General features: G+C 39.4%; 1 protein-coding gene and 1 pseudogene across 1 annotated transcript; both read right to left on the reverse strand.

Moving 5' to 3' along the window:
* Nucleotides 1-9,180: 9,180 nt before the first annotated feature.
* Nucleotides 9,181-10,256, reverse strand: LOC122482807 (olfactory receptor 1002-like). The gene has a single exon (XM_043579103.1). The coding sequence runs from the start codon at nucleotides 10,201-10,203 to the stop codon at nucleotides 9,262-9,264; it is 942 nt and encodes a 313-aa protein (XP_043435038.1). The 5' UTR covers nucleotides 10,204-10,256; the 3' UTR covers nucleotides 9,181-9,261.
* A 12,876-nt stretch (nucleotides 10,257-23,132) lies between these two features.
* Nucleotides 23,133-27,040, reverse strand: LOC122484350 (annotated as a pseudogene).
* Nucleotides 27,041-72,089: the final 45,049 nt, after the last annotated feature.

Genomic DNA, 72,089 nt, shown 5'->3' on the forward strand with positions numbered 1-72,089 from the left:
CCAGAATAGACCATATACTGGGACACAAACCAGCCCTAAGTAAGTACAAAAAGATCGAGATCATACCGTGCATATTTTCAGACCACAACGCTATAAAACTCAAATCAACCACAAGAAAAAATTTGGAAAGGTAACAAATACTTGGAGACTGAAGAATGTCATACCAAAGAATGAATGGGCTAATCAAGAAATTAAAGAGGAAATTAAAAAGTATATGGAGGTCAATGAAAATGATAACACCACAACCCAAAACCTCTGGGACACAGCAAAGGTGGTCATAAGAGGAAAGTATATAGCAATCCAGGAAGAAAGATCTCAGATACACAACCTAACCTTACACCTTAAGGAGCTGGGAAAAAAACAGCAAATAAAACCCAAAACCAGCAGAAGACTGGAAATTACAAAGATGAGAGCAAAAATTAATGCTATCAAAACCAAAAAAACAGTAGAACCAATCAATGAAACCAGAAGCTTGCTCATTGAAAGAATTAACAAAATTGATAAACCACTAGCCAGTTTGATCAAAAAGAAAAAGGAAAGGACTCAAATAAATAAAACCAAGAATGAAAGAGGAGAGATCACAACCAGCACAGCAGAAATAAAAACAATAATAAGAGAATATTATGAGAAATTATATGCCAATAAAATGGGCAATCTGGAAAAAGTGGACAAATTCCTAGAAACATATACATTATCCAAACTGAAACAGGAAGAAATAGAAAATTTGAGCAAACCAATAATCAGTAAGGAAATAGAATTAGTAATCAAAAATCTTCCAAAAAACAAGAGTCCAGGGCCAGATGGCTTTCTAGGGGAATTCTACCAAACATGTAAGGAAGAGTTAACACCTATTCTCTTGAAACTGTTCCAAAAAATAGAAATGGAAGGAAAACTTCCAAACTCTTTCTATGAAGCCAGCATTACCTTGATTCCAAAACCAGACAGAGACCCCATGAAAAAAGAGAACTATAGACCAATTTCCCTGATGAACATGGATGCAAAAATCCTCAACAAGACATTAGCCAATCGGCTCCAACAATACATTAAATAAATTATTCACCACGACCAAGTGGGATTTATACCTGGGATGCAGGGCTGGTGCAATGTCTGCAAAACAATTAACGTGATTCATCACATCAATAAAAGAAAGGACACGAATCATGTGATCCTCTCAATAGATGCAGAGAAAGCATTTGACAAAATACAGCATCCTTTCTTGATAATAACCCTCAAGAAAGTAGGGATATAAGGAACATACCTCGAGATCATAAAAGCCATATATGAACGACCCAACACTAGTATCATCCTCAATGGGGAAAAACTGAGTGCTTTTCCTAACGTCAGGAATGAGACAGGGATGTCCACTCTCATCACTGTCATTCAACATTGTATTTGAAGTCTTAGCCTCTGCAGTCAGACAACACAAAGAAATAAAAGGCATCCAAATCAGCCAGGAGGAGGTCACACTTTCACTCTGCAGATGGCGTGATATTCTATATGGAAAACCACAAATATTCCACCAAAAAACTGCTAGAACTGATTCATGAATTCAGCAGTCTCAGGATATAAAATCAACGCACAGCAATTGGTTGCATTCCTATACACCAACAATGTAGAAACAGAGAAATCAAGGAATCAATCCCATTTACAATTGCACCAAAAACCATAAAATACCTAGGAATAAATCTAACGAAAGAGGTGACAAATCTATACACTGAAAACTATAGAAAGCTTAGGAAAGAAATTGAAGATACAAAAAAATGGAAAAAGATTCCATGCTACTGGATAGGAAGAATAAATATTGTTAAAATGTTGATACCACCCAAAGCAATCTTCATATTCAATGCAATCCCTATCAAAATAACACCAGCATTCTTCACAGAGCTAGAACAAATAATCCTAAAATTTGTAAGGAAAAAGATAAGACCCTGAATAGCCAAAGTGATCTTGAAAAAGAAAGCCAAAGCAGGAGGGATCACAATCCCAGACTTCAAGCTATGCTACAAAGCTGTAATCATCATGACAGTATGGTACTGGCACAAGAACAGACACTCAGACCAATGGAACAGAATGGAGAACCCAGAAATGGACCCACAAATGTATGGGCAACTAATCTTTGACAAGCCAGGAAAGAATATCCAATGGAATAAAGACAGTCTCTTCAGCAAGTGGTGCTGGGAAAACTGGACAACGACATGCAGAAGAATGAACCTGGACCACTTTCTTACACCATCCACAAAAATAAACTCAAAATGGATGAAAGACCTCAATGTAAGACAGGAAGCCATCAAAATCCTCGAGGAGAAAGCAAGCAAAAACCTCTTTGATCTTGCCCATAGCAACTTCTTACTCAACACGTCTCTGGAGGCAAGGGAAACAAAAGCAAAAATGAACTATTGGGACCTCATCAAAATAAAAAGCTTCTGCACAGAGAAGGAAACAATCAGCAAAACTAAAGGGCAACCGACAGAATGGGAGAAGATATTTGCAAACGACATATTAGATAAAGGGTTAGTATCCAAAAATCTATAAAGAATTTATCAAACTCAACACCCAAAAAACAAAGAATATAGTGAAGAAATGGGCAAAAAACATGAATAGACACTTCTCCAAGGAAGACATCCAGATGGCCAACTGGCACATAAAAAAATGATCAACATCACTCATCATCAGGGAAATACAAATCAAAGCCACAATGAGATACCACCTTATACCTGTCAGAATGGCTAACATTAACAACTCAGTCAACAACAGATGTTGGCGAGGATTCGGAGAAAGAGGATCTCTTTTTCATTGTTGGTGGGAATGCAAGCTGGTGCAGCTACTCTGGAAAACAGTATGGAGGTTCCTCAAAAAACTAAAAATAGAACTACCCTACAACCCAGCAATTGCACTACTAGGAATTTATCCAAGGGATACAGGTGTACTGTTTTGAAGGGACACATGCACCCCCATGTTTATAGCAGCACTATCAACAATAGCCAAAGTATGGAAAGCCCAGATGTCCATCGATAGATGAGTAGATAATGAAGATGTGGTATATATATCTATAATGGAGTATTACTCAGCAATCAAAAAGAATGAAATCTTGCCATTTGCAACTATGTGGATGGAACTGGAGGGTATTATGCTAAGTGAAATTAGTTAGTCAGAGAAAGACAAAAATCATAGGACTTCACTCTCATGAGGACTTTAAGAGACAAAACAGATGAAGACAAGGGAAGGGAAGCTAAAAGAATATAAAAAGAGGGAGGGCGACAAATCATGAGAGACTCATAAATATGGAGAACAAACAGAGGGTTACTAGAGGGGTTGTGGGAGGGGGAATGGCTAAATGGGTAAGAGGCACTAAGGAATCTACTCCTGAAATCAGTGTTGCACTATATGCTAATTTGGATGTAAATTAAAAATAAAATTAAAAAAACAAAAAGAATCAACAAAAAAAAGAAATATAAATAAATAAATAAATAAATAAATAAATAAATAAATTGCAGTTAGCATGCAGTGTAATATTAGTTTTAAATGTGCAATATAGCGATTCTACACTTCCATACAACTTCCGGTGCTCATCACAGTGCACTCCTTAATCTCCATCACCTATTCCACCCATCCCCCAACCAACTTACCCTCCAATAACCATCATTGTGTTCTCTATAGTTAAAAGTCTGTTTCTTGGTTTGTCTCTCTCTCTCTCTCTCTTTTTTCATGTGCCCCTTTCTTCTGTCTCTTAAATTCCACATATAAGTGAAATCATATGCTATTTGTCTGTCGTAGACTCTGGGTCTAGAGTTCTTTCTTGTCCAGCAAGAAAGCAGGACACAGGATTAAAATGTGAGAGATGGCTAATGTCTGGGAGAAGACAAGAGTCCCGATTAAAGGTACTTGCTCCATTTTTATTAGGATCAGAAGGCTTACAAACAAGGTGATGGATGTGCACAAAGAGACAATAAAACTGTGAACATTAACTCAGGGGGGTGATGGAATGGAGGTTTTGAAAATATGCAGCGTTAGGGGTTTGGGTTAATATAAAACAAAACCCTGGCACTGGGTGGAAGGTTGTTTATAGCAGGTTGTTTACCTCTGTTTACCTAAACTGGCCTAAGGGACAAGAAAGACAGAGCTTGCCACCTCAGGGTCAACAAGGCACCTTTCTGTTGTTAATTAACTCCATTCTGGGCAACTTACCCAGCAGCAGTCTATAGCCTATTTACCTGTTTACCTACTTTGGTCCTTCCTTCCTGTGAAAGCAGGTTTCTGTTATTGTACTAAGCTGGGGGTGGGGGGGAGGTGGGATATTTGCCTTGAATACCTAATCTTGTTTACCTCATATACCTTTGTACTATATTGGGGCCTTGCCTGCTGTCTCTACACGGGGGCCTTTGCCCTGCCCTCTCTATACCTATTCACCTATTCTTGTTTACCCAAACTTGGGTGTGAGCATCCTATGGCTTTCTAATTCTTTATGCCTTATTAACCCATCAGTGCAGGCTCGGGGAATTCCAAAGCTTATTCCCCACATTTGTCTTTCTCTGACTGACTTCATTTGGCATTATACTCTGTAACTTCATCCATATTGTTCCAACTGGCAAGATTCTATTCCTTTTATTGCATAGTTTTACAAAATATTATCAGAATATTATTCAAGGATATTTTCTAAATCATTTTGTCTTCATTTTGTCTGGAACAATAAATGTCTGAAAAATTTTGAGGGAAAAATACAAAACTCCTATCCTACTGAATGACATTACTCTGTCTACATTAAACGACTCAGACTTTGGAGGACACAAGTATAGTTAAAAACCACCTGTTCTAGTCAGAAGATCTCTTACCTAAAACATGTGCTAAAGCTTTCTGATGCCCCAGTTTCTCCAGCTCTAATGAGGACCTAAGAAACCAACCACAAATGAGGACTAAAATATTCACTGAGATGTTAATAAAACCTTTACCACAGTGTGTATGATATAGCAAATCCTCACCAAATGGATGAAATAGCATTACTATTATGAAATAAATATTCTGTATTAATGAGTGCTTCAAAAATTATATTAGCATAAATTTAAAATTTATATTAGCATAAAAATAAAAATAACACAACTGCATGCTCAGGAAGGAAAACACACACACACACACACACACACACACACACACACATATCACAAATTAGCAAGAACAACCTCAAATGTCAATTCTACCCCTTACAGACTACTGTTCTTTAGCATAATGTTTATTCTGTGAGTATGAGGGTGGGTGGCAGAATTCCTAAAATGGTCCTGTTAAGATCCCTAATCTTTGCCTTGATCCCAGGAATCTATGCATATGATGAAATACCACTCATATGATTATGTTACACTATGAGGCACAGTTAACCTTCAAAGAGACATGAACCTAGATGAGCTGGTGGGTCCCAAGCTTTCTCCAGCTGAGAGCAGAAGAGTCAGAGAAGCTGGAAACATGGGAAGGGCTAGACAAGTCCCTGCTAGTCTGAAGCTGGAGGGACCACAAAAGAAAAGCAGGAAGACCTAAGGATCTGAGAGAGGCACCTGGCTGACAGCTCCTAGGGAACCAGGCACCACACCCCTACAACCACAAGGACTGAATTTCCTCAAACACACCAGTGAGCTTGGAAATGAGTCTTCCCCACAACCTCGAGAAAGAAGCCAGGCCCTGCCAACATGTTGATTTCAGCCTTGTGAGACCTTGAGCAGATAATCAGACCACGATGGATCCAGACCCAAGGCCCAGGGAAAATGAGAGGTGGTACCTTCGTGTGGTTAGGACTTACCAGCTTTGTGGCCATTTGTTATGCAGCAGTAGAAACTGACTACACGAGCATGTTCATCTTTAAAATAATGGAAACAGCCATATTTTACATGAGTGCATATCTATACTAACAGAGATATCAGAGATGACAATTCTGGAAAGAACATAGTATGCTTCTTCCTACACTATGGAAGTTCAATCAATGATATTTGTTATCAGGACTATTCCACAAGTGGAATTATGCTGGCTATCAAAACAGAATCATTTAAACATGACCAAGAGCCTCAATTAACATTTTAATTGAAATAAAATCCCAATTTAATCTAGTCCCCCCTCCTGAGGTATGCTAAATAATGAATGCTAAGCTTAGATCATATGGAAGATGTTATTATAGAGAAGGACAATAAATACTGAATCCTTTGGTAATCAAAGAAAAATTAAACAATATATCAGAGTTCCTCAGTTGTGAGCAACAGACCTAGGAAATTCACCAGAAGTATATTGGGTAGCTTGGAGCATCACCTAGACGAGAACCAAGAAAGCTCTGGGCATAGCAAGACCATTTGTTTACTCAGGAGACCTTGGCCAGAATGAATGAGCTCCAATCATTTCCCTGCCATTGTGTCATTCTCCTGACCTCTCAAAATCCAAGTAGAAGTAGTTCAAGTTTAGTTCATATGCTGTTAACTTGCTATAGGAAGGCAGGGACCTGAGGTACAATCCTATCATGACTGTTATCTATAGGTAAGAGATAAATCTCCAAAAGGAAATCAGGTATCTACTATTGTAGACATAAATAGAGTGAATGGATGTCTGTAAGGGAGAAACAACTATGAATTATAGGAAAAAAATTGCAACATATGACACTTCACCAAATATCATACCTAAATCATATCACTGTAATTTCCATACAGTGAAAAATGGAATAAAATCATAATTTTTAAAAATATGCTCCAAAAAGTTACCACTCTTATTACTGCTGCTTGCCAAACTCTGTGTTAAGTCACACACGTGCATATGTATGCATATTTCCAATGATGAAACATTATTCATCCTTCGGACAAGCCTTGCATCCACGGAAACAGAGCCAGAGTGGATACTTGAACATAGGCCTGTTGAATTATAATGGGCAGAGCATAAAGAATATTGTTTTCACCACAAATTTATTGTTCAATCCACTAACACATTGGGCACCCATTATGTGCTGGGCTATGGAGGCATGGATAAAGCAGTGAACGTAAACATCTTTCTCTCCTGAATCTCATGCGCCGCAAGGAGAGACACAAAATAATGAAACAAGTAAATAGACAATAATGAGTATGTATAAGTATTTCAAAAAATATGAAAGAAAAAAGGGGAAATTTTTGGAATATGATAGGATCAGAGAATTGTTTTAGTGTAAGAGGTCCAAATGGCCTCTTCGATGGCATCACATTTGAGCAGAGATGCAGAGGAGGTAAAGACTGACCTGTAACACTGCCCCAGGATGAGGAAACAGAAAATGGAAAGGACACATAAGACGCCAAGAATGACTGAAGATATCCCACAGAGGAAGCCTCTGGATGGTGCACAGATCACTGTATGGGAATGTGCCCTAAGGGATGTGGCCCTCTCAAAAACAGCAATCAGACTGTGCTGTTAAAGGCTACCAAGGCAATCTGCTCAGCTTTCTGTTTGGTTTTACATTCGTGGTGCATGGAGACTCGGAGTGAGGCGGAACTAGACCACAATGAACCCAGCATCAAACGCCTGGAAGATCTTACAGATTGATGAAGCAAAGAGTCACCTGGTGAGAGATAACAAGTATTTCACTCTATTCTCAAAAGTGATCGTTTGCGTCAGTACTCATACCGCTCATAATTAGTCCCTTCTCCCAATAGGCACTATGTGCTATGCAAACTTGCCCATCCCACAACCTGCATATCATAAGGGAATGAGGAAAAATACCTTGAGAGCCAGAACAAATTAGCTCTCAGTCTTTGCCCGCAGCCTTGGAAAACTTGGTTACTTATTTGGGGAGGGCTCTTTTCCTTTCTTGACCTAACTCATGGTATCCGTACTCTGCAGAAAACTTAACCTAAAACACAACTTATTCCTGTTTTCTAGCCCCTTCCTCTTTACAGAGAGTTTTCTGTACCACCCTTTTCTAAAGATACCCTAAATCTCTATCTTGGCTCCTGGATTGGTTTTGTCATAAAAATCACCATGGATATACACTGAATTATTTATTTATTTATTTATTTATTTATTTATTTATTTATCATACTGAATTTTATTTTTGTTTGTTCACAAGCCTCTAACTTCCATGAAGATATTTTCACTCAATACGAATACCACCCAATAAAGTGTCAGGCACATAAGAGGCATATGTAACAATTAGTTGTTAATTAAATGTTGCACCATTAACTGAGTTCCATTCATTCTTAATTAAATGGTATCTTACTGCATTTCATCCTGAGTCATTAGCCATTACAGGCACCATTACTGGCAGAAAGCATGGGGAAGAAATGTGGAAAAAAATAAGACAAAATTCTAGGCATTAGAAGCTATTTACATTCTTCAAAGTCAGCAGATTAAAATTAAATGCCTCTGGAAGAGGACCTTCAACAGAAGGCACTAAAGTTCTGTGTGAGTTTTCAATTTATACAAGACACATGCTCCATCACATCATTCTAGCATTTGTTGCTGTGTTAAAAACAAAACAAAACAAAACAAAAACAAAACAGGAGAGTTGCAAGAACATTGTATGCACAGAGAAAAAATGTGGGAACAAAGTATGAAGTCATGGGCAATCCACTGAGACTTCTTAGCTATCAGGCCCATCATCTATAAAATGGAAATTAATTCCCTGCTGATGACATAAAAAATCAACAAATAACAATAATAATTACTACCACTTTCTTAAAGATGTGCAATACAGGCCTCACTTTACATTCATGAATCACATGAATACAGTGGCAAAACCTCATCGAGTTGTTACTATGAACAGAAACTATAGCAGGTATACAAGGCCTTTCTCAAACGTCTACTCCAAGCATGCAGGTGTCATTAGGGAGTGCTATGGTTACATATCACCAGAAAAATACCCTTTATAACATTTTTACTAAAATAATGAAAGGTAAACTTGCAAAGAATTGACAGTTCTCAATATCTTGTAAAGGAAAACAGAGATACTGTTAGGTGTTTTGGTTAAGATTTTTCCACTTATTTCATATATAACAAAGTATATCTCATTTTCCACTATAAAATATATTTTCTAAAGCTTTGGAGTTCTCTAAGCCACTCATTGCACTTTAAAGCTCATCATTTTAGTCCTGTGAATTGAGAAATAAAAACATTGAATGAGAACATCGTGACCTACAGCTGCTGTGTGACTTCTCAATGACACACAGTAATAAAAATTGAATCTCAACATAAAATTAGGACTCCCATCACCCAGCCCATGCTCCTGCATCTTGTGTCTATATCACCTCTCAATCTGTAGTACAAATGGTATCTAGTTTACCTACTCAGAAGATTCTTCTTCTCAAACGTCCTCCTGAATGAATCCTTGACCTCTTTGTTTCTCAGGCTGTAGATAAGGGGGTTCAACATGGGGATCACGGCTGTGTAGAACACAGAAACCACTTTATTGATGTCCAGGGAGAAACTAGAACTGGGGCGTACGTAGATAAAGAAGAGTGTCCCATACAGGATGGAGACAGCAGTCAGGTGTGAAGAGCAGGTGGAGAAGGCTTTGCGCCTCCCCTCAGCAGAGCGGATCCTCAAGATAGTGACCACAATGTAAATGTAGGAAACCAGGATGATCACACCACTGAGCACTCCTAGAGCTCCAGCCAGGATGAAAAGTAAAAACTGATTGACCTGGGTGTCTGCACATGCCAGGGAGAGAACAGGAAGAAGGTCACAGAAGAAGTGATTGATGGTATTTGGACCACAGTAAGGCAGGCGAAAGGTGAACGTCGTGTGGGTCATGGTGCTCATAAGACCCATGGTATAAGGCCCTACCACCAGCTGCACGCAGATTCTCCGGGACATAATGAGTGTATACAACAAGGGCTTACAGATGGCCATATACCTGTCATAAGCCATGGAGGCCAACAGAAAACACTCTGTCACTACAAACTGACCAAAAAACCAGATCTGGGCAGCACAACCCAAGAAAGAGATTACTTTTTTTTTCACAAAGATGTCTGTCAACATCCTGGGACCAGTGACAGAAGAGGAGCAGACATCCACAAAGGACAAGTGGCTGAGAAAAAAGTACATGGGAGTGTGGAGCCGGGAATCCATCCAAATGAGGGTGATCATCCCCACATTTCCCAGAAGAGTGACCAGATAAACCAAGAGAAACATCACAAACAGAACAACCTGGTGCTGGAAGCAATTTGTTAAGCCCACAAATAAAAACTCAGTCACCAAAGTTTGATTCCTAAATTCCATTTCTCTGATTTAATCTGTAATGAGAGAAAGATTTTTCATTACAATTAATTTATACTTAAATTGTTTTTAAATTTTTTTTTCAACATTTATTTATTTTTGGTACAGAGAGAGACAGAGCATGAACAGGGGAGGGGCAGAGAGAGAGGGAGACACAGAATCGGAAACAGGCTCCAGGCTCTGAGCCATCAGCCCAGAGCCCGATGCGGGGCTCGAACTCACGGACCGCGAGATCGTGACCTGGCTGAAGTCGGACGCTTAACCAACTGCGCCACCCAGGCGCCCCTTAAATTGTTTTTAAAAATGAATTTAACTTCTTTGGGGCACCTGGGTAGCTGGTAGTTGGCTAAGTAGTTGGCTAAGTAGTTGGCTAAGTAGTTGACTAAGTAGTTGGCTAAGTGTCTGACTCTTAATTTTGGCTCAGGTCATGATTTCATGGTGCTTGGATTTGAGCACCTAGTCAGGCTCCAAGCTGACAGCATGGACCCTCCTGGGACTCCCTCCCTCACCTCTCTCTTGGCCCCTCCCTCACTCTTGGGCGTGCACCCTCTCTCTCAAAATAAATAAATCAATGTAAGAAAATGCATTTAACTTCCAACATTTTTCAAGTTCATAGGGTAGACTGAGAGATCACACTCTTGACTTCTACCTCCAAATGGCCATCCTCAGTATTTGCTATCTGTGTGATACTAAACACTGAACCTCTCTCAGCACTTCAGTTTATTCCCGATCACAAGATTTTTGAAGAAAATCACAGAAGTTTAGACCGAGATGTAACCTTTGGTGACCTTCTAAAGCAAGTCCTCTAACTGTGCCAGATCCCATTTTTTAAAATTACTACATTGCACAGAGTATCCTTTAAGAAACATCTTCTAGACAAAAAGCATTATGTGAATTTTTTATGAACTCAGGCAAATACCTTATCTACCCTAACTGTAGGTTCAGGGTATTAGAAATGTAACTTCTTTGCCAGTTCCTTTAGACTCTAGATAAACAGTCAGTTGTGGTGTGTAAAAGACAGACTTGTGATTCCAAAAAGGAGGGCAAGCTCATACCTGGGAGGATGGCTTTGACCAGGGATTAAAATCTTCCACAGGATCTCCTTGGTGACACCTTACAAACAGCTACATTCCTCCAGTCATTGGTGGATATACCCATTAATCTCATCAAAGTCCATCAAATTTGTTAGTTCATCAAAGAATAAACTAGTTCTTAAATATCGAGTAAGTGTTGTAACCAATTAAGTACTAATAGGAGCTGGGAAAGAAAATCAATAATTTAGGGATGAAAAGGACACACATGAGCATTTATCCCAAGAAATGAAAATTTATGCCCACACAAAAGCCTGTAAATTTTGTTGACACAAGCTCTATTCATAATGGCCAGATATCTGGAACAATGCAAATTCCTACCATACATAAATGGCTAAACAATCTGGAATGTCCATACCGGGGAATGCTACTCCGTAAGAAAGAGGAAAAAATATGATACAGATACAAGTTTGAATGGGTCTCGAGGTCATTACACTGAGTTGAAAAACAGCCCATCTCAAAGTTCAGAACTCTATTTTTACATTATCTTCTCAAAATGGTAAAATTATAGAAAGGAAGAACAGGTTAGTAGTTGTCTGAGATTGGGAAAGGCAGCGAGGGTGAAGGTGTGACTGTAAAGGTGTAGCACAGGGACATCCATGTAGAGATGGAAGAATTCTGTACCTTGATGGTTGAGTTGGTTAAACAAATCTCTCTCCACACGAAGTAAAATGATATAGAGCACTCCACACATCACACCAATCTCCGTTTCCTGTATTTGATGTTGTGCTATAGTTGGTAAGATGTAGCCATTGCGGAAACCTGGGTGAAGGGGATGGGAGCCTCTCTGTACTACCTTTGAAGCTGCTTATGAAAATTTATCTCAGAATAACACTCTTTTATAAAAGAAAAGGGGGGGGTGAATGAACGGGAAGTGAGAGAAACATGAAGTAAGGGTAATACCCAAATAAAACGGGAAACTGAGGAAGACAAATGCACATTCTGGACGTTGAAATAATCATAATGATTACAACAGCACAATCACACAAAAATACCAATGGGCTGTGCAGCAGGAGAAGTGTCGACAGAAATCTAACATTTTTCCCTGGTAATAAAGCTTGAAAGGGGTTTTGCTTAACAGGAAGTTGAATAACAGGAAGTAATGAAATGAAAACCCACTCCTGTTGTCCCAGAAGCAATGGAGCTTGGAAAGGAAAGGCCCGGAGGGGCAGAATTTAAGAATAGTCAGAAAAGCTATACTGTAGTTAGTGACATGTTTCCAGAAGTTAGTATTTTCTAAGCATGTAAAGCCATTGCAGGTCATTTATGTGTGTATTTGCTATTTACTCAAAGAAGATATAAACAAAGTGTTTTCAGTGCCACAGTAGATTTGGGTTATGAAAACATTTTATGAGGATGAAAGTAGAATTTCCCCATCTATGATCTCAACCAACTCAAACTATCGTGTGAAAACAATAGTTTCTGAGTGTCAAAATGCATATTGCTTTCTTTTTTCCAACCTTGCTTAATGCAAAAATGCTAGCATAGAGCCATCGTGATCCTAGATATGCATGTGACTTAGGGTAAGAGCAGCATGGAATTCAGGTCAGCAGATTCAGTGGTTTGTTTTCTACTTCTAAAACTCCATGTAGGGCAAGTGAAGAAATTAAAAGCCAAAGAGGCCAAGGCCTCTTCTTCGTTCCCATGAGCATCCCATTAGCCATAAATCTTGCAGCACATTTCACTATCTCCATGCCAAACACAAAATTCAACCAACATGTTCATTCGAGTTAGGTCATTTAAAGCAAGAGACATGGATGGAATATTTCACTTGCATCAAATTATTCTTCGTGGTAAGCTTAGAGATGATGCTTTTCCAGACATGTAAAATCATTTTTTGATATTTTTTGATACCTAGGCTCCTGAAAGCCATTTAGGAATTCACTCAATGTACCTATCTGAAGAAACATCCCTACAGCCATTGCCTGTTTCTGTCATAGTAAGTTATGAAAGTAGCATTCCCTGACATAAAAATGAATTACCCTACAAACGTAGTAGACTGGTCATTCTCCTCAGCTTCTTCAGGTGTCTAGGAAGATAAACAATACAATGATACCATCTTGAAGCCTGGGCATTCCAATAGCGCTTTAAAACGGGGTTCATTGACTCCATTCTGCACAACACACAAGAGAGATTTTTCTAAAGGGCTGTGTGTAAATTGGAGCCAACTCCCTCAGGGAATCAAAAGCTCAGGAGATTGGGCCTATAGAGAAGATATTAAAGTTCTCTCAAGAGAACAGTACTGTGACTTGAATCCATTGTCATTGTACAAAATAAACCTACCTCTCCCTTTGAGACTACCCCCTCACACACTTCAAAATCCCGTTTTGAGCCTTCCCTGTTGCATAATGAGCACCGGCCCTTGGTGCTGTGCAGGTTGGAGAATCTAAAAGAAAGCGTTGTCTCAGAAAGTTTGTAATCAGAAGGTATGTCTGGGCACACAGCAGCACGAGGCACCCCGTGATCAGTCCATGAGTGACGAGGATGGTAGGATCGTTATGACCAGAGATGTTGAAAACAGTCTCTTAGTTGTGACTAATCTCAAAGGGAAGGAAGCTATAGGCACATAAAAATAAGGTGGATTGGGGTGTTATGCAGCAAAGGAGAGCTATAACTTTGGACAGAATTTTTGAGAGACAAAAGCAGTCGACATTGGAGGTACAAAAATTTCAAATACAAAGGTAGAAAACTGGCTTTGGGATCAAACTTCATAAACACTTCATGAAGCAAAGCAGTTTGAATTATATCTGTAATCAGTAAGGAATCCTTCAAGGAATTTCAGAAAACAGGTGACATCTGTTTTTTCACACACACACAAGAAAAGTTGCCACAGAACATCAGTCTTGTCACAGGAGAAGTTTACTATATGCAAGGCATTCTTCAAAGTGCTTTGAGAGTATTAACCCATTTAGTCCTCCTAAGAGCTCAATGGAGGGGATGAATAGAAAGATCTAGATTCTTACCTACCATCACCTCATGTAGTCCACTTGCTATTCTTGGAACAAGCAGAACAGGATTCTACCTCAGAATCTTCCTCTCTTTTCCTTCGGCTCCTGTTGTATTTTCCTCCAGGTATCTGTGCAATTTTCTTCAGATTTCTGCTCATCGTGGAGGCCACCTTTAATCATCCTTTGTAAAAGAGTACAGTTAACCACACCCCAACCCTCCTACACTTCCCCTCTTTATCTAGTTTATTTTTCTTCAATCAATTACCGTTACATACCATTGAATTTGTATTGCATCATAGCACTCTATCACAACAAGTATAAATTTTGTTTCATTTTTCCACAGTACACCTCCAGCTTCTGGAATAGTGCTTTAAGGAGTAAGTGTTCAATTAATATTTTGAAACAGATGAGGACATTAATAAGTGGACACGTAATTTTAAGAATGTGGCTGCAGGAAGAGAAATTGGGAGATTAATTTCTTCTAGGTGTTGGGTAATGTGAACTTTCTGTGAGAATGGAAAGGAATTAAATTATTTCTTTGAGAGACCATCCTAAGGAGATCAAACCTGAATGGATATGTTTGCAGCTGGATGAGAGAGAGATGAGCCAAGGTTCAATCCTAAGAGCCAGATTTGGGGCAATGCTTATCTATCTTCCTTGGCCTCAACTGCCTAGCTGAACTTTGACTTCTTCCCTTATACACCTTCTGGAATTATTTTCCACCAAGATCATGATTGGCCCAAAAGACCAAAACTTGGTCTCACCGCACAGATCACTGGGCTTTAGAGATACAAGTCCATTTCTACTGTCTTTGGAAAAGACATGGGACACTAGTCTCACTGATATCATTAGTGGCATCTCTTCTCTCTATACCAGACTGACAGTAGGAGACAATGTTACAGAAATACAGAGATAACTAACGTCCATGGTGATAATAGGATCCCCAGACAGTCAAGACCAGTATGTAGCACTAAACTACCAGAAAGCAGGCAGAGACGATCTAACTAAAAGAACATAAATCTTTTATTCTCCCATCTTCTCTAGTATTTACTTGAATGCTTTACTATTTTCCTGCCATCCCAGTTATACTACAATAAGGAATTTACTGCCACATTTCTAATTGCTAATGTGTTATCTTATATTTTCTATCTAATAAGGTGATTCTCCATAGTTATCTTTCCAATTGTCATGCCTGGTGTGAATTTCCTATACAAGAAAACTGAAAAATGGAATGTGAAGTGCTAAACATATCATGCATAAATTCCCAAACTACTCATCTATCTGTTTTTAGATATCCTTTTCTGTTATAATGGATTGTTTTTTGGTTTTTTTGTTTTTTGTTTTTTTTTTTGGTTCTACTATCATGACAGCTAGTGTCATGGTAAGGAATTCATTTTTATGGGAGAGAGTATCTTCTCTCACTCTCTACACTTTGGTCACTTTGGTATTTCTTGCTTCGGCAATGTAAGGCTAACAGAATTTAATATATCTGAATTATGAGGTGTAGAATTCATGAAGCCATAGACAGCACAGTATGACAGCTGAGAACTCTGAGAATACCAGAGATTTCTGAGGTTAAATGACCATTTAAATGTATACATCACAACATATTGATGATAGACCAGATAATCTTGGAGGTTGACCCAGAACTTCCCCTCTTATTTCCCCTGTTGTCACAGCAATGAAGGGGACAGTGGTGGAAGCAGATTGAATAAGGGGTTAAGAGGAAAATGCTGGATTATATTTTGGCTCCATATGAAACCCTTGTATTTATTCATTCAATTCATCAACATTTACTGATTACCCATGATGTAGCAAGCATGTTCCAGGTGCTTTGGATACATCAGTGAGCAAATCAGTTAAAAGGAAAAAAAAAAACAACAAACCGTTGATGTGATTAAATCCTCAACATCACAGCCATGAAAATATTTGGGGCTCCATGTATGTTGGATGTGTCAGTCCTCGTGTCAGCATTCACAAAATCCTCTTCTGAAAATATGATCAACCTCCTAAGAAACAGGACAACTAACTTCATCAACAATCACATGAGCTTGTTTGCGGCCTCGTCAAATTGCTGGATTAGATAAACATTACATCACAGGTCCTCCTGTCATGACATCTAAAATAGGCCCACTCCTCTTCCCTGAAAACCCATTATTTTTCTTTATAGACTTAAGAGTCTATAAATAAATTTGACATTGTACGTTTATTATCATTCCATGAACCATCAGAAGAAACAACCCATAAGTGTGACCCTGATGTGCAAGAAAGCAAAAGACTGAGTTTAAAACTCAATAAAAGTATTTTCCAGTCCTTCCTAGATTTAGCCAGCCTACAAATCCACAGGCACTAATGCAAATAGCCATAGTATGCAAGTGATTTTTCTGAGAAGAGTGCCAGCCTCAAAGAAGAAGGGTCTCATGAAAAACATGAGAGAGTTGAAGTCTAATCATGGATCATTTAGTGAGAAAACTTTCTATTTTCAGGACATCAAAGGACAAAAAACAAAAACAAGAAACGGGCGGGGGGGGGGGGGGATAAGATGGCGGAGTACTAGCAGGACCCTAGGCTTGCCTTATCCTTCAAACACAGGGAGATAAATATCAAATCATTCCGAATACCCAAGAAATTGATCTGAGGTCTCAGAGAAAACTTCAAAAAAGCAAAAACAAAAGAGTTTCCTCATAGGAAGATGCAAGATGCTGTAACATCAAAAAGAAAAATAGAGCCAATGATTTGGGCTATTTGTGGAGGACTCAGTTTAGAAGTGAGATAGTTCCTCAAAAGTCAAGGGCAAAAAAAAAAAAACAAAGAAAAGAAAATCAAGGGCAATCTACATCATGTCTCATACACCAATCTCATGAGAAAGATAAGAAAGGGAAAGGATGGGAACAGAGGGAAAAGAGGCAGAGAAAAGGGAAGAAAAGAAAGGAGAAAAGAACAAATGTTGCTTGAGGAGACGAATGGCCATGGCTGGCCTTTGAAGAGTGGAAGAAAGGACAGACAACTTTAGTTTCAAAATCCCATGTAAGAGCAGAGTAGGCTGCTAGTACCACAGCAGCTAGAGCAGGGGAAATAAAAATCATCAGGAATACACTCGACTGTAAACTAGAAGCACTTGCACGCAGAGTAATCCTGGCGCGTGATCCTTCCTAGAGGAGTGATGAGGGTCCTCCGACAGCTTGGGTTCAAAAGACATCAAAGGCACAGTCTTTCCCTTGTAACATGAATAAGGCCTGAGGATCTAATGGAAAACATGGTGACTGTGGTTGACAACACCGTATTGTATTAAGTGAAATGTGCCAAGAGAGTAGAACTTAAAGGTTCTCGCCACCCCCAAAAGACAACTATGTGAGGTGAGGTATGTGCGATTTAACTCGATGGGGAGAATCCCGTCACAGGGTATACGTATATCAAATCTTCCTTCTTACATTATTTGCAATTTAAATATCTTACAATTATATTTGTCAATATGCCTCAAGAAAGCTGGAAAACATTTAAAAGAGGTAAGACATCAGTGAGCAGAAAAAGAATGAGATGAAGTTGATATGGAAAGAAGTATGACCTTAAACCACACCTGGGTCCAGGTTGTTAAGAAAGATGATAATTAGGACTTAAAGTAACTATGTGCCTTATATTTGTTTTGTTCACTCGCTCACTTAACATGTTTTCTTGAGAACTTCCTATGTGTTAGGTGCTCTTATATGTATCATCGATTAATCTGTGTACAAACCACACATGACATTGGCCTCCTTGCAATTTTCCACCTAAGGCTTCAATGTGTTGTTGTTAAAGGGTTATGGTTTCATTACACTTTTTTGCGCTCAGTTATTTTTAACAAAGATGTGCGATACTATAAGATACTGAGTTGTAAAGTCTTGCATTTGATATATTGAATCAAGGAATGGAAAGGGAGAACAAGTCCCTAAAAGGAAAACTGGAAAAATGGGTGGTATCATTGCCAGGAAAGTCTTTTTTTCTTTTCTTCCCAGTGTATAAAAAGATGGCATTCATAGGAGTTGGACATACTGTGTACAATCACAGAACTTTAGATAAAAAACTAATATAAATGACATTGAGTCTATTATGCTCAGTTTACAAATTAAGACATTGAGAACCAGAAATGGTAAGGATTTATCCTCTTTTAATCCTTTTTTTCTTTTGAAATGCCAGAGAAATTTACTTTAAATGGCACGGTTTTAGTCTAAAAATTATTTAGATCTGAAATAGAACTCCAGCATGTCATGATTCTGTACACTCTGAAATAAGAATGATTAAAGTGTAACTACCAATTAATATCCAGGCACACACAAATTGAAGACTGTCGCATTATTACCTTGTACACGGGAAACGAACCCAACACTGCACGTTAACTTTTAATCCTCTTTCTAATGGGAAGAGTCAAGGTTCCAACTGACAACTCCTTAAATCTAGTCCACCTCTTTCTTAGTACACGTTTTGCAATTCCACCTGAACATTGGTAAAAGCACCGTCCGAATTCCCTCCCCAGCAGAAAATTCTTCCTAACAAATGTCCCCCTAAATGCCTCTTTTACATCTGTCTTCCTCAGGCAGTAAAGGAGCAGACTCAACATGGGCATCCCTGTGGAATAGAATGCAAAATCGAATTTATTAGCGTACTGAGATGAACTTGAACGAGGAAGTATGCAAAGGAAGAAAAGTGTCCCATGCATGATGGCCAGAGCAGCCAAGCACGAGGAGCAGGTAGGGAAAACTTGCTGCCTGCATTTAGCAGATTGGATATTCAGAAGGCTTGAAGGATAAAAATACAGGAGGCTGGGATGATGAGGGCACACAGGATTCCTATGAATCCAGCCATCATAGAAAGAACCAACTTACTCTTCTGGGTAGCAGCACATGCCAGGGAGGGAAAAGAGGGAATGTCACAGAAAAGGTGGTTGACCACATTTGGACCACAGAAGCCTAAGCAAAAGTGAAGGTCTCATGGACAATGGCACTTTGAGGACCCGTGGCACAGGGCCCCGCCACCAGCTGCACACGGGCCCTCTGGCACATGATGACTGTATGCGACAAGGGTTTGCAGATGGCTGCGTACCGGTCACATGCTTGGTGGCCATGAGGAAACAGGCTAGTCACTACAAGCTGACCAAGAACCACATCAGTACAGCACAGCTCACAAAGGAGATGACTTTTCTCTCCCGAAAGGGATCACACCACATCGACGGAGCAGCGGAAGAAGAGGAGCATACACCCACAAAGGACAACGTTTCAAGGAAAAACTACATGGGTTTCTGGAGTCAGGAATCCATCCACATCAGGGTGACTGTCCCCAAGTTCCCACCCCGCATGACAACATAAAGAACGCTAAGCAGAATAAATGCCAGCAAAGACCACCCCTCGGCATACACTTTTTAAAGCACAGAAAATCAAGAATAAAGAAAACAATCTTCAAAGAAGGCAGAATCAGAAAGACACATCACCTACAGAGGAACAAAGGATCACAGTTGATCTCTCAGAAACCGCACCTCCTACAAGTCGGTGGCCTTCTACTGGGCACCAAATTTACAAATGGGGAGACTTCAGTGAGTGGAGGCCTTAACTGACAGGCAATTTCCCTCAGATACTGGGACTAACTGGCGATTCTTTACAAAATAGGCAGAACCACTTAACGACTTCCGGGGTGAACAAACAAATGAACGGCAAAATGCACCTGCACTTGAATTTCTGTCCCTGCCCTCTAGGAAGAATCAGTTGGGAACATTTCCTACTAATAAAAACAAAACAGAAACCTATTTTAAGATGCACTGTGTTACAGCTATAAAGTCTAAGGGAAAAGAAGATGGTGCTGTAAGAGGACAATACACGGGCTCTGACACTGTCTCTAATCATCCCTTAGGGTGAGTCCCCAGAGGAGGTAACACTGAAACAGTATATGAAAAGCAAGTAGTTAATCCATGTGAATATGGCAGGAAGAGAATTGCCGGCAGAATACAGGAGCAGATCAGAACAGCAATAACCAGAGCTAGAGGAAGACAGTTGGTTTGAATATATTTGCATACGCTTAGACAAGGACCTTACAGCAATTCAGGAAATTTATAATTATCACTTGCCTCCTGCTGTTCTCCTCCCAATCCCCGTTCAATAGCACCTGCATCACGAATGTTTACCAAGCAATTAGGACCAAAGAAAACACTTCAGCTCTCCTACTAGGCAATGCATATCTCAATAGGTGACAGATCTGACACCTGTCATATAATGAATGCAGGATAGAGTCATTTTAAGGCAAAGTGTGACCGGGAAGAAACTGTTGATCTTTCTAGATGAAAATACATTTCCCTTTGGCTCACCTAAGCCCAAGTTTTATCAAGTCTTAGTAAAATGGTGCTGGGAAATGTCACCAAACTGGCAACTAACAAATTACAATTTTTCTAATGTTTATTTATTTTTGAGAGCGACAGAGACAGAATGTGAGTGGGTTGGGGCAGAGAGAGGGAGGCACAGAATCTGAAGCAGTCTCCAGGCTCCGAGCTGTCAGCACAGAGCCTGACGCGGGGCTCCATCTCACGAGCTGTGAGATCATGACCTGAGCCGAAGTCGGACCCTCAACCGACCCAGCCACCCCGGCGCCCCAACAGCTAACAAAGTTAACCATTCATAATCTGGGACCTAGCTCTTACATTTGGAAATCTGTGCTACAGAAATATAAATCTCAGATACACATGTGGCAACATCATTTGTAGGGAGAATAAAAGGAAACCAGCTGAAGGGGTATCACTAGGAGAAGCATACATTCTTTGTATGAAATGCTGTGCTACATAAACTATAAAATTTACCTGAATATTAATAATTAATTGACTTAGTAGTTTACTTTTCAAATTGCATCATTTGCATTGTGTCATTTTGAATTCAGCATTTTTTTTATCATTTCAAAGTGTTTAATAAGGAGAAAACATACCAGCTTGTATAAAAATGACAGATTCTGGGGTGAAGGGTGAGGGATGAGGGGAGATACAGGTCCTCAGAGGGAAAAAGTGAGATGGGAGCAGAGAGTTGCTAAGAATCTCTCGCTTTTACTTAGTTTTTGACCAAGATTTCATTCACCAGTAGGTAACAGTGTTTCATTAAACCAGAGAGTGTTAGGATGGAGAAATAACTTTACCAAAAGTCATTGAGTCCATCTGCCTAAATCTATTTACTTATGGATATTTTCATTCATTCACTTATTCATTCCTTCAGTTTTGACACAGATGGCAGCTTTTCAAGAGTAAATTTTAGTTATGAAATTAAGCATATTTGTTGCAAAACAAGTCCGACAACTCAGACAAGCACGAAGCACCCCCACTCTCTTTGGCTCCTTTCAATGTCATGTTACTAAAGTAACCAATGTTAACAGCGTGGCCAATGACTTTGCACAATTCTCTCTATGATCATGTCCATAGGCACACACCAATGTCTTTTACACACGAGGTAGGTTTTACCCCCACCTTTTTCACCTTTGTTTGCATGTTGGGGAGTTGGTCAACCAGAAGATCTGACCTCTGGTTGATCTGTGATCTGGACCCTGGCAACTGGAGGCTCCTCTCCCAGACCCTGTCCTTGGAACGTGCATTCTGCCTGCCTTCTCGGCCTCCAAAAGCTGCCCCAAGGACACAGCCTTCAGACAGTGATGTGTTCTTGGACGCTCTGGACGGCATGTGTGACTGCCTCTATCTAATCTTTCAAGATTGGGCGGGAGGCAGAAGGGCTATGGTCTTACTGCTGTGCCCAGGACAACCTTGCAAGTAAGTTCTCTTGTCTGTTCAACCTGCTCCCTACCATTCCGGAGTGGCCTGCTTCTCTCTTTGGTCTCTCCCTGCTTTGGTGATGGGGGCCGGTTGCAGATTTCAGCGGAAGCTCCCCAGGAAGTTGCAAACCCACACAAACTGTGATAGGTTCTACAGATTAAGGTTTGACTTGATTTTTTTTCTTATCTATCAATGACTGTATCAGGACGTTTCCTCCGAACCAAAACATTAATATTTAATTCACTTTTTTTAATAATTAGCGACCCAACACTTCAAGGAGAGAATGTATGTTTCTCCTAATGATACAAATTGAGGTTGTTTCCTTTTCTCCCCCCCTACAAATGACGTTGCAGCATTTATGCCTGGTGTTGATATTGCGACAGCACAGATTTCCAAACGTAAGAGAGCCAGGTCAACGGGTATGTGAATTTTAACAGAAATCATCAAATTACTTTCTAAAAATGTAGCTGTTCTATACTTAGCCACTGTCGCTAAGTGTAATGTCGTGGTCAACATTCGTTGGCAACCTTACCAGCATTGCACAAATCGTTGTGATGTCCGCTAACGTGACAAATGAAAAAGAAACACTGTCTTCTCATTGTGATTTCATTTTTCCCAGTCATTGTGAAGTTCAGCAATTTTTAGTATATTTATATTTTTGGCCATTCCCATTTCCAGCTGTACCCATTGCTCATCCAGCCATTTATTGGTCCGTGTCTCTACTGTGTGTCATACACATGTACATTTGGGTTCAGGACTTTCTCATCAGGACATTACCTTATTGTAAGTCACCTCTTTTGCAAAAGCCCTCTCACTTTCCATTGTTCAACAGAACAAGGTGTATGAACCTTTATTAATGAACACTGTTGACCTTTCCCTTACAACATTTGCTCTGATAATCTGGAATAAATGTCCTCCCACATATGAGACTATATAAATGTTCCTCTGTATTTTCTGTTGGCATATAGTACATTTGTACCTTTAATATATCTGTAAAGTATTTTGTATTCCCCTTCACTTTATAATGGAGAAGACTAATGAAAAAATATAAGTAGTCTATAAGTAACCTGGTAACTACTCAGGAATAAAGGGAACTTCTAGTTCTCAGCCCAGTGTTCTTTTGACATGTTATAAACCAATGTTTAAGGTACAACACAACAGAGTTCTAATTACCAAAACTGCTGGAGAAGTTTTCCTTTCAAACTTAGTCACAAATGTGTATCTTACCTCCTTATTCCCCAAGCTGTAGACGAGGGGGTTCCACATGGGCATCACCACAGTATACAACAGAGAAATCACTTTATTGAGATCCAGGGAGGGACTTGAGCCAGGTCGAACAGAGATAAAGAAAAGAGTCCCATACAGGATGGAGACAACTACTAGGTGAGAGGAGCAGGTGGACAAAGCGTTCTGCCTCCCATGAGCAGTCTGGATCTTCCAGATGGCCACCAGGATGCAAACATGGGAGACCATCATGATCAGGCCACTGAAGATTCCTGTAGATCCAGCCAAAAAGAAAAATGTAAGTTGAGTCACAGAAGTGTCTGCACATGTAAGAGAAAGCAGAAGGGAAATATCACAGAAAAAATGATTGATGATATTTGGACCACACAAGGGTAAGCAAAAAGTCAGTGTCATATAGGTCATGCTGCTTAGAAGAGCCATGCCATAAGGCCCTACAACCAGCTACACAGAGACCCTCTGGGACATAATGAGGGCATGCAACAAGGGCTTACCGATGGCCAAATACCAGTCATGTGCCATGGACATCAGCAAGAAACATTCAGATACCACAAAGAAAGCAGAGAACCACATCTGTGTGGTACAACCCTGAGAGCTGACTTTTTTCTCTGCAAAGATATCACACAGCATCTTGGGGGCAATGGAAGAAGAGGAACAATACCTAAAAGGACGAGGGGCTAAGAAAAATACATAGTCATTCACTGGTCAGTTGTAACCTGTGTAAGAAATTTAAGAGTACATTTCAGTTTTACAATGTTAATTAGCATATACAAAATTGCTTCTTTAAAAAAATTTTTAATGTTTATTTATTTTGAGAGAGAGAGAGACAGAACACAAAAAGGGGAGGAGTAGAGAGAGATGGGGAACAGACAACCTGAAGCAGGCTCCTGCTTCCGCACAGAGCCTGACATGGGCTTAAAACCACAAACCATAAGATCCTGACCTGAGCTGAAGTCAGTCACTCAGCTGACTGAGCCACCCAGGCGCCCCATATTCATCATAGCTTCTTCAATGTATTACAAGTGTTTTTTAATCTGTAAAGGAGGCAGTTAGGAAAACAGCACTGGACTGGCAATGGTATTCTTGAGGAATAGTTCCTGTCCGTTGGGACACCATGCAAACTTGCGTGATTTATACTTGATCTTTTTGGATTCGGCACCCTCTGCCATCAAAAGAGCAGTCGAAATATCAAATCTAAATTTCCCATGGGTTCTAAAATTGTATTTGAAATGAGAACAGTATCTGTATTTCATCTTTATCACATGACAGAATAACAATGCCTACCTAGGAATACCGTAACCAGTGAGATTGTAAGAAATGATGAAAAATTCAGACCCTGATAATAGACATTTGGGATCGGCTAAACAGAACAGAAATAAAGCCCTTTCAGTTCCTGTTTGGATGGAGAGGATAGTGCCATTCAGATGAAATGAAGACAACATTCATATCTGTGTATATTAATCTCTTCCCCTTATAAAAGGCTTACAAAGAGAAATGTCAACAAATGTCGGTAGCATTATTTACAAGTGGGAGTTCTATGGAAACACATAATAGTCATTTTTATGTTTATAAAGGACAGGCCTGCAAATGAGAGATTGGATATATTTACTCTTTAACCATCATGAATACAGAAATGGCAGAAAGAAATAGGAACAGAGGATTCATGTTTGGGGTTAAATGAAGTGAAGAAATTTCCAGATCGTGTAATTCATATAATCATGTCATATAATTCAAAAAATGAAATATAATGGTTTGGGAGGCACTGAGATGCCCTTCCTTTGAGATTAATTAATCTATCAAATATTTTATAGGAACTTCCCGTGGAAATCAAAAGAAAAATAAGTATCCACTCTAGTCTCAACTGACTTGATCATCAGTGGCAATGTTACCATACATTTCCATGAATAGATGAATATATTTTGTTCATTGAAATAAAATTATTTTCCCTAATTCCCTGTAATGTTTATAAACCTATTTAAGGCATAAATTCTGACAGGTGATCTCTATTTTATCAACACAATGTGTGAAATGCTTACCATTTTTATTGTTACAAAATTTTTAAGTATTTTTCTGACTCATCGACTGAGTAAAAACACATCAAGCTGTTTAAAATGACAGTAAGAAACACAAGGTGTGGGATTATCCATAAGAAAGATTCCAGATTCATATGTGTTACGAGGTCAAATAATTTCCTACATTAAAAAAAAATATTCACACCTTGAAGATAGAGTGATTAAGATGTGAACCCTGTAATGCTACAGTGACAAAACAATAGTTAATATAATGTTTGTGCCCCCTGCGTTTATCATTACTTGAGAATTATCTGTGGAATGCATTTTCCACAGGGCAATTGCTTATTAATGGCAGCACTAAAATCAATCGCGGGAAATAGTGCCTAGGCATAAAAAGAAAGCCCGCTTTTCAAAGCAGTGTTTGGTAAATCCAAGACGACATATGCCGCAGCATTTCAGAGAAAGCTCCCTTCTTCACTGAGAGCTGAAGTGGTTGGAAAAACACTGCTTTCGTTTCATGCCTAACAGTTCAAAATCTACGTGCAATGGCAGGCATGGTTGTGGACATTTGTGGACCTACCAGGTGAGGGCGTTTGGTGAGGGGAACGTGCTTCCATCCTTCCATTGCTCAGCAAGCAAACAGGAATAAGACTCCGCCTCTCCCGTAAGGGGGACGATTTCTATGACCTTTGCATTTCTACATTCTGTGACCCGAGAATTTACCTGGACGTTGATGTATCAGAGAGAAGAAGATCCGGCTTAAAATCGGGATCAAAACCTCAGTTATTTAGTGACCTGAAGAGCTGGACTAAACCAAAGACCACTCTCTCTGGGGTACCTGGGACAATGAGTTTATGTTCCCACAGATCAGGTTCATTCTGAAGTCTTGCTAGTGTATTTCAAAACTTGCTGTTAATCAATATGCGGGACCTCATTTCTTTAAGTTCATAGTACCCCTGGCTGAGTTCAAGGTAAATCAAAGCACAGACTTTTCAAAGAAGAAGATGTCATTGTGCACGAAAATGGTTGGGAAATATTTCATGGGCAGATTGGTTTGGAAAGGTGGACAAGTTTGAGATGACCTGAAATTGAGAGGAAGGACATTTCGGGTAGAACTAAGGAGATGAACAGAGGCAGGGAGGCAGGAACATTCAGCTTGATTGGAATAAAGCATCATGAAGGAGAGAAGAAAATATCACATTGAGGGAATAGTGGCATAGGCAGAATAATGGTCTCCAGTGATGTCCACCTCTTAACCCCAGGGACCAGTGATCATGTCACCTTGCGTGGTAAAAAGTGACTTTACCCATGTTATTAACTTAAGGGCCTTGGAATGAGGAGATTATCTGTGAGGCCTTCTCAGGAGATGTAAGTAGGGAACATGGGCAGATATGCAACTTTGCGGGTTTTGAAGATGAAGGAAGGGGCCATCAGCTAAGAAATGTGGGCAGGGTTTAATAGCTGGAGAAAGCGGGAAACATTTTCCTCTAGAGATTCCAGGAAGCAATGCAATCCTGCCAACACCTGATTGTAGCCTGGTGAGATCCATGTAGGACTCCTTAGCCTGCAGAGCATTAAATCAATACATTTGTGTATACAAAATTGTGTTGTTTTAGCCACTAAACTTGTGGTAATTTGTCAGGACAGCATTCAGAAACTAAAACATAGGTTAGATGACCTCAGTCACCACTTTCTCTCAAAAACCTTCTATGATCCCCTAAAAGAGTTATGATCTCCCACCTCTGCAACTGCCATAGCATTTCCCCAGTAGCTCGTCTCCATTGTCATCTGACTTTTAGAGTCAAGGACATGGTCTTACAATGGTCTGTATCCTATGAAGTCCTGATGTCAGAGAGTTGCAGAGAAGACATTCTGTAAGCATTTTTGAGCGACGTGTAAATTAAAGCAAAAATATTTCACACTCCATAATAATTTGAATGTAGCAATTAAGTTATATCATACACTTTGCTTAAAGGAGGTAGAATAGGGGCACGTGCGTGGTTCAGTTAGTTAAGCATCTGATTCTTGATTTCAGCTCAGGTCATGACCTCATGGTTTGTGGGTTCATGCCCTGCATCAGGCTCCGTGCTAACTGTGGAGCCTGTTTGAGATTCTCCCTCTTTTGCTGCCCCTCCTCAGGTCTCTCTCTCTCTCTCTCTCTCTCTCTCTCTCTCTCAAAATAAATAAATGAATTTAATTTTTTTAATCAAGTAGTATAAAGCCATTTTGCCCCATTCTTCTACTTGAAACCAACCAAAACCAGTAAGGAAACAGACAATAACAACAAGAAAAGATAAAGAAAATGACACTTTATGAAACTTCAAGAGAAGGAAATGATATGATATGAAAAAGATGATAAAGCAAATTCTATTATAGGAAAATGCTTCACTTTGACATTGAGAAAAATTTTCCCTCTGAAGAATGTAAACACTAAAAAAAAAGATATAATTGCTTAATATAATGGCTAGCTAACTGGCTGACTAGAGGTGGTCGTCAAGAGGATGTAGCTACCCATTGACCGTCTAGCTGGACCTGGGCAATCAGAGGCTCTGAGGCCCCCACCCACCGTCCTTGGAATGTACACTCTGCCCACCTGTCCACAGCGGGAGCTGTTTTCAGGGAGGCAGCCTCAAGGGAGTAATGTGTTGTTGAGACGATCTGGATGGCGTATGTGACTGAATCCAGTTAAGGTCCCTTTATAAATGTTTAAGGGGGCGCCTGGGAGGCTCTGTCGGTTAAGTGTGCACTTCTTGATTTTAGCTCAGGTCATGATCTCATGGTTCCTGGGTTCGAGCCCCGCATCCGGCCCTGCACTGACCGCATGGAGCCCACTTGAGATCTTCTGTCTTCCTCTCTCTTTCTCTAACCTTCCACTGCTCATGCTCTCTCTCTCTCTCTCTCTCTCTCTCTCTCTCTCTCAAAAAATTAATAAACTTTAAAAGATTCCGGCAGGCAGGTGTGGAGAGATGCTCATCATGCTGCTGTCCCAAAGGAGCATTATCTGGAAGTTTTCTTCTTTGTTAAACTTGCCACCTGCCATACGATGTGGGCTGCCTCTTTCCTCAGTCTCTCCTGCCCTCTGACTACAGTGGCCAGTTTTAGATGTTACCTAGGTAATTCCCAAGTTGAGGAACCAACAATTGGTGAGTCAGCTAGGAGACCTAAGAATGGAGTCTCGGGAAAGAGGCATCAGGAGGGAAATCTCAAGTTGGCCCGTGACCTCTGTATGGGGAAGGGTGGCATGTGTGTAGATGCTGGTGGACCGCCACTTGAGTGCAGAGATGCCCCCAGATGCCAGCTGCTTCGATGCCCCTGTTTGTGGGACTGCTGCAAAGTACGGAAGAAGTGGCTGCATGGTGGGCTGGCCTCTGCTGTGGGAAGCCTGCCTAGTCACCTACGCACAGCTAGAGACTGACGCTTGCGTTAGAAAGTTAGAAGAGCTGAGGTTAGAGAAGAAAGGGCAGGTGTCCACCCCCTGCTGTCTTTGGGGCTGGCAGACGAGGTGTGCTTACGAAGAACTAAAACTTAATTTTCCTTCATCTGCTAAGCCATGAAGGTGTCTTGGACGATTGCTCTATCTTGATAAGATCGTGAGAGTTTTTCTTTCTCTTCTAAGTCATCTGGGCTTTATCAGAATTATTTCCTATGCTTTCTGTTGTCTCTATCAAGTGTTTGATTACTTAAGAATCCATCTTTACTAGACTTACAGGAAAAAACTAAGAGACTATCAGAAAAATACTGTCCTCAATGTTTTATTAGTGAAAGTAAGAGATATAAACATAAATGTGTTTCAATGTTTGTATACATCTTAGGTGAAAAGAACGTCCTCAGGTTCAAGTATACAAATTGGTACAAGAACTGTCTACTGGTTAATTTTGTTTCTAATCACATCTCAAAAGTAAGCAGTTAGTGGCAATCGTGTGTGGATGTTTTATTACTCCATCAGAGGCTTTGGAGAATGGTCAGTGTCCTCCGTGTTTATTATATGTGGTTACTTCCAGGGTAATCACTGACTAATTCTTGGTTAATTATGTGTTATCCCTCATCAGAGGATTCTATACTGTCTATGCTTTATTGCTGGTTCGCAAAACAATAGAGGAAAATTGACTAAAATCTTAGATCAGCATTGATAGGGCAATTTCACTTAAAATTATTGAGAATATTGCTATAACATGTTCCATTAGCCAAACTTATAGCCCTGATAAAAGTGTAAAGGTAGAGCACAGGCAAGAACCAATGCAGAAAGATCATGTGAACATCGCAAATGCATTTTGTTTTATTTTTATTTTTTAAAGTTTACTTATTTGAGAGAGAGAGAGAGTGAGCAGGGAAGGGACAGAGAGAGAGGGAGACACAGAATCTGAGGCAGGCTCCACGCTCCAAGCTGTCAGCACAGGGCCCGACTCGGGGCTCGAACTCACAGGCTGGGAGATCATGACCTGAGCCGAAGTCGGATGCTTAACTGATTGAGCCACCCGGGCACCGTGCAAATGCATTTTAAACAATTGCCTTCAATCCTTCGGATGTGCTTTCTTGGTTGAGACTAGGAAAGATAAGTGGGGGGACTAAAGAGACATGTCACAGTCTGCCAATGATACTATTTCGTGGGTTCCTTACCACTGTAATCCCATATTTTATAGTGCCTAGAGTGTAAATGCCTCTGTGTATCTGCTAACTACTAACTCAAGAGATAATTGCAATCATCCCACACAATCACAATACTAAACCTTAGCTATCCTGCAAAATTCGTAGCTTCCAAATGTTCCCGCAACCTCTTATCCCTAAATGCACTTAAGCAGCCAATAACTGTTACCCTGAGATTCCATCTTCCTGTTCCTACCTTCTCTCCCATGACTAAGATAACTCATTTCCTTCTACTTTCCAAGAATTTGCACAGGGAATAATTCTTAGAAGAAAATTAAGTTTCGAATGACCATCCCCAATCAGCCTTAAAATCGTTCAGCTACTTGCTGCCTGCAGAACACTCATCTTAAGCTACTCCCCACATTTTAGCACTCTTAATACATGCTTGATTAAAGACTTTGGGTTGATATTTTCTTTCTTTCAGTGTAGGATTTACCTTAAAGAGTTGTAAATATAAAATGTTAGCCAACATTTAGCAGAGAACAGGCTTCATAGCAGTTCCTCCATAAATGGCAGTAATAAAAATGCTTCCAATAATTAAAAACATTTGTAGCTGATTTCATCGGAGGATGACGATGACAATGATGACGATGACGATGATGATGAAGCCTAGGAAAGAAACCGCCAATAATTGGGAGCGACTTGGAACAATCACAGTGGAACAGTAAATTTTTGAGGCTAGAGCAAACCCAACAGTAGGGCACATTGCCAGCAGTAAACTGAAATGCAAACAGCAAATTACGCTGATGCTTAAATTATTGTTTTCCTTGGTGATACCACACAGTGTTGCAGATTTCAGGCCATTGTTTCTTTACTGATACACATCTCCGTGTTGCTTACCGGCATTTTCGAAAGGGAATTTTATAGACTTCTTGTTAGAGATTTCTGTGTCAAGCCTCTAGAAACAAACCAGGTCCTTTCCTGCCACGTAAGCCTCTGCCATTAGGATACAAGTAATAACGGAGCATTTTTTACCCTCACAGTTAGAAGAAGGCCGAAAAATTTGTAGTCTTACCCTTTGACACTGAAATGGGAGATTGAAATGAGGTCACGTATGTCCAGGGGTTTTTAAATGGAGCCAGGAGGCCAGAAAGGAGATGGGCCTTTTGTGCGTCCTCAGCAGTGAAACCATCAACTTTTGGACGGGGCCAAACCACAAATATTCCAAGGATTCAGCCCAAACACTTGCAACTTGCTACACTAGGCAACTTTGCTCAGTGATAGCCTTAGCAACAAATTATATTCAGTTTGGTTTTCTGCCTCCAACACCAATCAAAATTCTCTGTAAACAACAAATGCAAGCATAAGAGCATGTCTTCAAAACCTCTTGACTTTTGTTGTCTGAGAGGACACAGTTTGGGCTGCTACCCAAATCTGTGTCCCTCAAATTGCAGTTCTGAGACCCCCAAATAGAATGCTTGGTTTTATTTTAGCTTTGCCTCTTTCCTTGGTCAGCACCAAGTTTTTAGAGTTAAATAAAAGACTTGTACATCTTTGAAAAATGCTTATATTCAGAGAGTGGATTTATTTTTTAAGGTGCTCAGGGAAACAGTTATGTGAAACTTCAAACCACTGAAAGGCCAACCTTGCCTTGACTTGATCTGTAGAACTTCAGCACAGTATTTGGGCAGAGTCCTGTTCTCTGCCCAGGAAAGCACCTAAGAGGTCAGTGGTCATGAATTCTTTGCATTTGGAAAGGAAGTTGCTTCTGAATTTTATTCTGAACAGACACCACTTGAGATCCAGATCTCTTTTGTTTTTGTTGTTGTTGTTGTTGTTTATTGTTTTTTTTTTTTTTTAAATTTTTTTTTTCAACTTTTATTTATTTTTGGGACAGAGAGAGACAGAGCATGAACAGGGGAGGGGCAGAGAGAGAGGGAGACACAGAATCGGAAACAGGCTCCAGACTCTGAGCCATCAGCCCAGAGCCCGACGCGGGGCTCGAACTCACGGACCGTGAGATCGTGACCTGGCTGAAGTCGGACGCTTAACCGACTGCGCCACCCAGGCGCCCCTGTTTATTGTTTTTAAATTTCAATTTTACTTTATTTTTATTTTTTTATTATTGAGGTATAATTGACATATAATGTTGTATTAGTTTCAGGTGTACAACACATTATTTCAACATTCTATACATTTTCACTGACCACCATGGTAAGTGTAGTCACCACCTGTCACCATACACTATTCACTAAATTTCTTATGCTGCACTTCATTTTTTTCCCAAAGGAAAATATCTTTGTCTTATAAATTTCATATGAAGATAAAAAGCTTCTGCACAGCAAAGGAAACAACCAACAAAACTAAAAGGCATCCAAAGGAATGGGAAAAGATATTTGCAAATGACATATCAGACAAAGGGCTAGTATCCAAAATCTATAAAGAGCTCACCAAACTCCACACCTGAAAAACAAATAACTCAGTGAAGAAATGGGCAGAAAACATGAATAGATACTTCTCTAAAGAAGACATCCAGATGGCCAACAGGCACATGAAAAGATGCTCAACGTCACTCCTCATCAGGGAAATACAAATCAAAGCCACACTCAGATATCACCTCACGCCAGTCAGAGTGGCCAAAATGAACAAATCAGGAGACTATAGATGCTGGAGAGGATGTGGAGAAACGGGAACCCTCTTGCACTGTTGGTGGGAATGCAAACTGGTGCAGCCACTCTGGAAAACAGTATGGAGGTTCCTCAAAAAATTAAAAATAGACCTACCCTATGACCCAGCAGTAGCACTGCTAGGAATTTACCCAAGGGATACAGGAGTACTGATGCATAGGGGCACTTGTACCCCAATGTTTATAGCAGCACTCTCAACAATAGCCAAATTATGGAAAGAGCCTAAATGTCCATCAACTGATGAATGGATAAAGAAATTGTGGTTTATATACACAATGGAGTACTACGTGTCAATGAGAAAGAATGAAATATGGCCCTTTGTAGCAACATGGGTGGAACTGGAGAGTGTTATGCTAAGTGAAATAAGCTATACAGAGAAAGACAGATACCATATGTTATCACTCTTATGTGGATCCTGAGAAACTTAACAGAAACCCATGAGGGAGGGGAAGGGAAAAAAAAAAAGAGGTTAGAGTGGGAGAGAGCCAAAGCATAAGAGACTCTTAAAAACTGAGAACAGGGGCACCTGGGTGGCGCAGTCGGTTAAGCGTCCGACTTCAGCCAGGTCACGATCTCGCGGTCTGTGAGTTCGAGCCCCGCATCGGGCTCTGGGCTGATGGCTCAGAGCCTGGAGCCTGTTTCCGATTCTGTGTCTCCCTCTCTCTCTGCCCCTCCCACGTTCATGCTCTGTCTCTCTCTGTCCCAAAAATAAATAAACGTTGAAAAAAAAAATTTAAAAACTGAGAACAAACTAAGGGTTGATGGGGGGTGGGAAGGAGGGAAGGATAGGTGATGGGCATTGAAGAGGGCACCTTTTGGGATGAGCACTGAGTGTTGTATGGAAACCAATTTGACAATACATTTCATATATTGAAAAAATAAATAAATATTCCCCAAACAACAAAAAATATAAATAAATAAATAAATAAATAAATAAATAAATAAATTTCAGAAAATAAAAAAGGAAGAGGAAAAAATATTCCCCAGAATCTTACCATCCAAAGACAAGCAATAATAACATTTTGAGCCAATTTTGTTTCAGTGTTTTTATTCTGCCTAGTTACTTTTTCATAATTATAACTTTTTAACCCACATTTTAATTCACATTATGTATTATTACTATTTTTTTCAGTTCTAGTATAATTAGCATGCATGCTTTCTTAGTTTCAGGTGTACATTTTAATGATTCAACAATTTTATACATTACTCAGTTCTCTCACCATGATAAGTGTACTCTTAATCTCCTCCACCTATTTCACTCGTTCCCCCCACCCACCTTCACTCTGGCAACCACCAGTTTGTTGTCTACATATAAAACTTTGTTGTGGGGGATAAGCTTAGGAATCCCCCAGGCTTACACCAATGGGTTAACAAGGCATAAAGAAATACAAAGCCATATAATGCTCACACCCAAGTTTGGATAAACCAGATTGGCACCCCAAAAATAGGGGGTGCATAGGCACCCCAAGAATAGGGAGGTGCAAAGGCACCAGGAATACAGGGGGGGTGCAGAGGGTAGGGCAAAGACCCCAAATAGGAATGGCAAAATGGTGCCCAATACATAGGTATATGAAATAAATAAGATTAGATATTCAGGGTGGAAGCACTCCCAATTTAGTACTACAGCAGAAAAGCTGCTTTCACAGGAGGATAGGGCCAGGTTAGGTAAATTGTGAATTGGACTATGGACCCCTGCGCTGCAGGCAAAGCAGTTCAGAGTGGAGATGGTTAACAAAAGAAAACCCTGAGATTATTCCTCCTATCTGTCTCATCCCCGAAGCCAGCTAAGATAAACAGAGGTGCTGCCTCCTGTCCACTGTAAACAACCTTCCTCCCAACTGCCCACCCCAAATATCTTCAACACCCCCTTTCCCTCACGTCCACAAGTTAACATTCACAGATTCATTGTCCCTTTGTGCACGTCCATCACCATGTTTGTAAGCCTTCTGATCCCAATAACAATGGGACACGGACCCTTATTCGGGGCTCTTGTCTTTTCCTGGACTCCTGCGTCCCACTCTCTTGCTAGACAAGAGAGAACTTTAGAACTTAGAGTCTACAACACTTTGGGTTTTTTTGTTTACCTCCCTTTTTCTTTGTTCATTTGTTTTGTTTCTTAAATTCCACATATGAGTGAAATCATATAGTATTTGTCTTTCTCTGATAGACTTATTTCACTTAGCATTATACCCTCCAGATCTACCTATTTCATTGCTAACGGAAAACTTTCCCTTTTTATGGCTGAGTAATATTTCACCTATATGTATGCTACAATACATATGTAGTACAAATGCTGTACTTTCTTAAGTGAACTGACTTTTAGTCTGGTAGCCAGAATCTTTGCAGAACTCTATTCTAGGTTCAAGGTTTAGAGAGACTGAGTCTGTTCTTAATGGAGTTCTCTCTTGACTTCTAAGAGTTAAGCAAGGGTTAAAATTCCTAGGGCAATCAGAAGTGCCTGGGTGGGTCAATCTGTTAAGTATCTGACACTTGATTTTAGCTCAGGTCATGATCTTGGAGTCATGAGATTGAGCCCTGCCGGGGCTCTATGCTGGACACAGAACCTGCTTGAGATTATCTCCTTCATTCTCCCTCCACCCCTCTCCTGCTTGTGCTCTCTCTCTCTCTCCAAAAAAAAATTAATATAAATTAATATATAAAAAAACAAAACTCCTGGGGCAAGCAGTTTCTAAAAGATACCTTCATGTAATATAATTATCCAAAATTTTATTGGGAATTATTTTCCATAGATGTTATATTATAAATTCATTGAACTACATGCAAGTGGATTGCGTCCATTCAGATGTTTGCATCATATTAAATGAAGAGATTTTTTTGTTTATTTATAATATAGGTACTAAATTTTGTTTATGTTTTGCAATTCCGACAACTTTTTTTGGGTTATCTCTTATTTGACATAGTTAATTACCCCTTTCTTATAAATGAGTGCACTTGCTCCATTGAAAGACTGAATTATTTTCCCTGTCTTTGAATGTAGGCTGACCTTAGTAACTTACTTGATCAATGAATTCAGCAGATTCTTGAATAGAATTCTGGAATCAGATCACTCACTGGACAGATGGCAGCAAGAGTCCATTGCTGGTGGAATGGGGCAGTCATAACCACTAGCATGCCCAAGCATTGCAATTACTAAGACTCGCCAACAGTGAATTAGAATGGGGCACAGTTAAAAACCCTACATTGGCTAATGTAATTATCTCTAGGTATGAGAGATGTGGGAAGCAATAGTAACTTTTGGACTATGAAGTTGTTGTTGTTAAATGCCCCTCACATGCCAAAGAATGAAAATAATAGAGTCGGATGAGACAATTTCCAATTCATGCTATGATGTCAAAGTCAGTTAGGCAGCATTTAAAAAGATACTCAGTGGGGAGCCTGGGTGGCTCAGTCAGTTAAGCATCCAACTTCAGCTCAGGTCATGATCTCGTGGTTCATGGTTTGAGCCCTGCGTCAGGCTCTGTGCTGACAGCCAGAGCTTGGAGCCTCTTTCAGATTCTGTGTCTCCCTCTCTCTCTGCCCCTGCCCCACTTGCTCTCGCTCTCTCTCTCTCAAAAATAAATACACATTTTAAAAAATTTTTAAAAAGATCCTCATCTCCTACAGTTAGAGACCAGACTGCATATAACACAAACCAACAACCTGATATTGGGCATAGAATAAGAAAGAAGCTGAATTCACAATCTCTGCAAGTTTCCTGTATAAAAGTCAGGACTCTGATAGGGAAGGAGTTGGACACTGAGAATAGGGAATAAGACATCTGATGTGTTTGAGATATTCCATTTTTCCCAAATCTTCTGACCCTGTAAAGTAGCCCTCTCCACCTTGCTGGAAGAGACCAAACTTCCTCTGCCAGAGACAATAAACAGCCCTCACCTGAGTGAGGTGTGGCACAAGATAATAACTATTTTTCTCAAGATCTTGTCCCACCTCACCTCTTAGCTTCTAGACCTAAACCAAAGGCAAGACCCAGGATGGTTTTGTCTGATTACTAAGGAGAATTGGCCTATTATTCACCAAAAGAGTTACAGGACTTGACTAACAAGTACCAGCCAGAACCAGAAAACATGGTATACAGCTTGAAGGTAATGTGCTTAGGGAGGGAGGAATATAAAGCAGGATAAGGAAGAATTTACTGATGCAGAACTCCAGTGACTCAAAAATTTCCTTGTAGGCAAGACACCAGGAGTGGATCCTAATTTACTATCAGAGTGGCTCCTTGAGCCTTGGAAAAACTGACAGGAAGTGAGGTAGACATACCACTATTGTCAACGGAGATTATTAAAGAAGGGGCTCAAAGACTCAAAGACGTTAGGATGGTTGAAAGGGTTTATGTTATAAGAAAACAGATATAATAATGATGCTATCAGGTATCCACTAAAGAAGGTATCATGTGACTGTGTTCCCTGAGAGGACACTTCTTCCACTGAAACAATAAAGAAAGGCACTAATAAGAGGGGCTCCAGCTGGTGGGAAGCCAGTGGTATGAGATGTTGTTATGCATCCAGGCTTCCCAGAGCCAAGGAGAATGATAGGATTCCAGAACACGTGAATAAAGAAATTAATGCCACCACCAAAGACATAGAGGATACAGCAGAAGTAATCATATTATCTCTCTATTGAAGTCAGCAGTCTGGCCAGCCAGGAATCAGGTGGCTCTTAGAGAATGGCTGTAGACTGCTTAAAGTTCAACCAAATAGTGGCCCAATAGCAGCTCCATACCTTACATGGGATCGTTTACAAGGTCTCCCATACATGGTATGCAGTTAATGACTTGGGGAAATGTATTCTTTTCTATTCTGCCTAGAATGGAGGATGGGAAACAATTTACATTCATATGAGATGAACAACAATATTGATTTACAATTTTTCCTCAGGGCTATATTAACTCGCCTCCCCTCCTTAATATAGTCTCCAGGTATGTGACCCCCTAAGGTATTTGGCCTCCTACCTACTACATTTAGTGGATACTAATTTTAATGTCTACTACATTGATAATATCATGCTGCTAGAGAAGGTTACCTAAGCAGATTCTGGAACATGGGAGACCTTGATAAAACACCTGTGTTTTACTGCTAGGAATTTACCCAAGGGATACAGGAGTGCTGATGCATAGGGGCACTTGTACCCCAATGTTTATAGCAGCACTTTCAACAACAGCCAAATTAAGGAAAGAGCCTAAATGTTCACCAACTGGTGAATGGATAAAGAAGTTGTGGTTTATATATACAATGGAATACTACTTGGCAATGAGAAAGAATGAAATATGGCCTTTTGTAGTAACGTGGATGGAACTGGAAAGTGTTAATGCTAAGTGAAATAAGTCATACAGAGAAAGACAGATACCGTATGTTTTCACTCTTATGTGGATCCTGAGAAACTTAACAGAAGACCATGGGGGAGGGGAAGGTAGAAAAAAAAGTTAGAGATGGAGGGAGGCAAACCATAAGAGACTCTTAAAGACTGAGAATAAACCTGGGTTGATGGGGGGTGGTAGGGAGGGGAAAGTGGGTGATGGGCATTGAGGAGGGCACCTGTTGGGATGAACACTGGGTGTTGTATAGAAGACTATTTGACAATAAATTTCATATTAAAACAAAAACAAAAACAAAAAAACAACACACCTGTGCTCCAGAGGGTGGGAGACAGAACACAAACACACAAACACCTGTTAGGATTCAGGAACTTGAAATGTTGGGTGAGTTTTACAGGTCCAGTGGTTAGGGGTATGCTAGAATACCCCATTCGAAGTAAAATTTATGAAGAAAGAACCAGAGGGTCCCAGTAGGCCTCTTTGGGTCTTGGAGGCAGCATATTCCACAGCTAGGAATAGATATCCAACAAGGATACCAAATGGCACAGAAGGCTGTAGGCATTAAGTGGGATACAGAACAGGAGAGGCTCTGCAGCAGGTCCAGGTATAGTACAAGCAGCCCTGCTCCTTGGGCCACGTGATACAACAGGATCTATAAGGAAAATGATGGTCATGGGAAAAAAGCAACATGGAGCTTATTACAAACCTCAGTGGGAATGCTGCTGGTCCTGAGCTTCAGGAGCCATTCTATACCATTGGCAAAAAGAATGCTATGGCTTTTGAGAAAGAGCTCCTGGTATGTTTGTGGGCCGTAATAAAGAGCGAAGTCTTGCCCAGAGCCACCATGTAAGCATGAATCCAAGATTTCCCTAAGGCCCTGCGTCCCATCAGATACTCCAATAAATAAAGTAAAATGGGAAAAGCAGCAACCTATCATAAGATGAAAATGGTACATCCTAGTGGAACCCAAGTAGGACCCAAGGGATGATTAAGCTGCAATGCATATGTGTATGAATAAAACCTCCCCTTTCCTATCTCCAATGCAACTCCTATTGAAGTAATCAATGTCAACAGCTTGCTGTGCATCCTTTAGAGTTCTCCCTATGCTCATTTACAACACCTGCATGCACATGCACATTTTATTATATATCTTTGGTCCTTGTTCTTAATGATTATAGCTACACTTTGATCTTCAGCTTGAGTTTTTTTCCACCTGACAGTGACTGCATACAATTGTCCTCTCCAGGTCAGTCCATAATTACCTTATCTAATCTTTTCATTTGTTGTGCATTTTGCACACACATACACATGAAAATTTACTTTTATTCTAATGATAGACATATAGACCATTTGTTTTAATTTTCCATGCATAATGCTGAAATATACGTAATCTTATTCTTTTGCATTTATATTTCTCCAGACCAGATTTCTAAAGAAGGATTTATAAGTTGCCATATAAATTTATACATACATATATATATATATATATATATATATATATATATATATAAATTACCAGTTTCTTTGAGGAAATGGAGTATTCGTACTATCAGCAGAAAATAAGAGTGTACACAGCCTAATAGGAACTTCACCATCATTGAAAATTAACAATATTTCATCTACATTGTAAGGCACTGCAATGGCATTTTAATTTCATTTCCTTTACTTCACCAATGATGATAGTGAAACTTTTTGACATACTTTTCTGGCATATGGATCCCCATTTCTGTGAGTTGCCTGTTCATTTTTTTGCCCATTTATCTAGTTTCTTTTTCTTTGAATTTTAGACTGTTTTCCAATTTATTAGGGATATTACCTCATTGTTTGGCATATGTGCACAAACATTTTCTCTTGCTTTATTATTTCCCTTTTTAATATTGTTTGTGGTACTCTGAACTGATGTCTTGGCTTTGATAACAAGTAATCTGGTAAATGGTGGACAGCAAAGTGGAAATGTGATGACAAGTGTATAGAAAATTAGACATCTGTTGAACCCAAATAAGATATTATTATTTTATGTGATTCCTATACATTATATAAACTACTTTTAAGATACCCTGAAGTCTGGTAAGAAATATTAATTATAGTAATAAGAAATAAAAAATGCCAAATACGGAATACTTTATACAGGGAGCACCATGAAGAAAATATTACTTTTTGTCTCATTAGTTCAGGAAGAAAATATCAAACGTTTTCAAAGGTGACAATCACTATGTAGGATAATTTATATGAAAAAGATCTGGTTTTAAATAACATTTATTATCATTTCAATTAATGTCCTCTTTAAATAGAATAAAAGCAATATACTACTTATAATACACAATAATTATATGTGAAGCTTGATATATAAATAGTGAGTGGGGCGCCTGGGTGGCTCAGTCGGTTAAGCGTCCGACTTCGGCTCAGGTCACGATCTCGCGGTATGTGAGTTCGAGCCCCGCCTCAGGCTCTGTGCTGACTGCTCATAGCCTGGAGCCTGTTTCGGATTCTGTGTCTCCCTCTCTGTCTGACCCTCCCCCGTTCATGCTCTGTCTCTCTCTGTCTCAAAAATAAATAAACGTTAAAAAAAATTTTAAATAGTGACTGTATTCAGGTGATTATTTTATCGTTGTCATGATTATTTGCTCTATGCTATACCAGTAAGTTTTCAGTAGTTATATAGACAATTCTAGGCTTATGTTAGGAGCATCAGCTATGGTATAAATGTCTTCATTTATGCCTGTCTAAATATACTAATATAGGTATGAGGGTTAGGGGCTAGTATAGAGAGGTTGCTTCTAGTTTTGGTACAACCACTCTTTCCTTTTTTCTTTCTTTTCTTCTTTCTTGCTTTCTTCCTTCTTTCCTTCCTTCCTTCCTCCCTCACTTTTTCTTTCTTTCTTTCTTTCTTTCTTTCTTTCTTTCTTTTCTTTCTTTCTTATTTATTTGAATATAAGTCATTTTGAGTCTTTTACAAGACAAGGAGGATGATCTTTATGCCCCTTTCATACCTACATTCTGTGATCTTAGAAATCCTCATGGACATTGCAGTATCTCTGTATTATACAAAAATAAACAGGAAATTCAGTTTTAAAAAAAGTCACACAAACCAGCTGTTTAGTCTCCTGAGAATGTGAGCAAAACGCCAAAGTCTGCTCTCTCTAGAGAGCCTGTGCTAGGAAGGTTATTTTCCTGACATTCAAACTCATCCTGATGTTCCTCCACCAGATTTCAAAAACTTCATACTATCCAAAATGCTATGTATTAACTTCTTTAAGGACATCCTTCATGTAGCTCCTTTACCTGCTTCAAAGGAAATTATCTTTTTTTTTTTAATTATTTATTTATTTATTTATTTTATTATTTTTTTAATGAAATTTATTGACAAATTTGTTTCCATACAACACCCAGTGCTCATCCCAAAAGGTGCCCTCCTCAATACCCATCAGCCACCCTCTCCTCCCTCCCACCCCCCATCAACCCTCAGTTTGTTCTCAGTTTTTAACAGTCTCTTATGCTTTGGCTCTCTCCCACTCTAACCTCTTTTTTTTTGTTTTTTTCCTTCCCCTCCCCCATGGGTTCCTGTTAAGTTTCTCAGGATCCACATAAGAGTGAAACCATATGGTATCTGTCTTTCTCTGTATGGCTTATTTCACTTAGCATCACACTCTCCAGTTCCATCCACGTTGCTACAAAAGGCCATATTTCATTTTTTCTCATTGCCACGTAGTACTCCATTGTGTATATAAACCACAATTTCTTTATCCATTCATCAGTTGATGGACATTTAGGCTCTTTCCATAATTTGGCTATTGTTGAGAGTGCTGCTATGAACATTGGGGTACAAGTGCCCCTATGCATCAGTACTCCTGTATCCCTTGGATAAATTCCTAGCAGTGCTATTGCTGGGTCATAGGGTAGGTCTATTTTTAATTTTCTGAGGAACCTCCACACTGCTTTCCAGAGCGGCTGCACCAATTTGCATTCCCACCAACAGTGCAAGAGGGTTCCCGTTTCTCCACATCCTCTCCAGCATCTATAGTCTCCTGATTTGTTCATTTTGGCCACTCTGACTGGCGTGAGGTGATACCTGAGTGTGGTTTTGATTTGTATTTCCCTGATAAGGAGCGACGTTGAGCATCTTTTCATGTGCCTGTTGGCCATCCGGATGTCTTCTTTAGAGAAGTGTCTATTCATGTTTTCTGCCCATTTCTTCACTGGGTTATTTGTTTTTCAGGTGTGGAGTTTGGTGAGCTCTTTATAGATTTTGGATACTAGCCCTTTGTGCGATATGTCATTTGTGAATATCTTTTCCCATTCCGTTGGTTGCCTTTTAGTTTTGTTGGTTGTTTCCTTTGCTGTGCAGAAGCTTTTTATCTTCATAAGGTCCCAGTAATTCACTTTTGCTTTTAATTCCCTTGCCTTTGGGGATGTGTCGAGTAAGAGATTGCTACGGCTGAGGTCAGAGAGGTCTTTTCCTGCTTTCTCCTCTAAGATTTTGATGGTTTCCTGTCTCACATTTAGGTCCTTTATCCATTTTGAGTTTATTTTTGTGAATGGTGTGAGAAAGTGGTCTAGTTTCAACCTTCTGCATGTTGCTGTCCAGTTCTCCCAGCACCATTTGTTAAAGAGGCTGTCTTTTTTCCATTGGATGTTCTTTCCTGCTTTGTCAAAGATGAGTTGGCCATACGTTTGTGGGTCTAGTTCTGGGGTTTCTATTCTATTCCATTGGTCTATGTGTCTGTTTTTGTGCCAGGAAATTATCATTTTCTACAAGAATGGAACACTCAACTTCCTTCGTGGTGGTACCAAAAAAGTAATATAGACACTACATAAAGGAATCATGAAGATGTTTGAGAAGGTTAAAAAGATAAAATTTAAAAATAAGGTATAACTGAAGCACCAGGTGGCTCAGTCCATTAAGTGTCCAACTCTTATTTTAGGCTCAGGTCATGATCTCATGGTTCATGAGTTCAAGCCCTGCCTCAGGTCCTGTGCTGACAGCACAAAGACTACTTGGGATTCTCTCTCTCCCTTTCTCTCTCTGCCCCTCCCACACTCTCTCTCTCTCTCTCTCTCTCTCTCTCTCTCAAAATAAGTAAAAACTTAAAAAATAAGAATAAGCTACAAATTCAAAATATTTATGCAAAACATGATTACTAAGGAATAAAGATCTAACATACAAATATTTCATATCTCTGAAGAAGATAGATATCATATGTAAAAAAATTACTAAAACATAAGATAATCTGTATTTATGGAGTAAAAGTACACAATATGTCTTAAGGAATAAAATTCTAGTAAAGTGGCTGGACTTTTTTTCTTTTTTTTTCAACGTTTATTTATTTTTGGGACAGAGAGAGACAGAGCATGAACGGGGGAGGGGCAGAGAGAGAGGGAGACACAGAATCGGAAACAGGCTCCAGGCTCCGAGCCATCAGCCCAGAGCCCGACGCGGGCTCGAACTCACGGAACGCGAGATCGTGACCTGGCTGAAGTCGGACGCTTAACCGACTGCGCCACCCAGGCGCCCCAGGACTTTTTTTCTTAACTGAAGTGGAAAACAATCTGATTATTCTCAAAATGCTCCATAATTTCATTCCACCCTACATTCATTACAGTAAATAGTCTTATAAATGGACCCAATATTGGACAGCTGTTGGACTTATAGGAAATGGTGATATGACAATAATAATATAATCAATAATGACATTAATATGATTAATAATAATATAGTAATATAATTAACACAAAATTGAAATGAAAGAAAACATAGTTTTACAGGTTTCTCTTGCCCACCAAACTCTTCATCTCAGTATAGAGAGTTATTAAATACTGATTAAATGTGATAATCACAGTATTTTATATGTAGGTATATTCTGCGACATAGGGAATTTGCCACTAGGAGTATTAAATATAATAATATAATATATCAAATCAGCCTATGTAAGGAAAATAAAAAATATAAAATTAAGAAAAGTCCCATATTAACTAATTAACTAATATTAACATCTTTAATACTGATATAGTTTTAAAGCAATAATTCAAGAAACTTTATACAATTCTAAACATTAACTTCAGAAATTAGGAAAATGAATTATACCACTTTCAAATTATTAGAATAAATGTAAATATGTTACAGATGCCTCAAAACATGAAAAGTCATACTATAAAGTAAAATATTTTTAAAGAAATATTAAAAGAAGAAAGTCTTAAGAATGGAATGGCACAGCTAACATGAAACCTCTTTATTGTTGCAGCATTAGTTAAAATAGCAAAAGATTGGAAATAACTCTTTATCAATATTTCAAAGGTTAGCTACATAATTTTTTAAATAAGTTAGAGCTATGTGTTTTGAAGTGACACATACCTATAAAATATTCAACTTAAAAAATTAAGGAGCTAAATCACATGATCATCTCATAAACACACACACACACACACACACAATTTCACAAAATACAACATCCTTTCCAAATGAAATCTCTTAACATATTTGTTACAGAAGGAACATATAGCAACATAATGAAGACCATATATAACAAACTCACAGCTAATATTATACTCCATGAAGAAATATGGAAAGTTTTCCTCTAAGATCAGGAACTAGACAACAATGCTCACTTACACCACCTTTATTCAACATAGTACTGGAAGGCCTAGTTATACCAATTAGACAAGACAGAAATACAAGACATCCAAATTGGAAAGGAAGAACTGAATTGTCTCTGGGTTTGTTGATTAAATGCCTTTATATGTAGAAAATCCCAAAGAGCCCATTAAAAAATTAAGAGCTAATCAACAACTCAGTAAAGTCAAAGGATACTAAAGCAACATACAGGAATCAGTTGAATTTCTTTACACTAATGAGAAACATGTGAAAAAGAAATAAAAATATCCCATTCACAATAGCATGAAAAACAATCAAATACTTATGAATGAAATCAACCAAGGAGGTGAAAGATATGGCAATGAAAAAATACGAGGCTGCCGAAAGAAGTCAAAGAAAATACAAATAAAAAGACACTCCATGTTCATGGATCAGAAGAATATTGTTAACTAAACTATGGATGCAGCCCAAGTGTCCATTGACAGATGAATGGATAAAGATATGGTATATATATGTGCAATGGAATATTACTTGGCCACAAAAAGAATTAAATCTTGCCATTTGCAACAACATGACTGCATCTAGAGAGTATAATGCTAAGCGAATAAGTATAAGAAAGACAAACACCATGTGATTTAACTTATATGTGTAATTTAAGATACAAAATAATGAACAAAATAAAGAGAGACAAATCAAAAAAACAGACTCTTAGTTATACAGAATATTTACCAGAGAAAGTGGTATAATTCATTTTCATAATTTCTGAAGTTAATGTTTAGAATTGTATACACTAAAGTTTTTTGAATTATTGCTTTAAAACTGTAGGGGCGCCTGGGTGGCGCAGTCGGTTAAGCGACCGACTTCAGCCAGGTCACGATCTCGCGGTCTGTGAGTTCGAGCCCCGCGTCAGGCTCTGGGCTGATGGCTCAGAGCCTGGAGCCTGTTTCCGATTCTGTGTCTCCCTCTCTCTCTGCCCCTCCCCCGTTCATGCTCTGTCTCTCTCTGTCCCAAAAATAAATAAATGTTGAAAAAAAAATTAAAAAAAAAAAAAACTGTATCAGTATTGAGGAATTAACGGAAGATGGCGGCGTAGGAGGACGCTGGGCTCACCGCGTGTCCTGCTGATCACTTAGATTCCACCTACACCTGCCTAAATAACCCAGAAAACCGCCAGAGGATTAGCAGAACCGAGACTCCGGAGCCAAGCGCAGAGGAGAGGCCCACGGAAGAGGGTAGGAAGGACGGCGAGGCGGTGCGCGCTCCACGGACTGGCGGGAGGGAGCCGGGGCGGAGGGGCGGCTCGCCGGCCAAGCAGAGCCCCCGAGTCTGACTGGCAAAAGCGGAGGGGCCTGACGGACTGTGTTCCGACAGCAAGCGCGACTTAGCGTCTGGGAGGTCATAAGTGAACAGCTCTGCTTGGAAAGCGGGAAGGCTGGAGGACAAAGGGAGGGAGAGCTGCTGAGCCCCCGGACGACAGAGCTCAGTTTGGTGGGGAACAAAGGCGCCCGCCAGCGCCATCTCCCCCGCCCATCCCCCAGCCAAAATCCCAAAGAGAACCAGTTCCTGCCAGGGAACTTGCTCGCTCCACGCAAACACCCAACTCTGTGCTTCTGCGGAGCCAAACCTCCGGCAGCGGATCTGACTCCCTCCCGCTGCCACAGGGCCCCTCCTGAAGTGGATCACCTAAGGAGAAGCGATCTAAGCCTGCCCCTCCTGCCCCCGAGCACCTTGCCTACCCACCCCAGCTAATACGCCAGATCCCCAGCATCACAAGCCTGGCAGTGTGCAAGTAGCCCAGATGGGCCACGCCACCCCACAGTCAATCCTGCCCCTAGGAGAGGGGAAGAGAAGGCACACACCAGTCTGACTGTGGCCCCAGTGGTGGGCTGGGGGCAGACATCAGGTCGGACTGCGGCCCCGCCCACCAACTCCAGGTATACACCACAGCACAGGGGAAGTGCCCTGCAGGTCCTCACCACGCCAGGGACTATCCAAAATGACCAAGCGGAAGAACTCCCCTCAGAAGAATCTCCAGGAAATAACAACAGCTAATGAGCTGATCAAAAAGGATTTAAATAATATAACAGAAAGTGAATTTAGAATAATAGTCATAAAATTAATCGCTGGGCTTGAAAACAGTATACAGGACAGCAGAGAATCTCTTGCTACAGAGATCAAGGGACTAAGGAACAGTCACGAGGAGCTGAAAAACGCTTTAAACGAAATGCATAACAAAATGGAAGCCACCACGGCTCGGATTGAAGAGGCAGAGGAGAGAATAGGTGAACTAGAAGATAAAGTTATGGAAAAAGAGGAAGCTGAGATAAAGAGAGATAAAAAAATCCAGGAGTATGAGGGGAAAATTAGAGAACTAAGTGATACACTAAAAAGAAATAATATACGCATAATTGGTATCCCAGAGGAGGAAGAGAGAGGGAAAGGTGCTGAAGGGGTACTTGAAGAAATCATAGCTGAGAACTTCCCTGAACTGGGGAAGGAAAAAGGCATTGAAATCCAAGAGGCACAGAGAACTCCCTTCAGACGTAACTTGAATCGATCTTCTGCACGACATATCATAGTGAAACTGGCAAAATACAAGGATAAAGAGAAAATTCTGAAAGCAGCAAAGGATAAACGTGCCCTCACATATAAAGGGAGACCTATAAGACTCGTGACTGATCTCTCTTTTGAAACTTGGCAGGCCAGAAAGAATTGGCACGAGATTTTCAGGGTGCTAGACAGAAAAAAATATGCAGCCGAGAATCCTTTATCCAGCAAGTCTGTCATTTAGAATAGAAGGAGAGATAAAGGTCTTCCCAAACAAACAAAAACTGAAGGAATTTGTCACCACTAAACCAGCCCTACAAGAGATCCTAAAGGGGACCCTGTGAGACAAAGTACCAGAGACATCGCTACAAGCATAAAACATACAGACATCACAATGACTCTAAACCCGTATCTTTCTATAATAACACTGAATGTAAATGGATTAAATGCGCCAACCAAAAGACATAGGGTATCAGAATGGATAAAAAAACAAGACCCATCTATTTGCTGTCTACAAGAGACTCATTTTAGACCTGAGGACACCTTTAGATTGAGAGTGAGGGGATGGAGAACTATTTATCATGCTACTGGAAGCCAAAAGAAAGCTGGAGTAGCCATACTTATATCAGACAAACTAGACTTTAAATTAAAGGCTGTAACAAGAGATGAAGAAGGACATTATATAATAGTTACAGGGTCTATCCATCAGGAAGAGCTAACAATTATAAATGTCTATGCGCCGAATACCAGAGCCCCCAAATATATAAAACAATTACTCATAAACATAAGCAACCTTATTGATAAGAATGTGGTAATTGCAGGGGACTTTAACACCCCACTTACAGAAATGGATAGATCATCTAGACACACGGTCAATAAAGAAACAAGGGCCCTGAATGAGACATTGGATCAGATGGACTTGACAGAGATATTTAGAACTCTGCATCCCAAAGCAACAGAATATACTTTCTTCTCGAGTGCACATGGAACATTCTCCAAGATAGATCATATACTGGGTCACAAAACAGCCCTTCATAAGTTTACAAGAATTGAAATTATACCATGCATACTTTCAGACCACAATGCGATGAAGCTTGAAATCAACCACAGGAAAAAGTGTGGAAAACCTCCAAAAGCATGGAGGTTAAAGAACACCCTACTAACGAATGAGTGGGTCAACCAGGCAATTAGAGAAGAAATTAAAAAATATATGGAAACAAACGAAAATGAAAATACAACAATCCAAACGCTTTGGGACGCAGCAAAGGCAGTCCTGAGAGGAAAATACATTGCAATCCAGGCCTATCTCAAGAAACAAGAAAAATCCCAAATACAAAATCTAACAGCACACCTAAAGGAACTAGAAGCAGAACAGCAAAGGCAGCCTAAACCCAGCAGAAGAAGAGAAATAATAAATATCAGAGCAGAAATAAACAATATAGAATCTAAAAAAAACTGTAGAGCAGATCAACAAAACCAAGAGTTGGTTTTTTGAAAAAATAAACAAAATTGACAAACCTCTAGCCAGGCTTCTCAAAAAGAAAAGGGAGATGACCCAAATAGATAAAATCATGAATGAAAATGGAATTATTACAACCAATCCCTCAGAGATACAAACAATTATCAGGGAATACTATGAAAAATTATATGCCAACAAATTGGACAACCTGGAAGAAATGGACAAATTCCTGAACACCCACACGCTTCCAAAACTCAATCAGGAGGAAACAGAAAGCTTGAACAGACCCATAACCAGTGAAGAAATTGAATCGGTTATCAAAAATCTCCCAACAAATAAGAGTCCAGGACCAGATGGCTTCCCAGGGGAGTTCTACCAGACGTTTAAAGCAGAGATAATACCTATCCTTCTCAAGCTATTCCAAGAAATAGAAAGGGAAGGAAAACTTCCAGACTCATTCTATGAAGCCAGTATTACTTTGATTCCTAAACCAGACAGAGACCCAGTAAAAAAAGAGAACTACAGGCCAATATCCCTGATGAATATGGATGCAAAAATTCTCAATAAGATACTAGCAAATCTAATTCAACAGCATATAAAAAGAATGATTCACCATGATCAAGTGGGATTCATTCCTGGGATGCAGGGCTGGTTCAACACTTGCAAATCAATCAGCGTGATCCATCACATTAACCAAATAAAGAGAAGAACCATATGATCCTGTCAATCGATGCAGAAAAGGCCTTTGACAAAATCCAGCACCCTTTCTTAATAAAAACCCTTGATAAAGTTGGGATAGAAGGAACATACTTAAAGATCATAAAAGCCATTTATGAAAAGCCCACAGCTAACATCATCCTCAACGGGGAAAAACTGAGAGCTTTTTCCCTGAGATCAGGAACATGACAGGGATGCCCACTCTCACCGCTGTTGTTTAACATAGTGGTGGAAGTTCTAGCATCAGCAATCAGACAACAAAAGGAAATCAAAGGCATCAAAATTGGCAAAGATGAAGTCAAGCTTTGGCTTTTTGCAGATGACATGATATTATACATGGAAAATCCAATAGACTCCACCAAAAGTCTGCTAGAATTGATACATGAATTCAGCAAAGTTGCAGGATACAAAATCAATGTACAGAAATCAGTTGCATTCTTATACACTAACAATGAAGCAACAGAAAGACAAATAAAGAAACTGATCCCATTCACAATTGCACCAAGAAGCATAAAATACCTAGGAATAAATCTAACCAAAGATGTAAAGGATCTGTATGCTGAAAACTATAGAAAGCTTATGAAGGTAATTGAAGAAGATTTAAAGAAATGGAAAGACATTCCCTGCTCATGGATTGGAAAAATAAATATTGTCAAAATGTCAATACTACCCAAAGCTATCTACACATTCAATGCAATCCCAATCAAAATTGCACCAGCATTCTTCTCGAAACTAGAACAAGCAATCCTAAAATTCATATGGAACCACAAAAAGCCCCGAATAGCCAAAGGAATTTTGAAGAAGAAGACCAAAGCAGGAGGCATCACAATCCCAGACTTTAGCCTCTACTACAAAGGTGTCATCATCAAGACAGCATGGTATTGGCACCAAAACAGACACATAGACCAATGGAATAGAATAGAAACCCCAGAACTAGACCCACAAATGCATGGCCAACTCATCTTTGACAAAGCAGGAAAGAACATCCAATGGAAAAAAGACAGCCTCTTTAACAAATGGTGCTGGGAGAACTGGACAGCAACATGCAGAAGGTTGAAACTAGACCACTTTCTCACACCATTCACAAAAATAAACTCAAAATGGATAAAGGACCTAAATGTGAGACAGGAAACCATCAAAACCTTAGAAGAGAAAGCAAGAAAAGACCTCTCTGACCTCAGCCGTAGCAATCTCTTACTCGACACATCCCCAAAGGCAAGGGAATTAAAAGCAAAAGTGAATTACTGGGACCTTATGAAGATAAAAAGCTTCTGCACAGCAAAGGAAACAACCAACAAAACTAAAAGGCAACCAACAGAATGGGAAAAGATATTCGCAAATGACATATCGCACAAAGGGCTAGTATCCAAAATCTATAAAGAGCTCACCAAACTCCACACCTGAAAAACAAATAACCCAGTGAAGAAATGGGCAGAAAACATGAATAGACACTTCTCTAAAGAAGACATCCGGATGGCCAACAGGCACATGAAAAGATGCTCAACGTCGCTCCTTATCAGGGAAATACAAATCAAAACCACACTCAGGTATCACCTCACGCCAGTCAGAGTGGCCAAAATGAACAAATCAGGAGACTATAGATGCTGGAGAGGATGTGGAGAAACGGGAACCCTCTTGCACTGTTGGTGGGAATGCAAATTGGTGCAGCCGCTCTGGAAAGCAGTGTGGAGGTTCCTCAGAAAATTAAAAATAGACCTACCCTATGACCCAGCAATAGCACTGCTAGGAATTTATCCAAGGGATACAGGAGTACTGATGCATAGGGGCACTTGTACCCCAATGTTCATAGCAGCACTCTCAACAATAGCCAAATTATGGAAAGAGCCTAAATGTCCATCAACTGATGAATGGATAAAGAAATTGTGGTTTATATACACAATGGAGTACTACGTGGCAATGAGAAAAAATGAAATATGGCCTTTTGTAGCAACGTGGATGGAACTGGAGAGTGTGATGCTAAGTGAAATAAGCCATACAGAGAAAGACAGATACCATATGGTTTCACTCTTATGTGGATCCTGAGAAACTTAACAGGAACCCATGGGGGAGGGGAAGGAAAAAAACAAAAAAAAAGAGGTTAGAGTGGGAGAGAGCCAAAGCATAAGAGACTGTTAAAAACTGAGAACAAACTGAGGGTTGATGGGGGGTGGGAGGGAGGAGAGGGTGGCTGATGGGTATTGAGGAGGGCACCTTTTGGGATGAGCACTGGGTGTTGTATGAAACCAACTTGACAATAATTTTCATATATTAAAAAAATAAAAAAATAAAAAAAAGAAGTGGTATATATATACAATGGAGTATTACTTGGCAATCAAAAAGAATGAAATCTTGCCATTTGCAACTACGTGGATGGAACTGGAAGGTATTATGCTAAGTGAAATTAGTCCATCAGAGAAAGGCAAAGATCATGTGACTTCACTCATATGAGGACTTTAAGAGACAAAACAGATGAACGTAAGGGAAGGGAAGCAAAAATAGTATAAAAACAGGGAGGGGTACAAAACAGAAGAGATTCATAAATACAGAGAACAAACAGGGGGCTACTGAAGGGGTTGTGGGAGGGGGGATGGGCTAAATGGGCAAGTGGCACTAAGGAATCTACTCCTGAAATCATTGTTACACTAGATGCTAACTAATTTGGATGTCAATTTTAAAAAATAAAAAATTAAATTAAAAAAAAATAAAAATAAAAAAATTAAAAAAATAAAACTATATCAGTATTAAAGATGTTAATATTAGTTAATTAGTTAATATGAGACTTTTCTTACATTTATATTTTTTATTTTCCTTCCATAGGCTGATTTTGATATATTATATTTACCCACCAGAGTGGGTGGGGGATGAATGAAATAGGTGAAGGGGATTAAGAGTACACTTATCTTGATGAGCGCTGAATACTATATGGAATTGTTGAATCCCTATATTGTATACCTGAAACTAATATAACACTGTGATGTAAACTACACTGGAATTAAAACTTAATATAAATAAATAAATAAATAAATAAATAAATAAATAAATAAATAAATAAAATTTTAAATGGGCATAAGAACTAAATAGACATTTTTCCAAGAAGACCACAAGACAAGTGGAAAGATGCTCAGCATCACTAATTGTCAGGAAAATAAAAATCAAAACCATAAGCAGATACCACCTCATACTTGTTAGAATGGCTATATCATCAAGACGAAAAGAGGCAACAGGTGCTGGTGAGGATTAGAGAAAAGGGAACCCTTATACATTGTTGGTGAGAATGTAATTTGGTCCAACCAGCAAGAAAAACAGTATGGAGGCTCCTCCCGAATTAAAAATAGATCTACGTACAATCTAGAATTGCATTGCTGGGTATACACCTAAAAGAAATGAAAACAGGACTTTGAGAAGATATCTGTACTCCCGTGTTTATTGCAGCATTATTTACAATAACCAAGTTATATATGGAAACACCTAAATGCTCATCAATAGATAAATGGATAAAAAGAGAAATGGTATATATACACAATGGAATATTATTCAGCCATGAGAAAGAAGAATATCCTGCCATTTGCAACAACATGGATAGACTAGTATTTTACCCATGCTCAGTATAATGAACATAGATAACAATGTCCTGCTATAATTATGTAATGTGATAAATAGCACCACATGGCAGTCATATTACAATATAAAAATGTATCAAATTAACACATTGTCCATCTTAAATTTATAAAATGTTATATGTCAGATTCATTCAATAAATTAAATGTGAGGAGTAAAGATGTGTATCAGGTAAGCTTTCCTTTATATTATTTGTAAAAGTGCATACATATGTTCAAATATGCATGCTTTTATATGCAGAGAAAAATCTGTTGATAAGAAATCTCTTCATAGGAATCTGTTTGAAATGAAAGTGAAATTTACATTGATTTGTATTTTCATTATGCAATGTAAATTTTGCATTACTCACAGTCATATTTATAATTGGAAAATAACAAACCTTAGAAATTATGTTGGAAGGAATATTTAATCAGATGAAAAAACATTCATATTTTTATTAATCTAAAAAAGAATATAAAAAGTATATATAGCATGCATGATATGACTAAGGAATTATATTCAAATCTACTATTTTATCCATGTTTTTACCTCTATACCTCTATACCTCTTATCTCTATACCTCTATTATAATTTCAAATTCTACCTAAAGTTTTTTTAAAAAGTAACATGTAAGCCACTAGCCATAAAGCAAAAAAATTTACTTCTCTAGAAAATGTATATGTATTTCATCAGGAATAATACAGGTGTGGGTAACTGTGGTCTAACTTGAAGTGGCTTCGGATTATTGATGTCCCACCTACCTTCTTCAATTCACTGCTGCATAATCCCTTTTGTGTCCACCATTTAATCTTTGGGAGGTAGCAAAGAGGTAGATTTATAAGGTACTGCTATCTCGATAAATGAAAATATAATACCTTACCCTCATATTCCCAGCTGTTGAGTCATATTTGTAGTTTCCTCTGACCTAGAAACAGTCATTCAAAATGAGCCTTAGCCACTTACTCACTGGGCATTCCTACCGCATTATGAGATGGCCTCTCCACTACCGTCAGCAAGAAAGAGGCTTTAAAGACATATCTTCACTAAGCTTTAGGCACTTCAGAAAGTGTAGTGTGTACACTGTTTCTCTCTGTTACACTGCATAGCGTGGCTGATTCTGTTGTGTGCCACTCTTACCAGCCAACTTTCACTGCCATCACCTGCATTTCTTTGCCTGAAGATGTCTCTCTCTACTACTTTTCTACTACCCAGCAAGCCAGAAGTGACCCCTAAAAATTAGCACTCCCTAGGAGTAGTTTTCAACCAAAGACTGATTCAAAGAAATGAGAAAAGGAAGCAAAAATGTATAAAAAGCAAATGAGACAAAAAGAAAAAAGCAAGATGGTAGGTTTTAACCCAAGCATATCAATAATCACTCTACATGTAAATGGCTCCAAATAAAGTGTAATAAATAAAGTGTAAGCTTGATATTGTGCACAAAGCAAGATCAACAATATGCCACCTATGAGAAACCTACTTTAAATAGGAAGACACAAATAGTTTAATATTGAAAGACTGGAGAAAGATAAGCATTGCTAATACTAACAAAGGTAGTATGGTACTAACAAAGTTAGATGGTGTGGCTGTATTATATCAGACCAAATATATGTTAGAGCAAAGAAAATTACCAAGATAAAGAAGGTAAGCTCATAATGATAAGGGGTCAATTTATTGAGAATATATAGCAACTGTATACATTTATGCACTTGATAACATAGCTTCAAAATATCTAAAGTGAATACCAATATAACTAAGGAAATATGAATGAGTTCACAATTAAAGTTGGGATTTCAACACTGTTATGTCAGTAATTGACAAAATAAGTAGAAAAATATCAGTAAGGGTATAGAAGACTTAGACAACACCATGAACACAAAAATTAGCACTTGTAGAAGACTCTGGCCAGCAATAGCAGAACGCATATTGTTATTAAATGTACTTAGAAAATTTACCAAGATCCATTGCCACAAAAAGTCTCAAATTCATCACAGAAAGTATATTCTCTGACCTGAATGTAATTAAATTAGAAAACAAACTAAGATCTTTGGAAAATTCCCACATATTTGAAAAATAAATAAAATAATCTATGAGTAAAAATAACCTCTGAGTTAAATTTTTAAAAATAACTGTAGCAATTATTTTTAACAGAATGAAAACAGCATATCAAAATTAATAAGATAATATAAAGTTGCACTTACAGGAGATGTCTAGCACTCACCACCAACAAAGAACAAGATGAAAAGTCTTCAATCAATGACTTCAGATTCTACCTGAGAGAAGCTAGAAAAAGAATTGAAAATTAAAAAAAAACCAAGTAAGCAAAATGTGGTAACTAGAATCATGCCCCCTTCCAAAGCTTACAAGTCCTGATCCCTGGAAGCTGTAAATGTTTCTTGATTTGGTTAAACATTTTCTCTGGTATAATTAAATTGAAGCCCTGAGATAAAGAGGTTATCCTGGGTATCTAGGTGGGACCTAAATGCAATAAAGTATTCTTATAAGAGAAAGAGATGTAGAGGAGATCAGAGAGAAAGGGAAAAAGAGAGAGACAAGAAGACAATATGCAGACAGAGGTAGCATGGAGTGGTGTGTTCCCTGAGCCAAGGAATTCTGACAAAACTGGGAGAAGCAAGAAATGAATTCTCCCCGAGAGCCTGTAGAGAAAGGGTGGCCCTTCCGCCATCTTGATTTGGACCCGCTTCATGGCAATGTGTTACAGTAGCCACAGTAAACTAAGACACAGAAGAAAAGAAACAATAAATATTGGAGTGGGAATCAATTAAGTAAAAAGCAAAAACAAAGAAACACTTTCTTTAAATCAGTGGAATCAAAACCAGGTCCTTTGAGGAGATCAGTACAATCAATAAACTTACCATACTGATCAGAAAAAAAGAAAAGAAACAAATTACCAACATCAATAATTAGAGAGGTGAAAGCACTATAGTTTCTACTACAAGTAGACATGGTCTGAGTTAAAAGTACACTCAGACTTCTGAGATGTTGCAAATGGCCTGACTGTTGTTCAGGAACCAGAAGATGAAGATTGGAAGAACACAGACAAAGAGCTCTGGAAAGGAAGGACATGGATGGAATTATGGGTGTGTGTTCAATAGATGCAGATCTTTGTGTCTTATATCAATGCCACAATATCACCTGCTGCAGACATCACTGACCAGGTAGACAGGATGTCAGCCAGCCTGTGTCCTCAGTCATTTCAGTGCCGGCACAATGGACCCATGAACAGAGCAGCCATGGTACAGGGAAGAAGGCTATGTAAAAACCCAACAGCTTGAGCTCTCCCTCACCATGGCTGATGGGATAACCTTGCCGTTACTGCAATGCTGGGGCTGCTACTGCTGAATGTTTATCTTGTCACTGAGAAACTGATTCTGGGCCATTGATGTGGCCCCATCCCTTGAGGAAACTAACCAGCCACCTGGTACTAAGTAGATTATATCAGACACCTTCCATATTGTAATAAGCAATTAATGTTTTGATCTTACTGGGATTAACACAAGTTTCAAATGCAGATTTGTTCTCTGGACTATAATGCGTTGACTATTAGTAACTTACAGGTCACAGAATGTTTACTTTAACATCATGGGTTTCTGTCTAACAGCATTTCAGGCTAAGGGACACACTTACGGTGACTGGGGAGAAAAATCATGTGACCATGAAGCCAACATGACCTCCCATATGTCACATCATCCAGAAGCTACTGGCTGACTGAATGTTGTAATGGTCTCATGAGTAGTGTTCAGAAAACATTTTGGAGATGATACCTGGCATGGTTAGGACACCTTTTCACAATTCTCTGTATACTTTGAACCAATGGTCATTATATGGTATGCAATGTCCCTGAGAGCTAGAATACCAACATTGATAGTGGAATCCAAAAGACGAAAGAAGTAGCCCCTATCTTAAACACAAAGACCCACTTGGTGAGTTTATGTTTCCTACCACTTCAAATTGAAGACTGATGGACGTTGCATTTCTTTGCCTGAGAGCATTCACTGCTACCTGCCTGGAAGGCCCAAAGTACTGGGGGAATTAACAACCCCCAAAAGCTGCCTTCAGCCTGTGAGTGATAGGAATTGGTATAGAAGTACCCCAGTCCCTGGTCACTCAGGTAGATTACCTCTGACGTCTGTGTTCTGAACATGCTTTCAGAGTCTCCTCAACTATTGCAAGCTCCGGGTGTCCACAGTAGTAGCCTTTTATTGGACAACCTTCTTTTTCTGTCTCAGTTCCTCACTCGCTGGTGTTTCCTTCACCCCCACTCAGTTCCTCAATTCCTCACTGGTGTTTCCTTCACCCCCAGATAAATTACTCAAACTCAAATCCCTGTTTTAGGTTCTGTTTCTAAGAAACACAAACTGGGAAACCAACCTGGCCTAAGAAGCAAAAATATTAGGGTTATGAAGAAACAAAATCTCTCTGTTCTTTTTCTTTGCTAGGATATGTCTTCCATCTCTTTTCACAACCAAGAAACAGGTGAACATCTTTTCCTTGACATTTAGCATAAAATGAAGATTTGGTCTATACATGCGTCTGTGTGTCTGTGTGATTTTAAGCATTTTAAATCTGCTTGTAAGTTGATGTTGTATTTTGGGTTTTTCGTTTGTTTTAATTGAATAACTGACATGCAGTATCCTATTAGTTTTAGGTGCACATCATATTGATTCTGTACTTTTATACATTACACAATAATTCTCACAAGAAATCTAGTTACAATCTGTCATCACACAAAGTTATTACAATAGTATTGACTATATTCCCTATGTTGTACATTACATACCCATGACTTACTTATTTTATTACTAGAAGTTTGCACCTCTTAATTACCTTACGTATCTTACCCACCCCCCTCATCTCTCTTCTTTCTGGTAATCAACAGTTTTTTTCCTGCATCTGCAAGTCTGTTTTTGTTTTGTTTTGTTTATTTGTTTTGTTTCATTTTTTATATTCCACATATAAATGAAATTATATGGTATTTGCCTTTCTCTGTCTGACTTACTTCACTTAGCATAACGCCATTTAAGACCCATCCATGTTGTCATAAATGGCAAGATTTCATTCATTTTTTATGGCTGAGTAATATTCCCGTGTGTGTGTGTGTGTGTGTGTGTGTGTGTGTGTGTACCATACTTTCTTTATCCATTCATCTATTGTTAGGCACTTAGGTTGCTTCCATATATAGATGATATAGAGATTTGAGATAGAGATAGATAGAGCTAGAGCTAGAGCTAGAGCTAGAGCTAGAGCTAGAGTTGGAGATAGAGATAGATAGAGATATAAGGGTTTATACATACCTCAGGATGTATTAGCAGCAATTAGCAGCATCCCTCATACTGGCGTATAGAAAGTAGAAATTGTCCATACAGTTAGGAATAGAAATAGATGCTTGGGTGCAACAGATGTGGCTCAGGTGGCTTACAAAAGGCTCGATGGGCTTATGCCCCAGCTGCACAAAGCTGGGCTCATAGTTACTCAGAGTGCCAGTGCTTAGAGGGTGAGTTTACTGTCGTCTTTGCCATGAAAGTTTCCCCTGTTCCCATATTTCTATCATCTCACAGGCACTGAATTCTTTGATGTTCTAGCTAGACCCTTCTCACTGCAGACATCACAAGGACACATAATAAACCATATTACAAGGCACCGTTCTGTTCTAGATAGAAGTCCCCTTCAGGACTGGGTCTATACTGGAATAAGTTCTATATTTCCCCTCCCTATGCCTCCTAGTGCAATTATTTGTACAAAAAATAAGAAGAAGAAGAAGAAGAACTCACTAAGATATGTATTCTCAGGTGCTATCTTTAAAAGCTTGATGGCACAGTAATGTCCACTGAACCAGGAAGAAAAACTAAAAGTGGGCTACTGTAAACAATTAAGGAATTCAGGAATCAATGAATGTAAGACTTAGTGTTCTGGTGTATAAAATGGGAATAATAACGGTATCTCCTTCATAGAATAATAACAACGATCTAATGAGAAAACTTGTAAAAATATTAGAATATTGCCTGTCAAATAGAAATTTGTCAATAATCGCTAGCTATTATTATAATTTATTTATTTAGGAAACAAAATGAAGAAAAAACCAGAGCCAGAAGAAATATTTTTAAAAATATTTAGGGGCCCCTGGGTGGCTCAGTTGGTTGAGCGTCCGACTTCAGCTCGGGTCACGATCTTGCGGTCCGTGAGTTCGAGCCCCGCGTCGGGCTCTGGGCTGATGGCCCAGAGCCTGGAGCCTGCTTCCGATTCTGTGTCTCCCTTTCTCTCTGCCCCTCCCCCGTTCATGCTCTGTCTTTCTCTGTCTCAAAAATAAATAAATGTTTAAAAAAAAAATTTTTTAATATAAAAATACTTAGCATCATGTTCAGGGATATGTGCCCTTAAATCAGAACTTCCTAAGATCAAACCCCTTCTCTGTCATTTGCCAAATAGTTTGCTTGCTTGCTGTCTCTTTTCCAGCATCCTCATTTGTAAGTGGATAGAATTGTTTGCCCTCAGTAATTCAATACATCTAAAGTATTTAATAAATGTCATTTGTAAGCTCAATAAATATTTGGCTATCATAATCAATTTTTTGGCTGTTTTGCAAATGAGAAAACCACCACCCAAAGCAGCTGGGAATTTGGCACTAGAATCCAAGTTTCCTGAATGCCACCCCAGTGGAAAAAAAAACACACACATATTAAAAAGCCTGCTAGGATTTTAAAACAAGAAGTCATAACTAGAATGAGTCTAGATTCAACCATACTTAAGAATCCACAGGAGCAATTTTCTAAACCTGGCCAAAGACAAGAAAATACCAACAGGTGGCAGTATATTCATGTACAAAGAGGTTGGTTGTATTGATTGACAGTCTCTTCAAATGCTTTTCCTCTCCTGATGCAAAATCACAGCAGAAAATCTAAACTCAACTATTAATATGTTCCCCACACCACAGTACCTCTTTTGCCTGTGAAAGCTTCAGATATCCCTAATTATGAACTCTACCACCAAATCAGAACAGAATTTCCCACAGCAGTGTTCCTGAAATCCTTATTGTTAATGAATTTATTTGTTGAAGCAAAAACAGGCTTTTTAAGAACTTAAAAAGCATCACTGCATATAAGGTTTACTCATTAAATCTTTCTAGTGATTACCAAGTAGAAAACATAACCTTATGTTGTACAAGCAGTTCGTGGGGATAACATTAAGACGCCTCACTGCTGCCTTCATAGCCCCTCCCCTCTAAAAAATAAAATATTTGAAATAAAAGGAAATTGAGGTTAACCATTGAGAGCACAACTATAAGTGAGAAATGTAATTGAGAAAAATAATTGGGAACAAAAATATACAAAGCCACTGTTGAAAGATCTGTCCTGAGACTGGTCAGAAATAAGATTCAATTACCTCCTTATCTAATGATAAAGTACATCCATTAGGAGGGGAGTTTGCTAGTAATGCAATCACAAGAGAAGAAAGAAGAAAGAAAGAAAGAAAGAAAGAAAGAAAGAAAGAAAGAAAGAAAGAAAGAAAGAAAGAAAGAAAGAAGGGAGGGAGGAAGGAAGGGAGGAAGGAAGGAAGGGAGGGAGGAAGGAAGAGAGAGGGAGGGAGGGAGGGAACTCTAATAACAGAGGCTAAAATTGAAGTTCCTATTCAAATGTATTACATGGGGTAAGGAACTCTAGAGTATCATTCTTATGGCAGCTTAGCCAGCTGCCACTAAATATTCAAATTTTAGTCACAAATTCATTATTCATTTCCATATCCACCAAGCAAGCTTCAAACTAGTAAGTGACACCTCACACAAACATATGTAGATACTCTCTGGGGAGCCTGAATGAATGAGGCCCATGTGAGTTTCACTATCTATGGAAACTAAATACCTAATGATAAAATCATAAAGTGATACCCTCCTTTTATCTGTCATTCAACATGAGCTTTGGGGGGCTTTTTGTATTACTCTCTTGCGATATCCTCTAGTTCAAATCAGAACTCATCAACCCATTGCCCTTGAGACCAAAATTCTGTACTTGAAAACCTAACTAGATCCTGGACTAGAAAAAGTGTCCAAAGTCTATGGGCAACCTCTTAGCTTCCTCTATGACACTATAAGTCCATAGACTTAACTTTCAAACATCAACAAATCTTCTTCTGTGAATATTCAGCTTACATACATATATGCTCCTGTTTTTGTTCTCTGCAGTGATGGAAATAAGTGGTCGCCTCGCTATTTCATAGATTTAATGATGGCTCACACAGTGCCATGTAGCCTCTTCCTCAGCCATATGTGCATTCGGATAATTAATTGCATGATATCAGAAAAAAATACTAAGGTCCATTGGAGAAATATATCCCCAAAAGGAACAAATTTGATGTAATATTGTTTTAGGTGAAATAAATTGACAACTGAAAATCTGTTATAATCGCACATCTATTTTCCAATTTAAAGGTGACTTATGAATCCTCCCTGCCTCAGCCCCTCCCTTCCATTAGCCAAAAAAGTAAAAGGTGATTGATCTCACTAATTTCACACAAAGCACTGCCCTTCCTAGTCAAGTATATTTGGGTGGTTTATTTATTCATGCTTATATAAAATATTTAGCTGAAGGGCACTTTAGAGATCACTTTAGAGACTTCTTATGTTACAAATAAGGAAATGAAGGTCTTGCACATGCAACGTGACTATTTGGTGAGAGTTCCAGGCTCACCATAGGAGACACTGATGCCATGTTAGAAATGACCTCAGTAAAAATAATACTGAGGTTTAATGGGGTAAAACTGACCCCAACTCAAACAAGTGAGTGTTCATTGACCTTTCCAGGTTCCAAAGTGGATCCATGGCCACAGTAATCTACATGATATCATTTCAAGTTTCTTGAAAATCCCTGGTGCCCCATTTAAGAACATTTGCAAACACCTGATCATTTGACTCACCTATATTCTGGCAATGTCTGACAAGCTGTGATTAAAATAACATTAGTTTAGCTTAAGGTCTTATCCACCTGTTACATTTGGAATGCAAGTGCACCTGGGAGATACGTCACCAGTCAACCCTCAGTAACTCTTCAAAGTGAAAGAACTCCTTTCTTTTTAAAAAGTTATTTGTTAATTCATTGATGTCTTTGATCATTTATTTAATGATTACCTGCTCCTATAAGAGACTGTGCCAAGAGCTGGTGGATTTCATGGAAATGAATAGACAGGATTGCTGTCTTCACAGATTTTACAGTCTATCAGGAGAAAAGTGGCCTGATAGGATGTGACATGTCACAAAAGTTCTGTGAAAACATACTCTTGCTGCCACAGAGGACTGAGATTTAATTTTATTTAAGGAGAATCAGGTAGGGGAGAATTAGGAAGGTTTCCTAGAGCAATTCACAGAAGATTTTGATGGGGAATGTTAGAGAAAAATATGAGTGCATTCAGGGTCAGAGGGGGATGGAGGAAAAACAGTGTGAAGGGAATAAGAGAGGAGAAAATCAAGTCTGTGGGTTACTCAAAGGCTGACTTTATCAATTGCCCATGTGACCTTGTCCAGCTAAACCTAACATTTGCTCTAGACGTGAGCTGAAAATATATATAGACTTTTTACTACATCATATTCCAGAGTGAACACAAAACTAACATAAAGCATCAATTACACAGGGTTTGATAATTGGAATAAATCATGAGACACAGGTATAGCAGGAAAAAGGAAGCACAGGCAAACTCAAAGAGATCCAGACTTCCAGACACAGACGGCAGGGTGCTTCCTCAATCACAGAGGATGCACTTTTGTATCTGAATCATGAACTACTAAGATACATGCAGGATACCTTGGGCTCAGGAGAGCCACAGTCTTCTCCAGTGAGTGAGTTTCTACCCCTCTGCTTACATAGCCAAAATTAGGCTGCATGACCAAGAGAAATAGAAGAAACCAAGAGAGCATAACAGAAGCCAAGTGCAAACCATCTACCTGTTTTTTATAAGCAAAGCTAATAAACCAGTACAAATTGTCTACCGTGTCTCTCTTAGACCCTAGAACAGGAATATTTATCAGTAGTTAGTTGCTTTCATTCTGATTTGGCCAAGAATCTGCACCTTGGCTCCAATCATCCCTGGAAATAAGCATATGATTCAACAGATCATCTGCTATATGTATCTACACATATAATCTACATTTCCTCAAACCAGAAGAGGACAATTTAGGGTAAAGTGCTAACACAATGGTAAGAAAAACATCTTTTGGCTGTATTCCTACCCCTCAACCCTTCATTCTCCCGATTCAAATATTTCCTTTCAGCCCTTGTTGCCTGAAGGGCAAGTGGCTGCAGTTGAGGCTGACACCTGCTCTTCCTCTTGTGGCCAGACTTAGTTTCCACTAAGTACCTCCAACTAGTACATCCAACTCATGGCTGACCACTCCTGGCTCTATTGCTGGAGGAAGTGGGTCCTCTCTCCAACCTCAGAAACTATGCTGCTCTCAAGCACAAGAGGGCGAATCACTGCTTTCTCCCTGCCACACATAAAACCATTTGATCTTCTATGACAAAAGCTAATCAAGTTAAGGCTGGATATTCTGGACCTTGGCTGCTGATGTGAGGTTGGCTACACATAAACTTTGGAGCCACTGGTATAAATTGCTTTCCACTGTCACATGGTTAACTTGCCAGTGTTTGAAGTGGAAAGGACTTTGAGTCAAGGTTAGAACATAAAGCAGACAGTGCAAACATTCACAAGTCCAGAGATGTCTCTGAAGAGATGTCTGTGAAGTTTCTTTTGTGAGGCCCTCTCCTAAGGGCTGTTGATGGATTCAAATCCACTAAAATTGATGCTTCTCTGAAAGACTGACGTACTTTTCTATAAACTGTGTTTATTAAGGTGGAAAGCAGGATCCAAATTAAAGGTTAGCAATTAAAGTCCTGACTTGAAAAACCACTACAGCATGCCATTGTCCAACCACAAATAGAATAATGCTTCGAAACTCGTAAGCAGCTGAGTTTTTTATTAAGTAATGTATAATCAAGACTTATTAAATAATTCTGGGAATTATCCCAATGCCAAGAGCAAACTGGGTTTTTTTTCCAGTTTTATTGAGAAATAAATGACATACATTGCTGTAAAGTTTAAGGCGTACAGCATAATGGTTTCACTTGTACGTATCGTAAAAGGATTAGCACAATAAGTTCAGCTAACATCCACCTTCTCACTTAGAAGAAATAAAGAGAAAAAGAAGGAAGATAGAGTGAAGAAAAAAACTTTTCTCCTTGTGATGAGAACTCCTAGGATTTACTCTCCTAACAACTGTTCTGTACATTGTATAGCAGTGTTAGCTACAGGCACCATGTTTTTAAGAGCCAATTGTTGGGGTGCCTGGGTGGCTCAGTCGGTTGAGCGTCTGACTTTGGCTCAGGTCATGATCTCACAGTTTGTGAGTTCGAGCCCCGCGTCGGGCTCTGTGCTGACAGCTCAGAGCCTGGAGCCTGCTTCAGATTCTGTGTGTCTCTCTCTCTGCCCCTACCTCGCTCATGCTCTGTCTCTCTCTCTCTCTCTCTCTCTCTCTCTCTCTCTGTCAAAAATAAATAAACTTTAAAAAAAGAGCCAACTGTTAATTGAATTGTGACTTGACTTGGCAACACAGGGAAGAAAATCTCATGAGAAATAGGATGTAGAATGGAGGAATAGAATTCAAGGAGGAATGGAATTCAAGGAGGGCCTTAGAAGGTGGAGATGAGCAAATGTCATCCCCACCCCAAAGAAGCCTGGGTGTGGGATAGAGACTCATGTCTCTGGCTGCCTCCCAGTGCAACACAGGCAGCCATAAAGGGATGGTCAGATCACCTAGTGATTTACACCCACCCTCTGACTAACTGTGAGCCCCAATGGGCATGCTCTAAATCTAAGTACTGAAGGGTAAGACATGGATATCTAGTGGTTGCTTTCCTCCTTATTCCCTTTCTTACTCATAGTAAAGAGCCTGGTCTTGGACAGAAAGACTAAATTCTAATTCTAATGAATTTGCTCCTGAGCAAGACTATTCCCCAGCCTCAAGGTTTATGCAGGAGGGACTGAGATGCCTTTGGTCAGGCTCCACTCAGCAGCAATTCCAGAATCATCAAGGATGAATTTACATTTCAGGAAAAAGCTAGAGGAGCAAGCTAGATATTGGACACCACTCCACAGGAATGCCCAGAGATTGATCATAGTGAGAGCATCATCACATTTAGATTTACAACATTCCCTCCTCAGTTTCTCAATCCACCCACAGAATTTAACCACAGCTTGCTTAGTGTTGTGCCCCTTTTTTCTAACTAACAAAGAGGAAAGAAGAGTCGGAAGTGGTTTGAACAGACACTTGCAAGAAAAGAAGTCAGAGCGGAGGACTAACTCCCCTTTCCAAGGAGCTGGGACCAGAGAATCTAGATATTAAGTGAGCAGTTCATCACACAGAAGGCAATACTTGGACAGGAGACTATAGAAGGAGAGGAGAGATCAGAGCTAGGATGGAAGAAATGAGAAGGAAAATTCTAAAGTAAAAACTAAATGGCTCCTGGAAGCTGTAAGTGCTAGAAAATGACAGAACAGGACAGGGGAAGAATATTCACTCTAAATATGAATTTGTTAGGCTTTACGTAAGTGTTAAAAGCACAGTTCTTTCCTTTGAAGAGCTAAAGAAAATTTTTAATAATGAAAAAAGAAGATAAGTGAGATGTTCACAAAAGATTAATGGATGCCTATTAACACACGAAAAATGTGTTAAAACAAAACTTTGTTAAAACAAAAGAAGTGTTCTAACAGCGAGGCAGACTTCTGGTACCAGTACAGACCCGAAATGACTAACATGAAAACCATCTCTACATTAGCAGGGGGAAAATGGACATTTCTAAAAATAAAGGACCCAGTGTCATTTTGGGAGTTTGTGAGGATAAAGACCTATCATAAGTTTATGGCCTTTGATAGGGGATTGAGATCCTCAGGCAGTGTGCCCGTCTTACAATATGCAACTACCTTTTATTTTCTTATATCATAAGTTTTTGTCCCACTCTGCCTGCATAAGCAGGATCACTTAGCTAGTGAGGAAGCCTAGACATACGCCCATATTTATGAAGCTTTGTCATTTTATCCTCATTGTGAATATGGTAACTCACCTAAATGGATAAACCCCCTTTTTGGAGAGAGGTAGATGAGATTTTTAAAAATGGCTCTATCAAGAAAGCCTGATCCTAGTTTTGGAGATGGGAATGGAGATGCTGAGAAAGTAATGGTTTTCAAGTAACAGGGATGCTTCAGTGTAAGGGTGGAATATTAAATTTAGCAATGGCTTAGATCTTCTCGTACCCTCTACACAAAAGCAGGAAAACTTAACAGAACTGTCTCAGCAAAAAAATTACTCACGAAATGAGAGTAAAAATTTGTGAAACTGAAAAGGTAGTTTACTTGTCACACAAGGATAAACTCAGGGGACAAATGCCTCTGGGTAGAAAAGTACTTCAGGTAGAAAAGTCAGGAACTTGCAAGTACACATCCTTTAATTATAAATGGTGAGACTACTGTGAACCCGCCCATGTCTACCATTGAGTAAAGATTGCTGGGAAAATTTTAAGAACCATTTTTACTTGTTTAATGTACATTTAATAGAAGAAATAGTATCAATTGACTTCTCTACCTATCCATTATTTTTTTTTTAATTTTTTTTCAACGTTTATTTATTTTTGGGACAGAGAGAGACAGAGCATGAACGGGGGAGGGGCAGAGAGAGAGGGAGACACAGAATCTGAAGCAGGCTCCAGGCTCTGAGCCATCAGCCCAGAGCCCGACGCCACAGAATCAGAAACAGGCTCCAGGCTCTGAGCCATCAGCCCAGAGCCCGACGCGGGGCTCGAACTCACGGACCGCAAGATCGTGACCTGGCTGAGGTCGGACGCTTAACCGACTGCGCCACCCAGGCGCCCCCCATTATTTTTTAGTTTATTTTTTGTCCTAACCTGAAAAGTGGAAGAGGCTCATTGTGGAGAAGTTTATGGACCAGAATAAATGTTCAACACAGACAAAATCTATCTATATGACATAAAAAAATGCTTTGGGACACCAAGATACCAAAGGGGAAATGAGCTTCTGGGTTTCAAGTGGGTAAAGACTAACTCATATGCTTTGGGGAAATTATGCAGGTTCTGTTGATGGATTTGTTCTGCTCTGCTATGCTATTAAGTTTTTGCTTCTGTCTCCACTTACTCCTTTGATGGACTCATCTGGTTCCACTGTCATATATCAATAACTCCTGAATTTATACGTCCAGTTAAGACCTCCCCCAAAACACAGACTTCAAACACCTACTCAGCAAATATTCTTAGATTTTTCAGAGACATCTCAAAATTCATACATTCAAAAACAAACTCCTGATATTCCTCTGATACAACCACAGCCTTCCACATCTTAATCACATTTCCATTTTTCTAGTTACTCAAGACAAAAATTTTGAAGTTATCTTCATTTTCCTCCTCATCTTCTGCCCCACATCCAATCCACTCATCAATGCTATTGGCCCACTCCCTCCTTTGCTACCACTCTGGTCCAAGTCATTAATAAGCTCCCTCACTGGAATTATTGGTACATTCTCCTAACTGGTTTTTCTGCTTCCACCTTTTCCTCTCAGGAATGAAGTCATATCTCAGAACAGCAACCACATGATCCTTTAAGAAAAGAAGTCAAAACAGGTAACTCCTCTGCTCAAGACCTCAGTGACTCTCATCTCACCTGGAATAAAACCAAAAACCCGTTCCATGATCGTGGTCCTTTGTTTCTCTTACCTTATTTGCAATTTCTTTTCTCCTGACTGATGACTTTCCAGCCCCACTGGTCTCCTTCCTGTTCCTCCAACACATACCAGATACAGTCCTACCTTCCACCTGGAAGTCTCTACTTCCAGATATCCACGTGATTCACTTCTTCAACTCCTTCAATTTTTGGTTCCAATTTCATTCATTCGTGAAATGTTTCCTGACCAGATCGACTTCAACTGCACCCCCACACTCCCTCTCTTCTCCTTCATTGCTTTGTCTGCAACAATCATCACCAGTTAAGGTACTATATATTTTGCTTCATTATTTTACTTATTATCTGACACCCATTTTTTAATATAAACTCCGTGAAGATGGATATTTTTTTCTCCTCCTAACACCCCTACTCCCACTCCCTTGGTTTTTCCCTAGTACCTAGAATAGTGTACGGCATATTGTAGATAATAAACACTCATTTGTATTTTAGAAGGTGCTATGAGAACTCATTCTAAGTTCTCATTTCACCCCAACCCTGAATTTGCAATAAGTTTTCCTGGAGTAAGTCAAGAGACTCTGAGGTTCATAACTCTGGGTCAAAACTAGATGTTCCTCCCCAGCCAATATCCAGCCACTATCCAGGATCCAAAGGCCCTTGCAGCTAGCTATTTCACCTATATAGAGACCACCTCATCTATATAGGCACATGCTCAGAAGTTGGGTGATGGCTACTGGTGTTTTACAGTCCTTTTTGTGAAAGTTTGAGTCCACTGGCCCTGGAGGCTTCCTTGGGATACTAATCAAATCTTTCTACAAGAACTGGTTACTCCCCAAGATCTCATGATGAACCTGAGTTTTCACCACTTCTCCTCCCTTCAACTCTGCAGGGCCGAGGCAGTTAACATGGAGAGAGATGTGATATGATAGGATGGGGGGTAGAGGGCGCTCTCATAGGTTCAACAGCAAGAGCAGTTGGAGATAGTTTGCTCTGAACACTTAAGAATACAGACCCCATCTAGGTATCCTAGTACCTACAGACTCAATCAGTAGGTACCCCAGAGCCTTCACAGACCCTCTTTCACCTCTTCTTATAACCCATGTCATCTTCACCAGCAAGACCAGAGTGAAGACTTGAAGACAAACAAGTCCACAGCATCGTTCCCATGTAAGAAAGAGACCCAGCAATCACTAGCTGAAGAAGCCAGCAGCCTCCAAATGATGAGAAAACAACCAGGTTGGCAGGAAAGTTACCACAGAGACTAGGATGCCAGAAGATAAGACAAGTTCCCACAGGTGATCCCAAGAGACTCCTCCCATGTCCTTCACAATACAGTCTCCTGGGGCCCCTTCCCCATACTTCAAGAGGCTAACCTGGAGAGAAGCAGAGAAATGAGACAACTGAAAGACAGCACCTTAAGAGATTGGTTAATTAGCATTTAACAGATTGATCTGTATTGCATTACATCTGAGTGCAATATAAATGGATTTCCTCCTGCTGAATTTGCCACTTATAATCCAACACCATAGTGTGGATTCCTCAAAGGGATCCTAATGGATCATCTGTCTGGGTCCTCTCTGCCAGGCTAGCCTCTCCAATCCTGAGGCATTGCACACTACCCACGGCATCGTGCATTTAGTCATTCATTTTTCTTTCAAGTATTAGAATAAAGGCAGTTAAGACATAAGAAGAGTCCATTTAGAGATAAAAGAGCTGTTCCAGCCTTCAGAGCCATTAATTGCTCCCTGCACCGTGACTTGGGCAGCACCTTAACTTCTCTGAATCTGTTTCCTTATCTGTAAAATAAGCATAATATACCCAACTTTGAACTACTGGAATTTGTATTAAATAAAAAAGTAAATAAATATGAGTGAGATTGGTGCATTTCAAAGTGCTCTGTAAACTTAGGACATTGTTATTATGGATACTAAAAGTACCATCAGTTGGTTGCCCACTTATACTATTACAGGGTGCAAATCTGAACAAGACATAATCCCTGCCTCGAGTTTTTTATAATCTAATGCAGTCATTCCTTAGGTTCATCAGGCTTACCCTCTGAGTCTTACTCTGGCATTTCAGAAATCTGTTCACTTCATGCTGAGAAGGGAGTAAAGTTTAGACTGAGGTTTGGCTCCAGTCTCTTATCCTGAAATGAGTTACTTGATTGTGTACAATTCCCTGATCCCTGATCCAGCACCTGCACAAAATGCTGTTTGCTCACACACCAGGTAGGCAAGAAATATGACACAGACACTCACACACAAGTGCAGAGGGACTGAAATGACTCTGCCTCTCTAAACTCCCACCTTGGACATTTCTGTTAAGCTCTCAAGCACAAAGGAAGATCTTTAAAGATTGCCTTGCATAAGTCTGTATCCATGTAGTGGGAAATTGAAGTAACCAACCAAATAATGAACACCTGAAATTTTGCTATTGCCAGACCTGGAATTAGTCAGAGAAGCTGGTAACACTGGGCCAAGTGGCAGGAAACTAATTCACCTCTTCATTTTGTTAAAAGTATACACACACACACACACACAGATGCTTATATAATGGTATATTAACATATGCTGAGCAAGAACAGACTGTAAAACAACCAAAAGTGTTTATTTGGAGTTTAGGGATTGCAATCTGGGAGATGCAGAAAGGCCAGAAATTGAAAGTGTGCTCTGAATCGCAAGCGGTGAGTGCAGGCTTAGAAAGGCAGAAACCATGAGGTTACATAAGTTGGTTTGAAGGAACTAAGATTGGTGCTGACAGGGTTAAAATGACACTCTAAGACACAACTGGCCATTTAGTGAACAGATGTTGTATTATCTCTGTTTCAGTCCAAATTGGAAGGATGTGTTCCAGGAGGTGGTCGAGGTGCAGTTGACAAGCTGCAAATCACAAAATTCACAAGCCCGTGGTTTTTCAAAAATGGAAGCAGGGGAAGTGGATCCGTCCTGCTTCCTCAATATCCTCCCCACCCTATTCTGAATGATGCCCCTAGTGATGCTTACTCCACTTTAGAAGCTTTTTTCACACATAATATACTTATTGTATTTTATCATTTTATATTAACTTATTTTCATGATATTTAATTAGCATTAATTTTATCATTATTACACACATTGTAAATTAAGCACAAGATAAACCTCCTATAGGACCCACCATACGTGGACATGGGGGGAGGAAAGTCCAAAGGAAAAAATATATGAAATAGAAAGAATTTAACTTACACCACTGCACACATATTGTATTTAAGGGTATAACTCCCTTCTGCCACTCTAAATACTTCTCTACAAAACCAGAAAGCCGGGGTGGGGGGGGGGTGGTAAAAAAATCAATTTGCACACATACATACACACACAAATAAGATGATATTTGTATAACTGGGTTTTTTTTCCCTCTCCTGCCTCCATCCCCAAGGTGAAATCAAGTTCAAAGATAGTACTTTTCTTAAGGAGGAAAAAAGAAAAAAGAAAAACACACTGAGCTTTCTCTGCAGAGATTTTGCAGAGGGAGATAATTAAGCTCCCTCTCTCTGATAAGATATGCAAACTAATTACGAGCAATTATCTGACACCAAGGTACAAGCAGCTGCAGGGCTGCTTTCACTGAGCCTACATCCTCGAGAGGGCACAGCGCTTTGGTCTCTGTCTGTTATGGAATAAAATCAGAGTGAGATTATAATGGGGCTGGGTGAACACCAAAAGTCTAATTAAATGTGAGGGGTCGATCCAGGGAGCAGGAGAGTGGCCTTGCTTTTAGAAAGTCTTTTAATTTTATTTAATTCTTACTCCAAATGCTATTCATATAGTTAAGTCTTGCTGTGAAGGTTAAACAAAGACATATATTCTCACAAGCTAATATTTGGCCGCAGAGGTGTGGCGGTAATGTCCAGCATGGCCTGATCCCTGATATGTAGCCCATGACAGAAATGGCTAAAATGGACCGGGTCTCTTCTGTGCATCTTGCATTGGGTACAAACATTTGGAGTATTTGGAAAATATCTTAGATGTGAGACATGGCTCTGGGTTTTGGGAATTCAATACCCGAATGTTAAATAAACAAGTAAAAAAAGAGAGGAAAAAAAGAGAAGTTTAGCTAAGGATACGAAGTTATGAGAAAACAAAATAGAGAAATAGTCCAGACGCTAATGAGTGGAACAGGGAGAAGGCTTTTGTGAGGAGGAGACTGACAACAGAGCAGAGTGTGGAATGATCAAGAACAGGGCTCTCCAAACCCCTAGTGACAGCACAGTCCACACAGAAGGCACAAGTGTGTGTCCTGAATCAAGAAGAAGCTTGATTTGTGGGAACAACTGAAAAAAGGGTGTTAAGTAAATGCTGGTTTTCCCCATCTTATAGCTGAGAAATTTGAGTTTAAACAACTTGCCCAAAGTTCTTTACAACTATGTTCCACTTCTGGGAATTCATTTAACTTTACTTTTCCTTTTGGGGGAGGCAAATTATTTACGTTTCATTGAAGCAATATGAAGCCACATTCATTTAGTGATCTTGCTTCCCCTTCTTCCCTGTGATACCATCCCATCCCTCTTCCCCATGCCCAGCGCTAACCAAAAGGGGTTTAGT

The sequence above is a fragment of the Prionailurus bengalensis genome, chromosome D1 (genome assembly GCF_016509475.1).
Source record: "Prionailurus bengalensis isolate Pbe53 chromosome D1, Fcat_Pben_1.1_paternal_pri, whole genome shotgun sequence".
NCBI classification, from domain to species: Eukaryota; Metazoa; Chordata; class Mammalia; order Carnivora; family Felidae; genus Prionailurus; species Prionailurus bengalensis.

Coding starts and splice junctions, on each gene's coding strand:
- LOC122482807 (XM_043579103.1), bottom strand. CDS start 10,203: ATGGAATTTAGGAATCAAACTTTGGTGACTGAGTTTTTATTTGTGGGC.